General features: G+C 42.4%; 1 protein-coding gene across 1 annotated transcript; it reads left to right on the top strand.

Moving 5' to 3' along the window:
- The first annotated feature begins 28,211 nt into the window (after positions 1–28,211).
- On the top strand, positions 28,212–63,396 carry chmp1b (charged multivesicular body protein 1B). The gene is made up of 8 exons (XM_052021991.1): positions 28,212–28,287; positions 33,484–33,581; positions 39,907–40,053; positions 50,296–50,364; positions 51,917–52,024; positions 54,257–54,300; positions 57,842–57,914; positions 62,591–63,396. Exons 1-8 carry the CDS (start codon positions 28,272–28,274, stop codon positions 62,633–62,635), a joined length of 600 nt encoding a protein of 199 aa, XP_051877951.1. The 5' UTR covers positions 28,212–28,271; the 3' UTR covers positions 62,636–63,396.
- Positions 63,397–72,089: the final 8,693 nt, after the last annotated feature.

Raw genomic sequence — 72,089 nt, 5'->3', positions numbered from 1 at the left:
AGTTTTATAAAGCTGCAACATAACTTCCAGACTCTTGAACTCAGTGCCTCAACTAAAAAAGGCAAGCAGGCCATGCACTTTCTTTAGAGAAACAAAGGACTCCAAATGCTGGAATATCTAGATGAAAAACACTATGATGTTGAAGGAACTCAGCAGGCCAGGCAACATCTGTGGAGAAAAGCAGGCGGTCAACATTTCGAGTCAGGACCCTTCTTCAGGACTGAAGATGGGAAAAGGGGAAGCCCAATCTATAGGAGGGAAAAGCAGTGAAGTGATAGGTGGACAAAAGAGGGGAGGCGGGGTGGGCACAGGGTGGTAATAGGTAGATGCAGATAAGAGACAGTGATAGACAGGTGCAGGAGAGGAGGGGAGAGCAGATCAACCGGGGGATGGGCCAAACGTAAGGAGGAAAAAAGAGTAGAAAAAAGAGAGATAGGTCAAGAAAGGGAAAAAAAGAGGCATGGTTGGGGGGGATTGTGGCGGGTGGGGGTTGGTTAATTTCTTTACTACTCGATCAACTAGTGCAGCCACTTTCAGGTGCTATGGACTTGGACCCTAAGATCCTGCTGTTAAGGGTCCGGCCATTAACAATGTACATTTGATCTCCCAAAGTGCAACACCGCAAACTTGTCTGGATTAAGCTCCATTCACTGCAAAATTAACTGCAGAAATACTTCATCTGAAACATTTATTTATTATTGGGGTGATGTGACCTGTTTATCCCCCCAATCCTCTAAATGTGGACCTGCAGATGGGCTTCAATTAACTAATTCAGCAAAGATGAGGGATACTACATGATATCTGCCTGGTTGGCATAACTCAACTTCTCAATGGTTCAGCATTAGGGAATCATTGCCATTCAATTCACAGTAAAATGCTAATCATACTGAGTTAAAATATTTAATGAGTATGGAAGATTATTTCAGCCACAAGCCACATGACCATATTACTAAATTGCTAAAGATTGACATTCTCAACAACTAGCGAACAAGAATGTCTTGAGTCTGCCTGTGGCTCCAGTGTATGTCCAGTAAATGACGCAGATAGAATGATAAATAAATACAAATGGTAAAAGCTATATGATGGATACACCATGAAGGGAAATAAAAATAGGGCAAATTTCCTGCAGATTAAAGTTGGATAATATGAAAGGCCTGAGGGACACCCTTGAATTGGGAGCACTCTAATGCACTATGTATTGAATTCACTGAAACCTAATTTCAAAGATGGAGCACAATGTACAGATGCCACTATAATTGTGTGCTTAGCATTACTGATTCAAGGATGTAGTTCTGAATTAGTAGCATTTACAAGCAGCAATAGGCCGTTTGAAATTTCCACATTCTATAAGATAATGATGAAGGTTTCATCTGTAAATCGGCTAAAGTGGGGAGGAGACAGGTGATAATTTAGAAGAAGAAATATACGTTATTAGAAGCTGAGTTCACAACAGGGTCTTGAGATTGTAAAGTTCCGCACAGCAGTCAGTGATGGAGATGAAACAGATATCTGGGCAATCAAACAAAAAAATACTAGTGGAATTCAGTGGGTCAGCAGCATTTCTGGAGGTCTTGGTGCAGGGTCTCGACCTGAAACATCAACTATCCCTCTGCCTCCACAGGTGCTGCCTGACCCACTGAGTTCCTCCAGCAGATTGTTTGTTGCTCCAGATTCCAACCTCTGCAGTATTTCCGTTCTGGATGAAGGAATTTGAGTAAGCTCTTAAAAATGAGTTTTGTCCATCCCAGTGTTTAATTGGAAGGACTTGCAGCTCAGCAAGGACTAGATCTGAAAATAAACATCAATACAAAAACTTGATATTTTTGTAGCATATGGTGTTATATCAAACTGAACATAAGCAATGTTGGATTATTATTGAAATATTATCATATCTTTGTGTTATACCATATGCTTGTGAAGTAAAACATTTTACTGTCTTCATATTATTGGGATATATTACAACATTGTCCATAGTTCAAGTTAGCCATGTGTGTGTGGTTTAATGTTGTTGAGCACTGTTATCATCTTACTAGCATGTTAATTTGTTCAGGTACTATAACTCTCTGTCAGTGCTTCATAACCCCTGGAGACACAAGAGACCGCAGGTGCTGGAATCTGGAGCAACAAACAATCTGCTGGAGGAATTCAATGGGTCGAGCAGCATCTGTGGGAAGAAAGAAATTGTCGATGTTTTGGATCAAAACCTTGTATCAGTCCTGATATAGGGTTTCAAGCCAAAATGTTGACTATTTCTTTCCTCCCACAGATGCTGCATGACCTGCTGAGTTCCTCCAGCACATTGCATGATAACTCCTAGATGGATCTGATACACGAGGGATGTGATAGGTCAGAAAAAATCAAAGGTGAAACATACAACTAAAAATACATAGATATTAATGCTACAGAAAGAAGGCATTTGGCCCATCAGTGTTGTGCTGGTGAAGAGAGAGCCATTGGGATTAATCATCTAATCCCATTTGTCAATTTTCAGTCCAAGACGTGTAGGTTACAGCTGTTCACGTGTTAATCCTGGTACTACCTAAATGTGAAGAGAACTTCTGCTCCAACACCTCATCAGGCAGTGAGCTGCTTCACCACGCTGACAATGAAAAAGTTTGATTCAAGTTTTTTTTCCCCACTCCCAACAGCCTTAGTGGCAGAAGGGAGGAGCCAACTGTGTTTAAAAGTCATTTTGCAGGCATAAAAGGAAACCAGACTCGAGCAGAGTGGTCAATTTGGAGAGGCCAGTTTGAGAGTGATTGTGTTTGAGTTCTAAGTGCTGTGTTTGAGTATAACTGCTGAGGCTTTGGCTCAGGAGGCTTCAGTGAGGAGGCCGAGCAGAGGAACAGGTGAGAGCAAGTAAGTGTTTTCTTAAAATTACCTTCCAATTCTTGCAGCTAGGATGAAAGTTATGGCAGTGGCATGCTCCTCATGCAGGATGTGGGAGAGCAGGAAAACTTTCACTTTTCCTGATGTCTGCATCTGTAGGAAGTGCACACAGCTACAGCTCCTGACTGACCGCATTAAGGAACTAGAGCTGGAGCTGGACATATTTAGGATCATCCAGGATGCTGAGAGCATCATAGATTAAAGTTTTGGTGAGATAGTAACACCTAAGTTGCAGGCAGCAGATAGTTCAGTGACCACCAGGAAAGGTAGAGTGGACAGACAGATATTGCAAGAATCCCCTATGGCCATTCCCCTTGAAAACAAGTATATCATTCTGAATACTGTTTGTGGGGATAACCATTCAAGAGAAACAGCAGTACTGGCTCTGTGGCACCAGCACTGGCTCTGAGGTTCAGTGGGGAAGGGTGAAGCCAAAAAGGATCATAGTGATAGGAGACTCGATAGTTAGAGAGGCAGATAGGAGATTCTGTGACCTGAAAATGGACTCCAGGATGATGTGTTGCCTCCCTGGTGCCAGGGTCAAGGATGTCTCTGAATGGTTGCAGAACATTCTCAAGGGGGGAAGGTGAGCAGCCAGAGGTCATGTGCATGCTGGCACAAATGACATAGGCAGAAAAAGGGATGAGGTCCTGCAGAGAGAATATAGGGAGTCAGGAAAAAGGTTAAAAAGCAGGACCTTGAGGATAGTAGTCTCTTGGTTACACCCTGTGCCATGAGCTAATGAGGGTAAGGAGGATATGGCAGATGAATGAGTGGCTGAAGAGCTGGTGCAGGGGGAAGGGATTCAGTTTTTTGAACCATTAGGATCTCTTCCGGGCAGAGGTGACCTGTACAAGAGGGATGGGTTGCACCTGAACGGGAGGGGTCCAATATCCTGCTGGGTAGATTTGCTAGTGCTACTAGGGAGGGTTTAAACGAGATTGGCAGGGGAGTGGGATCCAAAGCAGAAGTAAGGCAGACGCAAGGCTGGAAATTGAATTGGAATTGAATGGGAACCAGAGCAGCAGGTCAGGAAGTGAAGGGATTGAGGGGAAGGTAGATGACCAGTAGTCTGTAAGGAAGAACAGGCGGGGCAAGGTAATAGACATGATGGGACAGATGGATTGAAGTGTGTTTATTTTAATGCTAGGTGTATTAAGGTAAGGAACTTAGAGCATGGATCAGTGGATGGAACTATGATGTCGTGGCCATACCAGAGTCTTGTTGAGAGAGGGACAGGACTGGATGCTTAATGTTCCAGGGTTTTGATGTTTTAGAAAAGATAGAGAGGAAGGCAGAGAGCATAGGCAGCAGAGTGGTGGGGCTTTGGCTCAAGGGGCCTCCGCGTGAAGGGGCAAGGAGGGTAAGTAGCTGGTAAGTAGGTAAAGGTAAGGTTTACCTGTTGTCTATTATAGATTTATGGGTGGGATTAACTAGGGGGATAAAAAAAGGTAGTCAGATGGAGGACATGGTCAAACGATGGCCACATCTGCAGTAAGTGCTTGAGGCTGGAGGAACTTCGGCTCAGAGTTGATGAGCTAGAGTCGCAGCTACAAACACTGCGCAGCATAAGGGAGGGAGAGAGTTATGTCGACACGGTCCATCAGGTGACAGTTACCTCCCTTAGAGCAGGTACATCTGAGGTTCAGGATGCAGATAGAATGGTGACTGTCAGGGGAAGGAAGAGGAAGAAGTCGTCAGGCGGACAGACAGATCAGGGAACCCCGGAGGCTGTTCTCCTCAGTAACACGTTTTCCGCCTTGGAGGCTGTTGAGGGGGATGACCTGCAGGGGCCTAGCTGCAGTAACCAGGTCTCTGGCACTGGGACTGGTACTGCTGCTCAGAAGGGAAGGGTGGGAAAGAAACATGTGGTAGTGATAGGGGACTCGATAGTCAGGGAAACAGATAGGAGGTTCTGTGGCAGTGAGCATGAATTCCGGATGGTATGTTGCCTCCCAGGTGCCAGGGTCCGGGATGTCACTGATCAGGTCCACAGGATTCTTGAGCAGGAGGGAGAGCAGCCAGAAGTTGTGGTCCATGTTGGCACCAACAACATAGGTAGGAAGGGGAATGAGGTCCTGAAGAGCGAGTTCAGAGAGCTAGGCAGAAGACTGAGGAACAGGACCTCAAGGGTAGCAATCTTGGGATTGCTGCTGGTGCCACGTGATAGTGAAGGCAGGAACAGGAGGAGGTGGCAGATAAATGCGTGGCTGAGAAGTTGGTGCAGGAGGGAGGGTTTTAGATTTCTGGATCATTGGGATCTCTTCTCGGGAAGGTGGGACCTGTACAGAGAGGACGGGTTACACCCGAACCAGAAGGGGGCTAATATCCTTGCGGCTAGGTTTGCTAGGGTGGGTCGGGAGGGTTTAAACTAGTTTGTGAGGGGGAAGGGAACCGGAGGAGTAGGTCAGAGGAAGAAGGGGATGGGGAAAAGTTAGATCAAACAGGTAGAGGGGCTTTGGGGAAGGAGAAGCAAAATACAGGCTATAAAAGTAGTAAGGTAGATGTACTGAAGTGTGTTTACTTAAATGCAAAAAGGGTCAGGAATAAGGGAGATGAACTGAGGGCTTGGATAAGTATGGGGGACTATGATATTGTGGCTATTACTGAGACCTGGCTGACGTCAGGGCAGGAGTGGATATTGAATATTCCTGGTTTTCAGTGTTTTAAGAGGGATAGGGAAGGGGGGAGAAGAGGAGGAGGGGTGGCGATACTGGTCAGGGACACCGTTGATGGCTGTGGAAAATGATGGATGTTGTAGAAGGATCCATCTCTAGAGTCCGTATGGGGTGGAAGTAAGGATCAAGAAAAGGAGCAGTTACTCTACTAGGAGTATTCTATAGGCCCACCCGGTAGCAGTAGAGATATAGAGCAGCAGATTGGCAGAGGCAGTGTTTTGGAGAGAAGCAAAATAACAGGGTTGTTTAATGGGAGACTTCAACTTCCCAAATATAGACTGGAACCTGCTTAGTGCCAAAGGTTTAGATGGACGGAATTTGTTAAATGTGTCCAGGAGGGATTCTGATGCAGTATGTCGACAGGGCCGACTAGAGGGAATGCCATGCTAGATCCAGTTTTAGGAATGAACTGGGACAGGTGAAGGAGCTATGGTGGGTGAGCATTTGGGGGGACAGTGACCATTGCTCCATAACCTTTAAAATTGTCATGGACAGGGACAGGTGCAGAGAGGACAAGAAGATATTTAATTGGGGAAGGGTGAACTATGAGGCTATAAGAAGAGAACTTGGGAGTGTGAATTGGGATGTCCTTTTTGAAGGGAAAAGTACCATGGAGATGCGGTCGATGTTCAGGGAACTTATGCAGGATGTTAGGGATAATATGTCCTGGTGAGGCAGAGAAGGAATGCAGGGTGAAGGAACTGTGGGTGATGAGAGAGGTGGAATGACTAGTTAAGGAGAAGAAGGTAGCATACATAATGTATAAGCAGCAAGGTTCAGACAGGGCCCATGAGGAATACGGAGTAGCGAGGAAGGAACTTAGGAAAGGGCTGAGGAGAGCTAGAAGGGGACATGAAAAGGCATTGGCTAGTAGGGTTAAGGGAAAATCCCAAGGCATTTTTCAAGTACGTGGAAGGGTAGGAGGATGGCTTGGGTAAAGGTCAGTCCGATTAAAGACAAAGGTGGGAGAATGTGCCTGGAGGCGGCAGAAGTTCTCAATGAATACTTCTCTTGGTATTCACCAAGGAGAGGGGTCTTGATGACACGGAAGGGAGTGCTGGTAAGGGTAATGTTCTCGAGGTTGTAGATATCAAGAGAGAGGATGTGTTGAAGTTGTTAAATAACGTCAAGACAGATAAATCTCCGGGCCCTGATGGGATTTTCCCCATGCTGCTTCGAGAGGCGAGGGAAAAGATTGTTGAACTGCTGGTAAGGATCTTTGAGTCCTCGTTGTCCACGGGGATGGTGTTGGAGGATTGGAGGGTGGCGACTGTTGTCCCCTTGTTCAAAAAAGGTAGTAGTAATAGTCCAGGGAATAGTCTCACGTCTGTGGTGGGTAAGCTGTTAGAAAGGATTCTAAGGGATAGGATCTATGAACACCTAGAGAATCATGGACTGATTAGGGACAGCCAGCATAGCTTTGTGAAGGGAAGATCTTGCCTCACAAGCCTGATAGAGTTCTTTGAGGAGGTGACAAGGAAGATTGATGAGGGTAGTGCGTTGGATGTGGTCTATATGGATTTTAGTAAGGTGTTTGATAATGTTCCTCATGGTAGGCTTCTTCAGAAGGTCATAAGCCAAGGGATCCAGGGAAGCTTGGCTGTGTGGATTAGGAATTGGCTTGCCTGTAGAAAGCAGAGGGTTGTGGTGGAAGGAGTGCCCTCGGATTACAGGGCAGTGACTAGTGGTGTCCTGCAGGGATCGGTTCTGGGACCTCTACTTTTTGTGATATTTATAGATGACTTAGATGAGGGGGTGGAAAGGCTGGGTTTAGTAAGTTTGCGGACTGACACTAAGATCGGCGGTGTTGTGAATAGTGTGAAGGGCTGTCAGAATTTACAGAGGGATATTGATAGGATGCAGAGCTGGGCTGACAGGTGGCAGATGGAGTTCAATCCAGAGAAGTGTAAGGTGGTACACTTTGGAAGGACAAACTCCAGGGCAGAGTACAGAGTAAATGGCAAGGTACTTGGCAGTGTAAAGGAGCAGAGGGATCTGTGGGTTCATATTCACAGTTCACAAAGTTGCCTCACAGGTGGATAGAGCAGTTAAGAAGGCCTACGGGATGTTAGCTTTCATAAGTCGTGGGATCGAGTTTAAGAGCCACGAAGTGATGATGCAGCTTTACAAAACTCTGGTTTGACCACACTTAGAGTACTGTGTTCAGTTCTGGTCGCCACGTTATAGGAAGGACGTGGAGGCGTCGGAGAGGGTGCAGAGGAGATTTACCAGGATGCTGCCTGGATTAGAGCATATAGAATATGAGGAAAGGCTTAAGGTGCTAGGGCTTTATTCACTGGAAAGGAGGAGGATGAGAGGAGACAGGACAGAGGTATATAAAATATTGAGAGGAATAGATAGAGTAGACAGCCAGCGCCTCCTTCCCAAGGCACCAATGCTCAAGACAAGAGGGCATGGCTTTAAGGTTATGGGTGGGAGGTTCATAGTCAGGGTGAGATTTTTCACCCAGAGAGTGGTTGGTGCATGGAATGCACTGCCTGGGGTTGTGGTGGAGGCAGATACATTGGACAGGTTCAAGAGTTTGTTGGATAGGCATATGGAGGAATGTGAGATAGAGGGATATGCAGGAGGAAAGGGTTAGATAGTGTGAGGGTGGTTTGATGGACGGCACAACATGGTGGGCCGAAGGGCCTGTTTTGTGCTGTATGTTTCTATGGTTCTAAGGTAAAAGAGGGGATGGGGAGTTGCACGATTAATCAGGGACAACGTCACAGCTGCACTCAGAGGGGTTATAATGGGGCAGCTCATCCATTGAGTCTATATGGATAGAACTCACAAATAAGAAAGGTACAATCACTCTGATGGGATTATGTAACAGAGCACCGCCCCACCCCCCCCCCCCCCCCCCCCCCACCCCCGTAGCTGCTGCGACATTGAGGAACAGATATGCAGGCAGATTAGGGAAAGGTGCATAAGCAACATGGCTGTTCTCATGGGTGACTTCAACTACCCTAATATAGACTGGGAACTCCTTAGTTTAAGAGGTCTAGATGGGGCAGAATTTATTAGATGCATCCAGGATGGTTTCTTAAAACAGTATGTAGATGGTCCAATGAGAAGAGGAGCCATACTGGACCTGGTGTTGGTAAATAAACCTGGCCAGGTGACTGACCTTGCAGTGGGAGAACAGTTAAGGATCACAACTCCCTAAGTTTTAAGATAGCTATGAATAAGGATAAGTTTGGACCTTGTGGGAGAGTATTAAATTGGAGCAGGGCAAATTACAAAAGTATTTGGCAGGAACTAGAGAGAGTTAATGATTCAGTTGTTTGTGGGTAAGTCCACGTGTGGAGGGTGTTTAAAGACCAACTGCACAGAGTACAGAACAGGTATGTCCTAGTGTGGTAGAGTAAGGGAACCTTGGATATGTGAATCATGATCTGGAAGTGGCAGTATATTCAAGGCCTTTGAAGCAGATAGGAAAGTTGGAGACAGGATTGTACATGTATTATTAAAAGCTAAACTAAGAAAGATAATATACCTACTTTTCTGCACATTGCTGCTCCTGGCTAGTTAATTAAGGAAATTACTTTTCAAACTTTTGAAAATAGTCTTGCATTCAAATTACTGTTTCAGTGTTGCTTTGTGCAAATCTAAGAAGCTTTTCTGAAGATAAAATTACCAAACATGTCTGTACCAGATAGGACTTTGGTAACAATTCCCTTGTACCTTCAGCACAAGACCCTGAAAGTTTGGCCTATATGATTGTTTTGAGAAATTGGGAATCTTTTAAAAATATTAACACCTCACAATAGACTTGTCTGACCAGCTTTCAGAACATAGAACAGTCCGCACAGGAACAGGCCCTTCAGCCCATGAGGTTGTGTCAAGATAATTAAACTAGTAATTAAATACCTAACTAATCTAATCCCTTCTGCCTACACAATTTCCACATCCCTCTATTCTCTACACAAAGATTGGTAGTGTTGTGGATAGTGTAGAAGATTACTAAAGGATGCAGCAGGATATAGATCAGTTGCGGAGAAATGGCAGATGGACTTTAGTCTGGCCAAATGTGAAGTGTTGCGCTTTGGGAGATGTAATATGAGGGAACAGTACACTGTTAATGGCAGGACCTTAAAAGTGTTGATGTACAGAGGGATCTTGAATTCCAAGTCCATAGCTCCCAGACAGTGACTGCACAAGTTGATAGGGTGGTAAAGAAGGTGTATGGCATGCTTGCCTTTATTAGTCGAGGCTTTGAGTTCAAGAGTCAGGAAGTTATGTTGCAGCTTCATAAAACTCTAGCTGGGCTGCATTTGGTATATTGCATTCAGTTCTGGTCACCACATTAAAGGAAGGATGTGGAAGCTTTGGAGAGGGTGCAGAAGAGGTTTACCAAGATGCTACCAGGATTAGAGGGCATGTGCTATAAGGAGAGGTTGGACAAACTTGTGTTGTTTTCTCTGGAGCAGAGTCTGAGGGGAGATCTGATTGAGGTTTATAAAATTATGCAAGGAATAGACAGAGTAGACAGCTGGTATCTTTTTCCCCAGAGTCAAAATGTCTAATACTTGAGGGAATTCATTTAAGGTGAGAGGGTAAGTTCAAAGGAGATGTGCAGGGCAAGTTTTTTTTTACGCAGAATGATTGGTGCCTGGAATGCACTGCCAGGTGTGATGGTGGAGGCAAATACAACAGAGGTGTTCAAGAGGCTCTTAGATAGGCCCATGAATGTGCAGGGAATGGAGGGATATGGACATTGTGTAGGCAGAAGGTATTAGCTTAGTTAGGCATTTATTGCTAGTTTAATTAGTTCAGCATAACATCGTGGGCCAAAGAGTCTGTTTCTGTGCTGTACTGTTCCATGTTCTATGTTCTATTCATTCTAATACCCTCTTAAAAGCCTATATCATATTTGCCTCCACCACCCAAGGCAGTACATTCCAGGAACCCACCACTCTCTGTGTAAACAAGTACATGCCTCACTAAAAGTGGAGTCACAGGTAGACAGGGTGGTGAAGAAGGCTTTTGGCACACTGGCCTTCAAAAGTCAGGGCACTGAGTATAAAAGTTGGGAGGTCATTGTGTGGCTGTACAGGACACTGGTGAGGCCATACTTGGAGTATTGTGTTCAGTTTTGGTCACCCTGCTATAGCTAAGATGTTATTATGTTGAATGCAGAAAAGATCTGCAAGAATGTTGCCAGGACTTGAGGGACTGAGTTATAGGGAGAGGTTGGACAGGCTAGGACTTTATTCCTTGTAGCATAGGAGACTGAGAGGTGAACTTATAGAGGTGTATAAAATCACAAGGGGCATCGATAGGGTGAAAGCACTCAGTCTTTTTCCCAGGGTTGGGTAATCAAGAACTAGAGAAAATAGGTTTAGGTGAGAAGGGAAAGATTTAATAGGAACTTGAGGGACAACTTGTTTATACAAAGGGTGGTAATCTACATGGAATGAGCTACTAGAGGAGGTGATTGAGGCAGCTACAATAACAACGTTTAAAAGACAGATGGACGGGTACATGGATTGGAAAGGTTTAGAAGGTTATGGGCCAAACACTGGCAAATGGAAAGTTGGATGGGCCACTTTGGTCAGCATGGACCAGTTGGGCTGAAGGGCCTGTTTCCATGTTGTGACTCCAACTCTTACTCTAAGCATTCACTGGAAGTTGATAATCAAGGAAGAGAAACTCTCAAAAATGTTCGGAATGTACTCGCACATTCTGCTTTTGTCTTGCAAGTTACCAAAAAAATGACCAGGAAGGTTAAAGTTCATGTACTTCTTTAAGTATTACAATCTGATTCACAGCACCAGTCATTATTGCTATAGTTTGTTTATTAACCAGCAATATAATTAGCCATACCATCAACTGATGCGTATGAGATGCTGTACCTGCATTCAGTAGTGTAAAATGAATCACAGCTGGCACGGTTTAAAAGCTGGAGTGGATCACAACATATTAACCTGTGTAAGTTAACACTGTGCCCTTTGTTCATATCAGGAACCTATTTTGTTCTGTGCAAATGAAGGCACAGTTAATTTCCATATTTCTAACCTAGAATTAATGGTAATAATGCAGTGAAACTTATAGTTACAACTGCCAAGGACATTCTAACTGTACCAGTCAAGAGAGAGAAGACAGCACTGCTTCAACAGTGGAAAATGAATAATGTATCAGAAAGTATTTGAGGTTTGATTGATGCTGGCAGGGGATAAGAGTATCCTAGAAAGCCTCGAGACTTTGAGAGAAGAGGAATTAGAAGAAGCCAGAGGTGATAAAAGTCCTATAGCCATCATAGGAGAAAAGAAATGGCAGTGAAATTCAAGCAGTTAATCAACCACAAAGTGATAATATTAACCTGCCAAAATCCAAAAGAAAAAGAGATATATTGGAAAGAGAGTATCAGAGGACTGATGAAGGATTTTGTTTAATCTCCTGTGTTTTCTTTTACTTGTTCTCCTGAAGGTACTGACTCAAGCTCAGAAAATATTGAGCTTTGGAGGGGATGTTTTTAACTCTTCCTTTGCAGAAGTGAAGAGAAGTAAACTTCACAGTCATCTCAACTCAGATCAGGCATTCGTGTACACCCATGCATTTAGCTTGAGAAGTGAAATTATTCTGTGGAAGTGGTGAATCATGAATAAGTGGAGGTAGTGAAGTCTGCCGTATCTACAACAAAGTTATGAGTGGAATACAACATGTTAATCTGAAGAGGTTTACACTGTCCCTAGTTTATATCAGGAACATTTTCTGTCACAAGCAAATGAAAGCACTGTTAATTGACATATTTCTAACAAAGAACATAGATTAGTACAATACAGGAACAGGGTCTTCAGCCCCCAGTGTTGTGTTGAACTAATTAAACTAGTAATTAAATGCCTAATTGAACTAATCCCTTTGCCCTCAGAATGTCCGTATCCCTCCATTCTTTGCATATTCTTGTGCTAGTCAAAGAACTTCTTAAATGCCTCTACTGTATATGCCTCTATTGTTAAGGATCTTGCTATTAACAGTGGCCAGATTAAACTTCATCTGCCATTTCTCCACAACTGATCTATATCCATCTGTATCCTTTGGCAGTCTTCTACACTATCTACAATGCCATCAATCTTTGTATCGCCTGTGAATTTACAAACCCACCCATCCACATTTTCATCCAAGTCATTTATATATATCACAAACAGCAGAGGTCCCTGTAATGATCCCTGTGGATCACCACTCGTTATGGACATCCAGCCAGAACAAGTCCCATCGACCACTACCCTCTGACTTCCATGGGCAAGTCAACTCTGAATCCAAATGGCCAAGTCACTGTGCATTCCATGCATCTTAATCCTTTGGATGAGTCAAATGTGAAGCACCTTGTCAAATGCCTTGGTAAAATTGAAGTAGACAACATCCACAGCTCTACCTTTATCAGTCACATTCATCACCCCCTTGAAAAACTCAATCAAGTTAGTAAGACATGACTTGCCCTGCACAAAGCCATGCTGACTGTTCCTAATTAGACAATGATTTCCCAAATGCTCATAAATCCTATACCAAAGAACCCTCTCCAATATCTTTCCTACCACCGATGTGAGACTCTCTTTTCCAAGATTATCCCTATTTTCCTTCTTGAACAATTGAACATTAGCTACTTGGCAGTCTTCTGGGACCTCACCTGTGGCTAGAGAGGTCACAAAGATTTTGGTCAAGGCCCCAGCAATCTTATCTCGTCTCTCTCAATAACCTGGGATATATCCCATCAGGCCCTGGGGACTTATCCACCTTAATGTTCTGTAAGAGACTCAACATGGCCTCTTCCTTTATCACAAAATGGCATAGTTATTTTTTATTGTTATACCATGTTATTATATTTTATTATTCCATTAGCACGCTCCCCACTGATCTCCCTATCCTCCATGTCCTTCTCCTTGGCAAATGCTGATCTATTGGTGGGAGAGCATTTGGGGGACAGTGACCATTGCTCCATAACCTTTAAAATTGTCATGGACAGGGACAGGTGCAGAGAGGACAAGAAGATATTTAATTGGGGAAGGGTGAACTATGAGGCTATAAGCAGAGAACTTGGGAGTGTGAATTGGGATGTCCTTTTTGAAGGGAAAAGTACCATGGAGATGCGGTCGATGTTCAGGGAACTTATGCAGGATGTTAGGGATAAATATGTCCTGGTGAGGCAGAGAAGGAATGGCAGGGTGAAGGAACTGTGGATGATGAGAGAGGTGGAACGACTAGTTAAGGAGAAGAAGGTAGCATACATAATGTATAAGCAGCAAGGTTCAGACAGGGCCCATGAGGAATACGGAGTAGCGAGGAAGGAACTTAAGGAAGGGCTGAGGAGAGCTAGAAGGGGACATGAAAAGGCATTGGCTAGTAGGGTTAAGGAAAATCCCAAGGCCTTTTTCACGTACGTGAAGGGTAGGAGGATGGCTACCCTTAAAGACCAAGGTGGGAGAATGTGCCTGGAGGCGGCAGAAGTGGGAGAAGTTCTCAATGAATACTTCTCTTTGGTATTCACCAAGGAGAGGGGTCTTGATGACACGGAAGGGAGTGTTGGTAAGGGTAATGTTCTCGAGGTTGTAGATATCAAGAGAGAGGATGTGTTGAAGTTGTTAAATAATATCAAGACAGATAAATCTCTGGGGCCTGATGGGATTTTCCCCAGGCTGCTTTGAGAGGCGAGGGAGGAGATTGTTGAACCTCTGGTAAGGATCTTTGAGTCCTCGTTGTCCACAAGGATGGTGCCGGAGGATTGGAGGGTGGCGAATGTTGTCTCCTTGTTCAAAAAAGGTAGTAGGGATAGGCCAGGGAATTACAGACCAGTGAGCCTTACGTCTGTGGTGGGTAAGCTGTTAGAAAGGATTCTAAGGGATAGGATCTATGAACACCTGGAGAATCATGGACTGATTAGGGACAGCCAGCATGGGTTTGTGAAGGGAAGATCTTGCCTTACAAGCCTGATAGAGTTCTTTGAGGAGGTGACGAGGAAGATTGATGCGGGTAGTGCGTTGGATGTGGTCTATATGGATTTTAGTAAGGTTCCTCATGGTAGGCTTCTTCAGAAGGTCAGAGGCCAAGGGATCCAGGGAAGCTTGGCTGTGTGGATTAGGAATTGGCTTGCCTGTAGAAAGCAGAGGGTTGTGGTGGAAGGAGTGCCCTCGGTTTGGAGGGCAGTGACTAGTGGTGTCCCGCAGGGATCGGTTCTGGGACTTCTACTTTTTGTGATATTCATAGGTGACTTAGATGAGGGGGTGGAAGGCTGGGTTAGTAAGTTTGCGGACAACATTAAGATCGGCGGTGTTGTGGATAGTGTGGAGGGCTGTCGGAACTTACAGAGGGATATTGATAGGATGCAGAGCTGGGCTGACAGGTGACAGATGGAGTTCAATCCGGAAAAGTGTGAGGTGGTACACTTTGGAAAGACAAACTCCAGGGTAGAGTACAAGGTAAATGGCAGGATTCTGGGCAGTGTAGAGGAGCAGAGGGATCTGTGGGTTCATATTCACAGTTCACTGAAAGTTGCCTCACAGGTGGATATAGCAGTTAAGAAGGCCTATGGGATGTTAGCTTTCATAAATCGTGGGATTGAGTTTAAGAGCCGTGAAGTGATGATGCAGCTTTACAAAACTCTAGTTAGACCACACTTAGAGTACTGTGTTCAGTTTTGGTCGCCACATTATAGGAAGGATGTGGAGGCATTGGAGAGGGTGCAGAGGAGATTTACCAGGATGCTGCCTGGATTAGAGCGTATGGAATATGAGCACAGGCTTAAGGTGCTAGGGCTTTATTCACTGGAAAGGAGGAGGATGAGAGGAGACACGATAGAGGTATATAAAATATTGAGAGGAATAGATGGAGTAGACAGCCAGCACCTCCTTCCCAGGGCACCAATGCTCAGGACGAGGGGGCATGGCTTTAAGGTTATGAGTGGGAGGTTCAGGGGAGATGTCAGGGGGAGGTTTTTCACCCAGAGAGTGGTTGGTGCATGGAATGCACTGCCTGGGGTGGTGGTGGAGGCAGATACATTGGACAGGTTCAAGAGTTTGTTGGATAGGCACATGGAGGAATGTGAGAAAGAGGGATATGCAGGAGGAAAGGTTTAGATAGTGTGAGGGTGATTTGATGGATGGTACAACATGGTGGGCCGAAGGTCCTGTTCCCTCCTTTATCCTTGATTATCCTATCTTCTCCCTAGTTATCCTCTTGCTCTTCCTGTGTATATATAGAATGCCTTTGGATTCCCTTTTATCCTACATGCCAAGGGATTTTTATCACTGCTTAATTCCCTTCGTGAGTTCATTTCTAGCTTCTTTATGGCTCTGTTTGTTTATGGTTCTCAATGGCTCAGTTTGATTCTAGCTTCTTAAACTTCACATGTGCTTCCTTTTCCTTTTTGACTAAATTCATCCCCTCTCTCATCATCCAAGGTTCCCTTACCTTGCCATCCTTATCCTTCCTTCTTACTGGAACATACTTATCCTATACTCTGTGCAGTTGGTCTTTAAATACCCCCCACATTGTCAGATGTGGACTTGCCTAAAAACATCTGTTTCCATTAACACTCCCTAGCTTCTGCCTAAAACTGTCATAATTTGCCCTGCTCCAGTTTAATACTCTCCCACAAGTTCCATACTTATCCTTATTCATAGCTATCTTAAAACTTGATGAGTTATGATCATTTTTCCTTAGATGTTCTCCCATTGAAAGGTCAGTCACCTGGCCATGCTCATTTCCCAAAACCAGGCCCAGTATGGCCCTTCCTCTAGTTGGACTGTCTGCATACTGATCTAAGAAACCCTCTTGGATGCACCTAACACATTCTGCCCTGTCTAAATCTCTTGTTCTAAGGAAGCCCCAGTCTTTATCAGGGAAGTTGAAGTCAGCCACAACAACAACCATGTTGTTTTTGCAACTTTCCCCAACCTGCCTGCATATCTATTCCTCAATGTCCGTGGCTATTGAAGGGTCTGTAGTATAATCCCATCAGAGCAATTGCACCTTCCTTATTTTTGAGTTCTACCCATATAAACTCAGTAGATGAGCCCTTCATTATGTCCCCTCTGAGTGAAGTACCCTAGTATTAACAGTGATAGTGCAGTGAAACTTATAGTTACAACTTCCAAGAACATTCTAACAATACAGACAGGAGATAGCACAGCTTCAACAGTGGAAAATGACTAAAAAAAATCAGAAAGTATCCAAGGTGTTACTTTCTTCGATAGCCAGTGGAAATTACTTTGGTCTCAAATTATTTTCTTGGGCTAATATCTTGTTTAAATCTTTGATTATATTTCCCTGCTCATCGTCAGTACCATGAACTTCATCTTTTGATCTACATTGGTGACTTGTGACTGTCAGTCCCTGCCTGTGATCCAAGTAATCATGGGGAATTTGATTTTAAACTGCACAACCCATCAACCTTCCTGTACCACTGTCAAGGAAAGCTGAAGGATTGGATCTGGCTGTTGCCAGACAATTGATCCTGCCCCTCAATTGCACTCCACACTGACATCCTATCGTCTGCTTCTGGTCCCATCTCATTGTCCTGAGGATGGCAGAGGATGCACTGTGAGGGGAATGTGCAATATTTATCAATCACCTGGAAAGACTCCATAAGTTCATAAGATATAAGAGTAGAATTAGACCATTTGGCCCATTGAATTTGCTCCACCATTAAATATTGGCTATTTTTTTTTCATTCCCATTCTCTCACCTTCTCCCCATAACCCTTAATCCCCTTATCAATCAAGGACCTATCAATTTCTGCCTTAAATACACCAAATGATTTGGCCTCCACAGCCCTCTGTGACAATGAATTCCACAGATTTACCACCCTTTGGCTGAAGAAATTCCTCCTCATCTCAGTTTAAAAGGGCCATCCCTTTATTCTGAGACTGTGCCCTGGGATCTTAGGACCTTAGGATCTAATGGAAGCATCCTCTCTACATCCAGTCTATCCAGACCTTTCAGTATCCAGGAAATTTCAATGAGATCAACCCACACCTCCCCATCCATCTAAATTCTGACTCAATTCAGACATCTCAAAGAAATCAATAAAAAATGTAGGATACTGAGTGCTCACCTGCAGGTAGGTGGAGGCAGAGCCTCTGTAACTTATAGAAATAGCTGGAGACCCCAGAGCATATTGAGAATAGTACAGCACAATACAGGCCCTTCGGCCCACAATGTTGTGTCGACCTTTAAACCTCCCCTAAGACTATCTAACCTCTACCTCCCCCATATCCCTCTATTTTAAATTCCTCCATATGCTTATCTAACAATCTCTTGAATTTGACCAATGTACCTGCCTCCACCACCACCCCAGGCAGTGCATTCCATGCCCTAACCACTCTCTGGGTAAAAAACCTTCCTCTGATATCTCCCTTGAACTTCCCACCCATTACTTTAAAGCCATGCCTTCCTGTATTGAGCATTGGTGCCCTGGGAAAGAGGTGCTGGATGTCTACTCTATCGATTCCTTTTAATATTTTGTACACCTCTATCATGTCTCCTCTTATCTTCCTCCTCTCCAAAGAGTAAAGCCCTAGCTCCCTTAGTCTCTCCTCATTATCCATATTCTCCAAACCAGGCGACATCCTGGTAAATCTCCTCTGCACCCTTTCTAATGCTTCCACATCCTTCCGATAATGAGGCGACCAGAACTGGACACAGTACTCTAAGCGTGGTCTAACCAGAGTTTTGTAGAGCTGCATTATTACCTTGCGGCTCCTAAACTTGATCCCACGACTTATGAGTGCTAACATCCCACATGCTTTCTTAACTACCCTGTCCACCTGTGAGGCAACTTTCAGGGATATGTGGATATGAACACCCAGATCCCTCTGCTCCTCCACACTCCCCAGAATCCTACCATTAACCTTGTACTCTGCCTTGGAGTTTGTCGTTCCAAAATGTACCACCTCATACTTATCTGGATTGAAATCCATCTGCCACTTCTCAGCCCAGCTCTGCATCCTACCAATGTCCCTCTGCAATCTTCAACAATCCTCCACACTATCCACAACACCACCAACCTTTGTGTCATCTGCAAATTAGCCAACCCACCCTTCTACTCCCTCATCCAAGTCATTAATAAATATCACGAAAAGTAGAGGTCCCAGAACCAATCTTTGTGGGACACCGCTAGTCACAGCCCTCCAATCTGAATGCACTCCCTCCACCACAACCCTCTGCTTTCTACAGGCAAGCCAATTCTGAATCCACATGGCCAAACATCCCTAGATCCCATGCCCTCTGACCTTCTGAAGAAGCCTACCATGTGGAACCTTGTCAAATGCCTTACTAAAATCCATGTAGACTACATCTGCTACACTACCCTCATCAATCTGCCTGGTCACCTCCTCAAAGAACCCTATCAGGCTTGTGAGACATAATCTGCCCTTCAGAAAGCCATGCTGGCTGTCCCTGATCAGACCATGATTCTCTAAATGCCCATAGATCCTATCTCTAAGAATCCTTTCCAACAGCTTGCCCACCACAGATGTAAGGCTCACTGGTCTATAATTCCCTGGACTATCCCTACTACCTTTTTTGAATAAGGGGACAACATTTGCCACCCTCCAATCCTCCGGTACCATTCCCGTGGACAATGAGGATTCAAAGATCCTCGCCAACAGTTCAGCAATCTCCTCCCTCACCTTGCGGAGCAACCTGGGGAGTATTCCGTCAGGCCCCGGGGACATATAGAGTCATAGAGTTGTACGGCATAGAAACAGGCCCTTCAGCCCATATCGTCCATGCCAGCAAAGGTGCCGTCCTGAGCCAGTTCCATTTGCCTGCTTTTGGTACATATTCACTAAAACTTTCCTATCGACGGACCTGTCCAAATGTCTTCTAAATGTAACTGTACCCACCTCTACCACCTCTTCTGGCAGCTCGTTCCATACACCCACCACCCTCTGTGTGATAAAGTTGATCCTCGGGCCCCCTTTAAATCTTTCCCCTCCCACCTTAAACCTATGCCCTCTAGTTTTAGACGCCTCTACCATGAGAAAAGACTGTGACCATTCACCTTGTGATTTTATAAACCTCCATGAGGTCACACCTCAGCCTCCTATGCTCCTGAGAAAACAGTCCCAGCCTTTCCAGTCTCTCCTTATAAATCAATCCCTCCAGTCCCGGTAAAATCCTGGTGAATCTTTCCTGCACCCTCTCCAGCTCAATGACATCCTTCCTATAGCTGGATGATCAGGACTGCACACAGTGCTCCAAGTGTGGTCTTACTGACCTACAGATGTTACTTGAAGTCCCAACTCTTGGACTCAACGTGACTGAGCCGCCAGTTATGGCAGGGCTTACATGCCATAACAGGCTACAAGACGAAGTCGGGCTGCATAGCTAACAACAGCGCATCCCTTCCTGATGAACTTAACGCATTCTATGCACGTTTTGAACAAAAGGGAAGTGGATTGTCACCATCCACCCTGACAGCCACCAACACAGCTGAACCTGTGATCACAGTGGAGGACGTAAGATTGGTCTTCCAGAGAGCAAACATGAGGAAAGCACCTGGCCAAGATGGTGTCCCGGGCCGCATACTCAGATCTTGCACTGATCAACTGGCAGAAGTATTTGCAGACATGTTCAACCTCTCCCTGCTTCAATCTCAGGTTCCCTCCTGTTTTAAGAAGATCACTATCATCCCGGTACCAAAGAAAAGCAAGGTAACATGCCTCAATGACTACCGACCAGTGGCTCTGACATCCACTATTATGAAGTGCTTTGAGAAGTTGGTCATGCATCAGCTCCAGCCTACCAGATAACCTGGACCCATTGCAATTTGCCTATCAGCAAAACAGGTCTACAGCGGATGCCATCTCCCTGGCCCTACACTCAGCTCTGGAGGATCTGGACAGTGAAGGCAGATACGTTATTGTTTATTGACTACAGCTCTGCCTTCAATACAATAATTCCAAGCAAGCTTGTCACCAAACACCAAGACCTTGGACTCAACACGTCCCTCTGTAACTGGATCCTTGACTTTCTAACAAACAGACCGCAATCGGTGAGGATAAGCAGCAATACCTCCAGCACAATTATTCTCAATACTGGTGCCCCACAAGGTTGCGTCCTCAGCCCTCTACTCTACTCCCTATACACTCATGACTGTGTGGCCAGATTCTGCTCTAACTCCATCTACAAGTTTGCAGATGATACCACCGTTGTAAGCCGTATCTCAAACAGCAATGAGTCGGAGTACAGGAAGGAGATAGAGAGCTTAGTGGAATGGTGTCATGACAACAACCTTTCCCTCAATGTCAACAAAACAAAAGAGCTGGTCATTGACTTCAGGAAAGGGTGCGGTGTACATGCACCTGTCTACATCAATGGTGATGAGGTTGAGAGTTTCAAGTTCCTGGGAGTGAACATCACCAACAGCCGGTCCTGGTCAAATCACGGAGATGCCATGGCCAAGAATGCTCACCAGAACCTCTACCTCCTCAGAAGGCTAAAGAAATTTGTTTTGTCCCCTTTGACTCTCACCAACTTTTACCGATGCACCATAGAAAGCATCCTATCTGGATATATCATGGCTTGGTACAGCAACTGCTCTGCCCAGGAGTGCAAGAAGCTGCAGAGAGTTGTGAACACAGCCCAGTACATCACAGACACCAGCCTCCCCTCCTTGGACTCTGTCTTTACCTCTCGTTGTCTTGGTGTAACAGCCAGCATAATCAAAGACCCCACCCACCCGGGACATTCTCTCTTTTCTCCTCTTCCCTCGGGTATCTGCCTGAGGGCAACTACCACCAGACTTAAGGACAGCTTCTACCCCATTGTGATAAGACTATTGAATGGTTCCCTTATACAATGAGATGGACTATGACCGCACGATCTACCTTGTAGTGACCTTGCACCTTATTGCACTGCATTTTCTCTGTAGCTGTGACACTTTGCTCTGTACTGTTACTGTTTTTACCTGTACTACATCAATGCACTTTGTACTAACTCAATGTAACTGCAGTGTAATGAATTGACCTGTACGATCAGTTTGTAAGACAAGCTTGTCACTGTACCTCAGTACAAGTGATAATAATAAACCAATACCAATACTGTCTCATATCTGTCCCAAGATTTTCTAACAGCTCCAACACATCCTCTCTCTTGATATCAACATGTTCTAGAACATTCACCTTACCATCACTGTCCTCAGCATCATCAAGGCCCCTCTCCTTGGTGAATACTGAAGAGAAGTATTCATTGGGGACCTCACCCACTTGCACAGCTTCCAGGCACATCTTCCCACCTTTGTCTCTAGTTAGTCTCTCGTCATCCTTCTGCTCTTCACATAAGTGAAAAATGTCTTGGGGTTTTCCTTAACCCTACTCGCCAAGGCCTTTTCATGTCCCCTTCTTGATCTCCTCGGCCCCTTCTTAAGTTCCTTCCTTGTTACTTTATATTCCTCATAAGCCCTATCTGATCCTTACTGCCTGCACCCTTATGTATGCTGCCTTCTTCCTCCTAACTAGACCCGTGGTTCCTTCACCCTGCCATTCCTTCTCTGCCTCACCGGGACAAATTTATCCTTAACATCCTGCAAGAGATCCCTGAACAATGACCAAATCTTTATAGTACATTTCCCTTTAAAAATGTCATCCCAATTTACACTTGCAAGTTCTAGCCTTATAGCCTCATTATTTTCCCTTCCCCAATTAAATATTCTTGGAAAGCTAATGGCAGAAAGGTACATTCTTAACAACTTCCATTCAAACATATATTTGCTTCTTAACTCTGCCCTGAAATTGCTGTAACACTTTCCCACAAGTAATGCTGAACAACATTTAGTTGCCAAGTGAGACTGGTGATTTAGTGGCTCAGTGGTCAGCTCAGGGGCACCAAGCTGTGTTGAATTGCATTTTTACCAATAACTCAATGTATGGGGATTTTTTGATCTCAGATTTGCTGTCACAACCTGAATAAAAGTGGAGCCAGGCTCTGTCAAAGCATGAAAGAAAAGCAATTACCCCCAAAGTATTCAAGGAAACTATTCTGTTGGGCTAAGTGATTTAAAAGGACAAATCATTTGCTGTGGTCCTGTCTCTGTTGATACAAAACCTGCAGGACGTGATGGTTCCAAATTAACTGTGTGGTTGTTGTGGCTCCCATTTAAAGTTCAAAATCTTCAAGTTGCGGAAACATTTCTACCAGCACTGGCCCCGAATTCATTGCAAACTCTTCAGGCAGCTTCCGTAAGTTAAAAAAACTCAAGAAAATAAAATATATTCCTCCACCTTTTGATTTTTTGAAGAGGTAACAAAACATCTCACATGAAAGAATGATCTAAAACATTAGATCCATGGCAAGTTGGCCAAGTGGATCCAAAACTGGCTTTGTATTAGGAGGGAGAGAGTGATGATTGAAGGTTGATTTTGTATTTGGAAGCCTGTGACTAGTGGTGTACCACAGGATCAGTGCTGAGACCTTTACTATTTGTTTTATATATTAACAATTTGGGAATGAATGTAGGAGGTATGATTGATAAATTTGCAGATAGCTTAAAAAATCCGTAGTGTTGTTAATAGGATATTTGGTTAGTTGGTAAAATGAGCTGAGCATTGGCAGATGGAATTTAATTCTAATAAGCGCAAAATAATGCACTTTGGGAGAACTAGTAAGGGTAGGACATATACAATGAATGGTAGGGCCTTAGGGAGTATTGAGGAACAGAGGAGCTTCAGTGTATAAGTCCAATGATCCCTGAAAGTGCAGCACAAGTAGATAAGTTGGTGAAGAAGGCATATTGGATGCTTGCCTTCATTAGCCAGCACCTGGAATATTTGAGCAGGGAGGTTAATTTTATAGGCCAAAACTATCTACAGTTCTGGTCACCACACTGTAGGAAGGACATGATTGTACTGGAGATGGTGCAGAGGCGATTCACCAGGATGTTGCCGAGAATGGTGCGTTTTAGTTACAAGGAGAGGCTGGATAGGGCTGGGTTTATTTCCCTTATAGTGGAGGAGACTGAGGGGGTGGGGGGTGGGGGGCACTTGAAACGGATACACAAAATTATGAGAGGCATTGATAGGGTAGATAAAAGGGCATATGTTTAGATATGTTTAGAAGTGGTAAGAGGTTTAGAGGAGATCTGTGGAAGTTGGCAATAGTGACCTGAGCTTAAAGTCACCTGTCCTTTTAACAGGACAGATACATGGATAGGAAAGGTTTAGAGGGATATGCAGGCAAATGGGACTAGCTCAGCACCTTGGTCGGCATGGATGAGTTGGACTCTATGACTCTATCTTCTCCCATTCCAACATCTTTATCTGCTCTATTGCTCTAGCTATGCTCAAGGAACTGTTCCTCTTCTTCTCACTGGGCTTGTTACAGTCCTTGGGACTTCACATTGAACTGAACAATTTCAGATAAATCCTTTTTGCTGATGGACGTGGCTATATCTTAATTTCAATTTGTCACTTTGAATTTGTTTCTGTATCACTTTTGTTTCAATATCAGTTTATAAAAATAATTGATAGTAATAAAGTATTTGTTCCTTTGACAACTTTGGTCTGAACCCTTTGTCCCTCTGTTTTCTCCATGTTTCCCTCTCTGCAACTTAAAATAAGCTTGCTTTCTCTCTCATCCTTTTCTGGAGATGGGTCCTTTACCAAAACATTGACACTGTATTCCTCTGCATTAATGATACCTGAACTGCTGAGTTTATCCAGCATTCTCCGTTTTTGTTCTGATTTTCAGTGTCTGCAGTTCTCCAGCTCCAAGTATATTCTGCAATGTGTAGGCATGTGTTCCACAGACTACGTGGTAAGAGTGTGGGCTGTAAGAGCAGGAGAACTTGTGGGTGGCCTGCAGTTTTTTTAATCTCTCTTGATGTTATGGTCTTCTCCAAGGGAAGAAAGCACTAGTAATTTCCATCTTTTTCATTTGTATTCTGTGTCTTTTCCTTAAAGCAACACATTATTCATTGAGGGAGAACATGTGGTCAGCCTGGAGGGGTATCACTGTGGGTTCTGCTCAACAATTGGAATGTATCCATGTCCATAGTCTTCAAATACACTTGAATATGTACCTTGTTAATATATAAATATGATAAGATGATGTGAAGGATTTGTAAAATTATGCAAGGTCTACCAGGTATGACCAGTAAACATGGAAAAAGCTGATGGTAACACTTTACATCCAGTGCTTGCAAGCTGTTTACCCAGTGAATGATACCAGTGGATTTACTACATTGCCTGGGTTCATTTGAGTGTGTCATCTTCTCTCACATCTGTTCTTAGGATTGAGTGGGTTCCCTGCACTGATTGAGTCTGACTGCCACCTTTGACCACTTCCTTGTCGTCATGTGGGGAGGGAGACCAAGAACAACAACAACTCATCTCCTTTGATTCTACCATCCACAAAATGGCAAGGCCAGGTGTTATGGCTCTCTATTGCTTCCCACAAACTTACAATTTGTATCTCTTAATTGCTTTTTTCTTTCACTTGTGTACAGGTTAAATCATACAATGTAATTAGTTTGATAGGAAGATTTACATTGATGTTGCACTTTTACATTCTCAGACAATCCATAACCCACTGACAGGCATGAAGAACTTTTAAAACGCAGTCACCTTTGTAACATTTGAAAGCAGCAGGCCGCTTGTGCAAGGTCCTTCAAAAGCAATATAATAATGTCTAGATCATTTGCATTCAGTGCTGTTGGTTGAGGGATTAACATTAAACTGGACAGCAGATCAAAGTCACTAGTTCTTCTTTAAAATAATGGGATATTTTCTGTCCATCTGAGAGGGCAGATGGAGCCGATGCTTAAACAGCTTAATGGCTAAGCAGCACATTCATCAGTGCAGCACTCCTCTGTTACTGTTCAAGTCTCTGGAGCGGACTTGAATCCATGACTTCCTGATTCAAAGTCAAAAGTACTTAAGTGGCTTGTAAAACAATCCAGTATCAATTTTTTTCCTGGTGTCAACTTACAAATTACCTGTTTTATTGAAATAATTTTAATAAGTTGACTTTATTACCTCTGGTTTGCTGGACAAACACCATAACCTATAGGACACCAAGATGCCTGCTATTTCTAATGTTAAACCCTGTCATAACTTTAGAGTCTTCTGTGAGGCTAAACAATGTTTCTTAGTTTATGCATATACTGATGTTGAATGCCTTTTAACACCATGAAGTAACTGAGTGGAGAGTTTAAATACTGATGTTTTAACATCCATATGAAAATATGAAGAGTGACTTTGATTGACTGTATCATGGGTTATACGACAGAATCAAAGTAATCAGTTCTCTCACTGATTTATCAATCTCATGGCTATTCCGTATACAATTTATACATTCATGTGTCCAATGTTTCCAGTGAGCTTCTAACTTCTCTGTTGTGCAAAAATAAAACATTTTCAGAATGTCCAAAAGCATTTGGGGATAGAAATTAAATTGATGTAAACTCCCAAAGCAAATTAAAGATGAAAACAGTTTACTTTCCATTTTAATGTAGCTTACCGTCATTGCAGATGACTCTTGCCTGTCTCTGAGTTGCTATGACAACCAGGGCAGGGAGAGAAATGAGAATGTGTTGTTTTACTCTAACAGTGTAAAACCCTCCATTAATGTTGTAAAAGGTTTGCATTTATAAATCAACCTGATATGCCTAGATTTGGGTTTCCAATTCAAAAAACTGGACTTTGTAAAACTGTACTCAAGCACCACATACTACATGAGCCTTTTGTAATTAAGTGTAACCCTTCCTAACTTTTGTCTACAAATGGTTTTGTTGGTGAATAGTGGCTGCAAAATAAATACTACTTCCATTGACCCAGGTGAAGGTGTTTAAAATGAACTTCAATGATTTGGGTGATGTCAACAGTACAAGGTAGAATTATGGAGTTATAGAGTTATACAGCATGGAAACAGGTCCTTCAGACCAACTGGTCCATGCCAACCAAGATGTCCCATCAAACTATTCCCATTTGCCAGCTGAGGCAAATAACATCAAAGCACTTAAGACAAGCATGTCTTAGGACATGCAGATGGAGCTGAATGAAGGTAGTGGAGAACCCTAGCTTGTCCACCTTCTCATTAGAGCACATGCCCTCTAATCCAGGCAGCATCTCGGTAAACCTAACTGCAGTAAACCTAAGCTTTTAATAATATGCTGACACTTTGCCAGCATAATCTAAGATATTGCATGTTCCCATGCTTAGTTTGCTTTTTTATACCTTAATTAATCTGCACCTGTACTTGTAGTAATTTGTATATCTATACTCCTTAGGATCAATGGATATGGATGCACTAATATCTAAAAGTGTTTTAAAATTGACAACTCCCCCCCCCCCCCCCCCATTTGGTTCCTGGGATGAGGGACGATTGGAGAGGCTGCAACTGGCAGAGGGGTCAAGGACTAGAGGTCACAGGTATAAAATAAAGGGGAAGAGAATTAGTAGTGAAAAGAGAGAAAACATTTTTATACAACACAAGGCTGGAATCTGGAATGCACAGCCTCAGATGTGATGGAGGCAAGTTCCATTATGCCCCTTAAGAGGGAATTGGATAAAGGCTATATGGAAGGGGCCAGAGGATGAAATTAGTGACTTGCTCTGGTGGAGAGCATGAGTGGGCATGATGGACTGTATGGCCTCTTTCTGTAGAGTAACTGTTCTATTTTTGTCACTTATTTGGACTCTTCTTATGGAAGAATTATAGTTTCCTTATTCATCCTACCAAAATATAGCACCTTATACCTCAACAGTGAAATTCATTCTTCTTGTATTCAGTTCCAGCTAATGGACTATTAGATGTGAAATGAAAAGAATTTGAGTATCAGATGTCATTATGGATCAGATTCCATCAACTTCAGCCATTTGTTACTTCCACCTATTACTTCACAGCTTCCTACACTAGTCTCACTCCCCCCTGCCCCATCTGCCTATCACCCCCCCCCCCATCTAGATACACCTATCCCCTGCCAGCTCTTGCCCTACCTCTTCCCTCCACCTTTTATTTTATATACTGGCTATCTCCCCTCCATCTTTCAGTCCAGATGAAAGGCCTTGACCTGAAATGTTGACTGTCCATTTCCCTGCACAGATGCTGCCTGACCTGAGTTTTTCTGGCATCTTGTGTGTCGCTCTAGATTCTAGCATCTGCAGTCTCTTGCGTCTCTCTTAATCTATATTTGTATTGATGTAGACTAGGAACTCTTACCATGCAAAGAACAGGATTAGTCCGAATTTTAATTAAGTTTTTTAAGGGTTGAATGCGAGTTGTACTGGTTTGGTTGAGGGGCTCTTGCTGTGTCAGGGGCAGGGTTAATCATGGGTTGAAACTAAAACAGAAAATGCTGGAAGGGCTCAGCCAGTCAAGGAGCATCTGTGGAAAGAAAATTTCTGAAGAAAGGTTCATGGTTGACCGGTTTCTTTTTCCACAGATGCTACTTGACTGGCTGAGTACTTCAATATTTCCGTTTTTGTTTCAGTCTTACAGCACCTGCCTTTTTTTTGTTTTCCTAATGCTAAGTTCTGGTTAGGTGGTGGAGCTGCTGCGGGTGGTCGGGGCAGGCTGGTGACACTGCCGGGGGTGGTCAGAGGCGGGGTGCACCGGCTGGGACGACGACCACGGTCAGCACCGACCATTGATTGACGGGGCGACGCCCTACTGCTCGTGTGACGTCAGACGCCAGTGACGTGGCACGCAGTGACCGGAAGCGGAAGGTGCGGTTTGTTGTGGTTGGAGTTCTGAGTGTGAAACATGTCGAGTCTGGAGAGTATCCTTGGTGTGTGGGCGGTTGTCGGGGGGGGGGGGGGTGTAGGGTGGGGGGTGGTCGCCGTCCCCCTCCCTCTCACCGTCCCCCTGTCCAGGTGGGGCCGCTCCCTGTGGCCTCAGACTGGGGCCTGGAGCGGCGGCCGGGGAGAGGGGAGCAATCGGGGTCCTGATGGAAGGGGAGGTGGGGGGTTGTGACCGCCACCGGGGGGGAGGGGGGGAAGGGGAAGGGAGGTGGGGAGCTGTGATCACCCCCGGGGGAGGGAGGGGGAAAGGGAGGCGGGGAGCTGTGACTACCCCCGGGGGGGGGGGGGGTGGGGAGGGAGGGGGGAAGGGGAAGGGAGGTGGGGGGCTGTGATCACCCCCGGGGGAGGGAGGAGGGGAGAAGGGAGGCGGGGAGCTGTGATCACCACTGGGGAAGGGAGGTGGGGAGCTGTGACCACCATGGGTGGGGGGGGGGGGGGGGGGGAGGAAGGAGAGTTGGGTGCTGTGATAACCCCCGAGCCAGCCCTGAAGGAAGTGGGAGACACTTCACACACTGGTCTCTGGGCAGGGTGTTGCCTCAGTCTGACAGTTCTGTGCCTACCATATGGACGCAGTCATCCACAGCTTTACTTCACGTGTTTCTCATGGGAAATAATAAAATCATAGCTTTGGGATGTAGGGAGATAGTCAGACCACGGTGTCCTCAGCAGTCCCTCAGAGAAATAGAGTGGAAGCCTACCATCCTCAATCCTGTGTGCTGAGGTGGCCGATGTCTGATCCACAGAATCTGTACAGGTGGAACTTGACAGGGTAGGCACCATGTTGAAAGCTCCATCTCCACTTTGAGTTGATGAATGTGATACCATTTTTCAAGGAGGATCTGAGAAGATCCTTGAATCTTTTCTTCCTGTCACCTTACCCAATGAAGGTAGTTAGGGCCTCAGTGCTATACTGCCAGTGGATTTGGGGGATTTTGTGGACAGCATTGGTGGTATCTCTCCAGTGCATCAAGTTATCTAAAGTATGGAGTCCAAATCTAAGAAACATGTAGGAAGTCAATGATCACCGTTGCTGGTAGACCATGAGTTTTGGGCCAGTTTGGGGTTTTGAACCACAAGCTTAGAAAAACTACCATAGCTGACCACGAGTTGCCAATAAGCTAAGCAAATACCCTTTTCCTTTAGCCATTTTCAACAACAAAGCCTTCTAATGAAATCCGTCAAATAACTTTTTCAGTCATTTCTGTTCCCTTTATATTCTACCCACAAATAACTTTTGAAGAACAAATTGTTTTAGAACTTGCTGTAGAAACTAAACCCCCCACCCAGCTTTGCTCCCTCTGCTGCAGATGATCCTGACTTGGAAATATATTGCTATTCCTTTGCTGCTGCTGCTGGGTTTAAATTTTGAAATTCTGTACCCAGCAGCATTGTGAGAATTCTTTCACCAGAAGGAGTGCAGCAGTTAGAGGATGCTTCCCAACACTTAATTGCGAAAGAACAATTAATGCTGACCTTGCCAGTGAAACACACATCCTGAAGATTAAACAGTGTAGATACTTGATTTTTTGATTAAGCAGATTCTTAATTTGTTAACATCCTACAAACTTCAGAATGTAGAAGTGTATACCATGAGAAAAGTGGGAGTACACAAATAATATACAGTCATGGAGCTGTAAGAAATATTAACTGCCCTTTAGGTGCCTGTGAAAAGCTGGCGACTGCAATAGTGATAAACTGCTGGATGAAGAAAGCAAATTGAATTTGAATCCTGGGTTTCAGTGGTTTTTTGCAGAAAATAGAAGCTTATGGTGTAGGAGGTATCACATCAGCATGAAGAGAAGATTGATTAACAGGAAGCTTTTTTGATAGGCTTTTTGTTTTGATTGGAAAGATGTCGTCAACATTTTACAATTTATATAAATGGCTGGATGAACAGATTGAAGGAACGGTTGCTAAATTTGCTGATGACAGATGGGAAGGAGAATAGTTGTGAAGATACAAAGAAGCCACAAAGGAATATAAACAGGTTAGGTGAGTGGGAAAAGATCTGACAAATGTGGGAAAATGAAGTTCTGTGTTTGGCTGGGAAAATGGCAAGTAGATAAGAAGCATTGGGTGTCCTTGTACATAATTCACAGTATGCAGGTACTGCAAGTAATTAGGAAAGCTAACAGAATAGTATCATTTATTGATAGAATTGAATAGAAGAGTAGGGAAATTAAGCTTACTTCAGTTATAATGGACATTGTTGAGAGTACATCTGGAGTACTTTGTACAGTACTGGTCTCCTTTTTAAGGAAGAATGTTAATGCATTAGAGACAGTTCAGAGAGGCTTTACTAGACAAATTTTGCATGCTGGGTTATCTTAGGAGTCTAGGCTTATATCCACTGGAATTTAGAACAGTGAGAGGGATGTGATTGAAACATACAAGATACTTTAAAATCTTGCAATGATTCATTTTTTAATTTTATTTACAGCGTGGTAACAGGCCCTTCTGGCCCAACGAGTCTGTGCCACCCATTTTAAACCCCCAAATTAACCTACCCGTACGTCTTTAGAATGTGGGAGGAAACCAGAGCACCCAGAGGAAACCCATGCAGATACGGGAGAACACACAAACTCCTTACAGACAGCATTGGGAATCGAACCCTGATCGCTGGTGCTATAATAGCGTTGCGCTAACTGCTACGCTACCGTGCCGCCCTTTAAGGTGATCACTTAATGTGGGGCATTAATACCACTCACTGAACTAGTTGGTAGGGTAGGTGGAATCTAGCCTATTTCTTGCTCTTGGTCAGTACTTAGAGGATATTCCTGGAGGAATGTCCAGTGAGGCTATATGGGTAGAACTTAGAAATAAGAAGGAATGGTCACATTGATGGGATTGTACTATGGGCCCCCCAATAGTCAATGGGAATTAAAGGAGCAAATATGTAGAGTGATTGCATGTAGGTGTAGGAATAATAGGGTTGTAATAGTAGGGGATTTTAGCTTCCCTCACGTTGACTGGGACTGCCATAATGCTCAGAGATTAGATGGGGCACAATTTGCTAAGTGTGTTCAAGAAAGTTTTCTTATGCAGCATGTAGATAGCCCTTCTAGAGAGGGGGCAACACACAACCCCCTATTGGGAAATGAGACTGGGCAGGTGGCTGAAGTGTCAGTGGGGGAACACTTTGGAACTAGTGACCATAATTCTATTAGTTTTAAAATAGTTACAGAAAAAGATAGGACTGGTCCTCAAGTTAAAGTCCTAAATTGGGGCAAGGTTAATTTTAAGGCATTAGACAGGAACTTAAAAGATTTATTGGGAGAGGCCCTCTGCAGGTAAAGGGACATCCGGCAAATGGGAGGTTATTAAAAGCGAGAGAGAGTTCATGGTCAACATGTTCCTGCTAGAGTGAAGGGCAAGAATTAGGGAACCCTGCTTGACAAGGAATATTAAGGCTCTGTTCAGGAAAAAGAAAAGGAACACATGTCAAAGATAAGTAGCTGGGATCAAGTTACTCCCTTGAGGAATAAAAGGTTTAGGAGTACACTTGGAGGAAATCAGGAGGGCAAAAAGGGGACATGAGAGATCCTTGGCAGATAAGGAGAATTTTAAAAAATTCTATAGGTATATTAAGAGTAAAAGGGTAACAAGGGGGAGAACATGTCCTGTTAAGGATCAGTATAATCTGTGTGTGGAGCCACAGGAGACAGGCAAGGCCTTCTGTTTGTATTTACTGTGGAGTAGGTCTTGGAGTATTAAGGAATTCAGGGAGGAGAACAGTGATGTCCTGAAACCGCGACATTACTAAAGGTGTGTTGGCCGTCTTGATATACATAAAGGTGGATAAATCCCCAGGACCTGACCAAGTGTATCTAGGATATTGTGGGAAGCGAGGGAAGAAATTGCAGGGGCCCTGGCAGATCCTTGTATCTTCGTTGGCCACAAGTGAGGTACCAGGGAACTGGAAGGTGACTAATGTTATGTCATTACTATAGAATATGAAATTCAGAAATATGTACTTGCATTATTGTTTACAAGGGGACAGTGTCATCAACTTGGAGTATTGTGTGCAGTCCTGGTTGGATGGAGTTGTGCTGGAGAGAGTGCAGAGTAGATTCACCAGGATGTTGCCTGAATTGGTGGACTTCAATTATGGGGAGAGATTCCCCTGGAGCAAAGGAGGCTGAGGGGTGACCTGATAGAGGTATATACATAAGAAGCATAAGAAGCTTAAGAAGCATAAATAGGGTAGATTGTCAGAATCATTTCCCCATGGCAGGGTATCAAACACAAGGTGGGCATAGGTTTAAAGTGAAAAAAAGGTAGTTTTAAAGGGGATTTGAAGGAAACATTTTTTTTATTAAATGGAGAGTGTTTGATATCTGGAACTCACTGCCAGAGGTGGTGTTGGAATCAGATACAACCACCATGTTTAAGGGGCATTTAGACCAGACACTTAAATAGGCCAGGTAGAGAAGAATATTGACCTAGTGCAGGCAGATGGGATTAGTGTAGATGGGCATAAAGGTCAGCATGGACATGGTGGGCCAAAGGATCCGTTTCTGTGCTGTACAATTCCATGGCTCTATGAAATACTGCTGGGATATAGTTTCATAAATTGTGTCCCCTTCAGTAACAATCATTAACTGATGTGATGGAAAGCTCTACATTTAAAGCAGTTTTTGTATTAAAAAAACTCTGCATTGTTTTAACATGTTTGAAGACCTGAACTCTTACTTCCTTACTTTATCTGGCCCTGCTAACCTTTGGGTCAACGGTAATAGACTGAATAGTCAACATTATGCATAATTATTCATACAGGGTCTGGTGTGATCTGGAGTATTCCAATTTGCTTTGTCCATTATTGGACAGGTAGATGTCTTACTGTTTATGTAAAAAATGAAAACCATTTATTATAGCAACCTGGTCAGCTAATTGGAGTCTTTAAGTTAGTTTAACATGGCCTTAATATCTCCAGTAAACACAGAATCTAGTCGGAAGTTTAAGATCTGTTTAATCTGGTTGAATTTAAGTTTGTGTTTGAAACAAAAACAATGAATATTTACTTCAAAGATGACTTTATTGCTTTTAACCTGGTGTTTCTTACGTGACATTGTGTAGATAAGGACCTTTTTACAACTGATGGCAGCTACATTACTAATTGTGTGCTCTGGATAGTGGTAATCATTTTGGACATTGCATCCTTAACATTTCTTCAGAACACTTGTTTAATCTTAAGTTTGCTGCAAAGGAACTTTCCAGAAGTGCCAAAAAATGTGATAAAGAAGAAAAAACAGAAAAAGCCAAAATCAAAAAGGTAATTCATTAGCTATTTGGTACTGAAGTTCATGCCATGTATGTTTCATAGCCTTTTGTCCCCCCCCCAACACCACTCTTATTACCTCAGACATCTTTTACTCATTTTACAAGTTACCTTCTAGTTTTTTTTGTCCAGAATTGTATTTCTTGATAAGAGGAAGCATTTAACAAATTTCATCAGACCGCCTCCATTTTTGTAGTGTGAAATCTAGAAATATGTACTCATTGTTTACCTGGAACAGCATCATCCACAGACATGCTTTAATCAACATAAAATAGTTGTTTAAAAATCAAACCAAATCTACATATTGGGACCTTTTGAATCACTTGCAGAAACTGCAAAAATTCTGTTTAATGTTTTGAAAGGATTTTACTGATTTCCGGACATTTTTTTTAATAGGGCAAACAATCTTAAAGTGTGCAACAGCTTCCTGTTGAAGTGTGAGGTAAACTTTGCATTTCATCATTGTAGGAATTCAGCTTTGATTCCTTTCAAGTTGATCGACTCTTTTTAAGTGGATAAACTATAATTTCCACAAAGGCAAAATAAAAATGGCAGTAATAGATTCAGGGTAATACAGCATGGATACAGGCCCTTCGGCCCAAGGAGTCCATGCCGACTACAGTGGCCACCCACCTAGTCCCTATATACTGCATTCAGCCCATATTCTTCTCATCCCTGCCCCTCCATGTGCCTATCTAAATGCTTAAATGATAGTATAGCACCTGCCTCAAGCACTTCCTTTGGTAGCTCATTCCATATACACACCACCCTCTGCATGAAAAAGCTGTCCTGCAGATCCCTTTTAAATCTTTCCCCTCTCACCCTAAATCTATGCCCCCTAGTTTTGGACTCCGTAACCCTGGGGAAAGGGCTGTTAGCAACCACCTTATCTATGCCTCTCATAAAATTAAACATGTCGTCAAGGTCACCCCTCATTCTTCTATGTTCCAAGGAATAAAGACCTAGCCTGGCCAACCTCTCCCTATACCTTAGGGCCTCTAGTCCTGGGAACATCCTCAAATCTTTTCTACACTCATTGCAGTTTAACCACATCTTTCCTATAACAGGGTGACCAAAACAGTGTACAGTACTCCAAGTGTGGCCTCACCAACAACTTGTACAACTATAACATAATGTCCCAACTCTGCTACTCAATGCCCTGACTGAAGGTCAGCATGCTAAACACAGTTTTCACCACCCTGTATACCTATGCCACTGCTTTCACTGAAAAATGCATATACTCTAGGTCCCTCTGTTGCATTACACTCCCTTGTGCCCTACCAATAATGATACAGATCCTACACTGGTTTGACTTTCCAGAATACCTCACACTTATCTGTATTGAAATCCATTTGTCACTCCTTAGCCCACTTCCCTAACTGATCAAGGTCACCCTATAATCTATGATAACCTTCATCACCATCAACAATTGTGTGTCATCTGCAAACTTACTGATCAAGCTTTGTGCATTCACATCCAAATCATTTATATAATTATATAAATCATTTATATAAATAACAAATAACAAGGGTCCCAACACCAACCATTGCAGCACACCACTAGTCACCAGCCTCTATTCCAAGAAACAAACTTCAACCATCACCCTCTTCCTACCTCAAGCCAATTTTGAATCCACCCAACTAGCTCTCCCTGAATTCCATGGGACCCAACCTTCCAGACCAGCCTACTATGTGGGACCTTGAAGGCCTTACTAAAGTCCAAATAGACAACATCCACTGTCCTACCCTTATCTATCCTTTTGGTTACTTTTTCCCCAAAGAACTCAAAGATTCATCAAACACTACTTCCCGTGCACAAAGCTATGCTGACTCCTAATCAGACACTGTCTATCCAACTGCTGGTAGATCCTGTCCTTCAGAATTCCTTCCAGTAACTTCCCACTACTGATGTCAGGCTGACTGGCTTGTCATTCCCTGGCTTGTCCTTGCTACCCTTCTTAAACATCAGAACAACCTTAGTCACCTTCCAGTCTTTGGGAACTTCACCAGTGGCTATCAATGAAGCAAATATCTCTGCAAGGGCCTCCACAATTTCTACTCTAGCCTCCTACAAAGTCGAGGATGTACTTGGTCAGATCCGGATTTATCCAACTTAGTGCACTGTAAGGCTCCAAATATCTCCTCCCTGGTAATAGGAATCTCCTCCAAAACATCTCCACTAGTTTCCCTTATCACTTGAGCAACCATGATTTTCTCCTCAGTCAACACTGAGGAGAAATATTTATTAAAAATCTCACCCATCTCCAGCAGCTCAAGACATAGGTAGCCCTACTGATCTCCAAGGGAACCTGCTCTCTCCCTAGCCACCCTTTTAATATAGCCACAGAACCTCTTGGGATTTTCCTTAACCTTACCTGCCAGGTCCATCTCATACCCTCCCTTTGCCCTCCTGATTTCCCTCTGGAGCATTCTTAATCTTTTTATAGTCAAAGGGATTCACTCATACCCAACCTCCTAAACCCAATGCAAGTTTTCTTCTTTTTCTTGACCCTCATCAGCCAAGGTTCTCTACATTTGCTGGGTTTAGTCTTCACCCCAACAGGAACATGCTGCTCCTATACTCTTGATATTACACTCTTAAAAGCCACCTACTTGCCATTCCTTCCTTTCCCTTCAAACAGGCTCATCCAATCGACCTCTGCTAGTTCCCCCAAAATTAGCCCTGCACCAGTTTAGGACCCTAACCTGTGGACCTGTCCTATCCTTTTGCATCACTATCTTAAAACTAATAGAATTATGGTCACTAGAGCCAAAGTGCTCCCTGCCTGCCACTTCCATTATCTTGTTCCCAAAGAGAAGGTCCAGTATTGCACCCTCTCAAATTAGATCCTCTTTTACCTCAAAGCTTTCCTGGACACATTCACGAGTTCCATCCCATCCAGGCCCTTAACACTCTGGATAGTCTAGTCAATACGGAGGAAATTAAAATCTCCCACAAATACAACCCTATTATTCTTAAAACTACAAGCAATTTCTCTACACACCTGCTCAAGTTCCCACTAACAAACAGAGGAAGTCTATAATACAATCACACTCAAGTGACCCCCCCCCCCCCACTTGTTTCTAAGTTCTACCCATATGGCCTCACTGGACAATCCCCTCAAGAACATCATCTCTAAGCACTGGTGTTATATCCTCTTGGCAACAATTCAAAAAGGCAACACCCCCTCCACTTACCTGTACCTTAGTCATGCCTATAATATCTGTATCCTAGACCATTGAGCTTCCAATTCTGCCCTTCTCTCAGCCATGTTTCCATTATGGCTACAACATCCCAGTCCTTAGAGCCAATCCACATTCTGAGCTCAACCATCTTACCTGTTAAACCTCCTGCATGGAAATAAATGCAGTTTAACTGGGTATTCCTTTCCCTGCCTTTATTGTGCCCTTGTCTATCCTGATTAGCAAATTTGCTCTTGCTGGTAACTGGTTTATCCCATGACTTGCTCCTGCTCAGAGTCCCACCACCCCTGTCGATCTAGTTTAAACCCTCCTGTGTAGCATTAACAAATTTCCCTGCAAGGATATTGGTCCCTCTCTGGTTCAAGTGCAATCCATCCCTCTTGTACAGGTTGCCTCTACCCTAGAAGAGATCCCAATGATCCAAGATCCCAAATCCCTGCCCCCACACCAGCTTCACAGGCACAAATTCATCTGGCCTATTCCTATTTCTGATCTCATTAGCACATGGCACCAGGAGTAATCCAGGAGATCACCACCCTCAGTCCTACTTCTTACCTAATTCACCATACTCATTCTGCAGGATCTCATCCCTTGTTCTACCCATATCATTTTGTACCAACATGTACAACCCTCCCCCTCAAGTATTTTCTGCAGCTGCTCAGAGACATCCTTGATCCTGGCACCCAGGAGACAACACACCACCCTGGTGTCTCTGCTGCAGCCACAGAACCACTTGTCTGTTCCCCTCACTATCAAGTCTTCTATCACTATCACCTGTCTGAATGCACCCTTTGCCTCTGAGCCTCAGAGCCAGTCACAGTGCCAGAGATCTGACTGCTGCTGCTAGCCCCTGAAAGGTCATCCTGCTCAACAGTATCCAAAGTTAGTAAAGGGAATAGCCACAGGGGAACCCTACACTGTCTGCCTACTCCCCTTAATTTTTTTGGTGGTCACCGATCCATCTGAAGCTGGTACCTTGGGTGTGACCACCTCAGTAAAAGTCCCATCTATGACGTTCTCAAATTCCCAGATGATCCTGAGTACATTCAACTCCAGCTCCAGTTCCAGTTCCTTGATCTGGTCTGTCAGGAGCTGCAGCTGGGTATACTTCTCATAGATGTAGTCAGAGAGACAATGAGGTTCCCTGACTTCCCACATCTTGCAGGCAGATCATTCCATTGCCCTGACTGCCATCCTGCCTACAAGTAGTAAGGATCAACAACAAAATAAAATCTTACCTGTCTTTTTCTATGCCTCCTTTCCAAAGCCTTCTTAAAGATCCACTCTTACTCCCAATTTACTCAGCCTCTTCACAACAAACCCTCCCCCACTCCTATACTGGCCTACTGTCACAATAGCCACTCTGTTTGGCCCTACCTTCCTTTTGTTAGCTGCTGTTAATCAGCTAATTAGCCAATCAACTGTTAACTAACAATGAGCAAACTTGCCTCTTTTTGACTCCTGTAAAGTGAAACTCACAAGCAAGCCCTCAGACCTACCTCTTTTAAACTGCCCTGCTCTTGCTCCTAGTCTCGACTCCTGTAAAGTGAAACTCAGTTACTTACTGAAGTTGTTAACTGGACAATTTTTGATGTGAAAGATCAGTGAACCCAACTGAATTAGGTAGTGGTATATTTTTTGAGTTAATTTATATTACTTGTGCATTATTTTAGATACTGTACCACAGTTACAGCTGATGAATCCATGAAAAGTAGAATTTGTGTGTAAATTCGGGGATACGTTCACCATCCAGTATAAGTGGTCAAACCAAAACCAACAAGTGTTATAGAAAAGTTCATGTGTGAAACATTAAATTTTTAAAAATTTTATTTACAGCTCGGTAACAGGCCCTTCTGGCCCAATGAGTCCGTGCTGCCCATTTTAAACCCAAATTAACCTACCCGTACGTCTTTAGAATGTGGGAGAAACCAGAGCACCCGGAGGAAACCCACGCAGACACAGGAGAACGTACGAACTCCTTACAGACAGCGACGGGAATCGAACCCTGATCGCTGGCACTGTAATAGCGTCGCGCTAACCACTACGCTACCATGCCTCCCAGTTTCTGCAGACCAGAGTTATGCACAAATGTAATATATATATGCTTGCTGTAACATTAACTACATTTAAAACTGTCACGTACCAGCAACAAAAGAAACACACCGAGTCATGGATAAGTGTTAAAAACTATTTTATTAATAACTACTTATGATAAGAAAAATAAAAGTGAAGATGTTAGAATGTTTGAAGTAAAAATGTTAGATCTTAAACATTAACCCCAAAAACTAAACTGAAAGTGTGTGTGTGTGTGTGGCAAATTCCCAAACTCCAAGTCCAGGAATAGTTCTCAAATTTCAGTTCAGCAAGCTGTAAGGTGAAACGTGAGCAAAGGCTCCTTCAAAACCACCGTTGACTGAAGAGGAAATGTAGAGAGAAAATACAGAGTAATTACGAAATCCAAATGTTCCACGATGAAACCCATACGACACCTCAATCACTGATAATCTCCATTCCCTTGTTCCAAAGTGTCTGCCACCCCGAAAGCCATCCGAGACGTGGCTGCCCACACAAATACCTGTTTCCTTCTACAGGTTAATGACAGAGTGGACTCCACTGGATTAGTCCAAAAAATCCATACGTGGATTGTAGTGACAGACACAGTTATCGTTTTCCATCCATCGATAGAGACCAGCAGGCTGGTGTCTCTCTCTCTTCTCCTCTGACTGACTGATTGCTCCAAAAACGTCATTTCGTCCTTATCTCCTGTTGTTGTCGTAATCACCCACCCCCCCCACACACACACACACACACACACACACACTGCTGTGCAATGTCTTAAAGGGACATTCACCAATAGTAACCTAATCCGTAACAAAATTGAGATTGTAGTTTTTGCAAGTCATTGATTTGTACTGTGTGGGGAAAACGATAAACACTTTTTTTTCCCTGACAGAGGTTTGCAAATGCAATACAGTAGAAACAAAACTAATTCATTGGGGATGGAAAGGAAAATCTGCAGATATAATGTAAAATAATATTTATGGTGGTATTTACCCCATTGTTAATTCTCAGCTCAAAGCTTAATTTATCAAATATCTGCTTTATCACATTTACAGGCAATTCAAAAAGGTAACACAGAAGTAGCAAGAATACATGCAGAAAATGCAATCCGGCAAAAGAATCAATCCATCAACTTTCTGCGAATGAGTGCCAGAGTGGATGCAGTGGCGGCGCGAGTTCAGAGTGCAGTTACAATGGGCAAGGTACTTGCATCCAAGTTAGTACATCGACATCTGAGTCAATGAAAAAAAATATTTCAGAGTATCAGAAATGCTGTATTTAAGTTGGCAAGTGTAACATTTTTGAATATCAGCACAAGAGTTTTTTTGGTGGACAGTATTGTATAAGGTTAGTTTGTGATTAATGAGAGATGGCCTCTCATCTGCTCTATGTGGCGAATTAGCTATGTCATTTTGTTTCTCCAAGGTCTTTTCCCAACATAATCTATTTTGTCATTGAAAAATTGAGGGGGTGATACCTAAATCATATTGCCAAAGTAGGCGGTGAAATCAGATACAATTACTACGTTTAAAATGCATTTAGGTAGGCACTTAAGTAGGCAGGGCAGAGAAGGATACAGTCCTGGTGTGAGCAAATGCGAGTAGTGTCAATAGGCAAAACATGAGCGTGGACATGGTGGGCTGAAGGGCCCATTTCTGTGCTGAATGAGTCTGACTCCATGACTTCACTTTGAATGATTCTAATCAAGCTTCCCTGCCACAAGGCTGAAATATTCCTAGCTAAAATCATAGGTATGTCAATTATGATTGTTGACCATGATTCACTGTCTCTTGAACATCTTGGCATCAATATTTATAGTGTGGCAAATGATGCAACAGACTGCTGAACTGTGTGAATGAGAAGGACAATATCAAATCCAAAAGGCAATTTCAGTAATGATTTCCAGTTATCCCTTGGGCATGGTCTACGTATACTAGCCTTGTTCAAAACCTCTCTCCCATTATCCAAATGAATTCCATCCCTGCAGGGTCAGGAAAAAAATCCAGTAATGGTTCCACTTTCCACTGGAACCCCTTATTAATTTACTCCTTTTCCTAACTGAAGAGCTTCCTTTCAATTATGTTATCCACAAATAGGAGGTCTGTTTCCACATGTAAACGGATGATACCCAAAGTTACTTCTCCATCCAGTCCTCAGCACTTGTACACGGGGAGGTCAGTCAGCTCATCCTGTCTGCTGAAAAAGAGCTACCCATCCTAATCCTACCTTCCAGCACTCGGTATGTAGCCTGCAGTTCACAACTTTTCAAGAGCACTTGCAAGTTATCCTTCAGTCATAGAATCATGGAATCATACAGCACAGATCCTTTCAGCTGTGTCCAACCGTGATACCTCTCTACTTCGATCCCATTTGCCTACATTTGGCCCAGAACCTCTACGCCTTTCCTATCCAAGTACCTGTCCAAATGTCTTTCAAACGTCGTAATTGCACCTGCCTCCACCACCTCCTCTAGCAGCTCATTTCAGATATTCACCACCCTCTGTGTGGAAAAACTTACCTTTCTGATCTCTAAATTTCTCCACTCTCATCTTAAATGTGTGCCCTCTAGTTCTATACTCCACTGCTTTGGGAAAAAAGACTCTGCCTTCCATTATTTTGTAAATCTCTGCAAGGCTACTCCTCAGCATCCTATGTTCCAGTGAGAACAAACCCACCCTATCCAACTTCTCCTTATAACTGCAGCCCATTATATGTCCTACCAGAATTTGACTCCCCAAAGTGCATTACCTCACACTTGTCTGGATTAAATTCCATCTGCCACTGCACTGCCCAACTTTCCAGCTGCATCCTTAGACAACCTTCTTCGCTGTCTACGTAGTTTTTGTGTTATCTGCAAACTTACTAATCAAAGGCAGGAAGTTCCAGATGTCTACCATTTTTCTCTCCCAACCTTCTACCTTGAATTAGTATCCCCTGTTTTTTGACCGCTTGACTAAGGGAAATGGGTCCATTTTATTTGTTGTCTCTAGGCCCTTCAAATATATCCACTTCAATTACAACCACAATCTGCCTGCTCTGTTCCAAAGGTCCTGGTAAAATCTTCGTAAATCTCCTCTCCACCCTCTCCACTGCAATCACGTTCTTCCTGTACTGTGATGTCCAGAACATGCTCAAGTTGTGGCATAATTTGTGGTATGAACAGTTCAAACACAACCTCCTTGCTCTTACATTCTTTGCCTCAGCTCATTAGGAAAACATCCTGTTTGTCTTTTTAATTGCATTGTTGACCTGTCCTGCTCTTTTTAAGGATCTGTGGATGTACATTCTCAAAGGTCCTCAACAGAACTTAATACCCTCCCATGTTTTGTACATTCCCTTGCCTTGTTGTATTTCCCGAAATGTATTTCCTCATACATCTTTGGATTAAATTCTATTTGCCATTTTTTTTTGCCCAACTATCCAGCATCACCCTGCAGTCTAAAGCTTTCCTTCTCGCTGTCAATCACACTGCCAATTATGGTATCATCTCCAATCTTTATTCTGCAATTAATATTTCTGACTTGGATCTAAATGTGTTGTACAAGTCCAAGGGACCAAGTACTAAGCTTTTGGAACCACTTTCAATCACAGAAACACCTGTCAGCAATTACCTTGCCACTGTGCCAGTTTTGGATCCAGTTTGCCGCTCTCCCTTGGATCCCATGGGCTCTTACTTTTTGACAAGCTGCATTGTTATCAAAAGCCTTCAAAATTCCATCAAGCATACTCCCCTCATTAACTCTCCTGGTTACCTCCATAAGGAATTCAATCAAGTTGGTTAAGCACCTTAACAAATCCATGTTAATGGTCCCTCATTAACCATTGCCTTTTAAAATGATACAGGCTTATACTGTCCCTTAGAATGAATTCTGATAACCCACCATCAAAGTCTAAATGTGCTGTAAACAACAGTAACTTGTAAATAGCATTACAATGTCAGCAGCCCTCCAAACCTAAAGTACCTCTTTGGAGATGGTGCAGGGGAGGTTTACCAGGATGCTGCCTGGTTTGGAGGACATGTGCTATGAGGAGAGGTTGGACAAGCTGGGCTGTTTTCTCTAGAGCAGCAGAGGCTGAGGGGAGATTTGATAGAAGTTTATAAAATTATCTGAGTCATAGAGTAGACAGCCAGTATTATTTTCCCAGGACTGAAATGTCTAGTACTAGGGCATGTATTTAAGGTGAGAGGGCAAAAGATCCAAGGAGATGTGCAAGGGAAGTTGTTTTGTTTCCACACAGTGTGGTGGGTGCCTGGAATGCACTGCCAACGGTACTGGTAGCGGCAGATAGCATAGGAACGTTTAAGAGTCTCTTAGATAGGCACATGAATATAGAGGGAAGGGAGGGATATAGTCAATGTGCAGGGAAGAGAGATTAGATTAATTAGGTGTCATTGGTTTAATTAGTTCCAAACATGTCTATTATAAGGCACTGCCCCTTCACCTTCTGTGAACTTCATCTAAAACCCTGCAGTCCTTCATTAAGTCCTACTCACCCACTACTCCTGATCGTACTTACCCTTTTGTCTGATTTTTCATTGCCTCAGATTTAAATTCCCATCTTTGTACTTGTATCCTTGTTTCAGAAACTGCTTGCAGCCCTACAGCATTTCTTAAATTCTCCATTCCTCTGACCTCGACTGCAAATTAATCTCATCCACACCTTCCCCCTTTAACAGTCATATGTTGAGCTCCCTGGACCCCTGACTCTGGAAACTTCTACTGATCCTGTTCATCTCTCTACATGCTTTTCTACTTTCTGATATATTTTCCTCTAATTCAAAACCCATTCTATTTTATTCTGTGGCCACTTTGAGAAATTAGAACATAGAACAGTAGCGAATAGGAGACATGAGAGACGGCAGGCGCTGGAATCTGGAGCAAAAACTAAACTGCTGGCTGATGGGCAGGAGGAGCCAGGTGGGGGAAGGGGAGGCTGAAGGTGATGAACAGAGATACAAGTGCTATAAGTGCTGGAATCTGATAAGTAAGGAAGGTGATAATGGAAACCATTTGAGGGAGAGATGGGCAGATGGAAACAGACTGGGGGGGGGAGGGTGGGGGAGAAATCTGGTGAGTGAAGTGGTGGATGGATCCACCACACTGTGTGGAAACAAAACAACTTCCCTTGCACATCTCCTTGGATCTTTTGCCCTCTCACCTTAAATACATGCCCTAGTACTAGACATAGGTAGATGGACCCAGGAGGGAAGGGGGATGAAATGGATGATGTGGGGGCTGGAGGGGGAGTTTGGGAAGGGGAGCATAAATGGGAGGACTTGGGGGGGGGGGGGGGAATGGAAGGAAGGAGAGAGAGAATGTGGGTAAGGGTTACCTGAAATTGGAAAATTCAGTGTTCATACTAAAGCACAGGAACAGGCCCTTCAGACCATGATGTCTATGCCGAACATGATGCCAATCATGTTCAATTAAACTTCAACAAATCCCTCCCTCCATTCCCTGCCTGTTCATGTGTCTGTCTAAATGCCTCTTAAATGTTCCCGTTGTATCTGCTACCACCACCTCCCCTGGTAGTGCATCCCAGGCGCCTATCACTCATCTTATTTTTAAAAAAAAATCTCCTTTAAGCTTTCACCCTCTCATCTTAAAACTATACCCTCTAGTATTTGACATTTCCACGCTGGGGAGAAAGATTATGACTATCTGGTTCTCTAAGACATTAGAGAAACAAATATGCAGGGAGATTCCAGGAAGTTGCAAGAATAATAGGGTTGTTATAGTTGGGGATTTTAACTTTTTAACTTTTACTTTTAACTTGCTAAGGGCTTAGATGGGGTGGAATTTGTTAAGTGTGTTTAGGAAAGTTTCTAAGACAATATATAGAAAGCTCTACTAAGGAGAGGACAAAGCTTGATCTGCTCTTGGGGAAATAGGGCAGAATAAGTGACTGAGCTATCAATGGGGGATCATTTTGGGACCAGTGATAATGGTTTTAAATTAGTCTTGGAAGGAGATAGATCTGGTCCATAAGTTAAAGTTCTAACTTGGGGCAAGGCAAATTTTGATGGTATTAGACAGGAACTTGCAAAAGTTGATTGGAGTAGGTTGTTTGCAGGCAAAGGGATGTCTGGCAAGTGGGAGGCTTTTGAAAGCGAGATAATGAGAGCTCAAGGCCTGCATATTCCCGGTAGAGTGAATGGCAAGGCTGGCAGGAGTAGTGAACCCTGGATGACGAGGGAACCCTGAATGTCGAGGGATATTGAGGCTCTTCTTGGAAAAAGAAGGCGTGGGTCAGGTACAGGCAGCTGGGATCAAGTGAATCCCTGAAGGAGTATAGGGGATGCAGAAGTGTACACAAGAAGGAAATCAGGAGAACAAAACGGGGGAAGAGATAACTTTGGCAGAGAAGATTAAGGAGAATCCAAGGAGATTTTATGTATATTAAGGGGAAAAAAGAGTATCTTGAGAGAGAATAGAAAGATATATTAATCATTGTTAGTGATGGGTGGACTGGAGGGTGGTGAATGTTGTGCCTCTGTTTAAGAAGGACTGCAAAGGAAAACGTGGGAACTGAAGACCAGGCAGTCTAACAGCTGCTGTAGATAAGTTATTGGAGGGCATTCTGAGAGGTAAGATATACATGCATTTGGAAGGATTGATCAGGGATAGTCAGCACAGCTTTGTGTGTGGGAGGTCATGTCTCATGAATTTGATTGAGTTTTTTGAAGAAGTAACCAAGTAGGTCAATAATGGAACAGCAGTTTATGTAATCTGTGTGGGCTGCAGTAAAGCCTTTAAGGTTCCACATGGTAGGCTGCTATGGAAAGTTAGATTACATGGGATCCAGGGAGAACTAGCTAATTGGATACAGAATTGGCTTGATGGTAGGAAACAGAGGGTAATGGTGGAAGGTTGTTTATCAGTCCGGGAGCCTGTGACTAGTGGTGTACCACTGGGATCTGTTCTAGGCTCATTGCTATTTGTCATCCATTTGAATGATTTGTATGAGAATATACGAGGCATGAATAGTAAATTTGCAGATGACACTAAAATAAATGGTATAGACAGTGAAGATGGTTGTCAGGATGTTGATCAGCTGGGTAAGTGGGCCAAGGAATGGCAAATGGACTTTAATTTGGATAAATGTGAGGTGTTGCATTTTGGGAAGACAAATGAGGGTAGGACTTTTACAGTGAACAGTCGGGCCCTGGGGAGTGTTGTAGAACAGAGGGATCTAGGAGTACAAGTACATGGTTTCCTGAAAGTGGTGTTGCAGGTAGACAGGGTGGTGAAGAATGCTTTTTGCATGCTGGGTATTGAGTATGGAAGTTGGGATGTTATGTTGCAGTTGTACAAGATGTTGATGAGGTTGCATTTGGAATATTGTGTTCAGTTTTAGTCATTAAGCTGGAAAGAGCACAGAGGAGATTTACGAGGATGTTGCTGGGACTCGAGGGACAAATATTGTGTTCAGTTTTAGTCATTAAGCTGGAAAGAGCACAGAGGAGATTTACGAGGATGTTGCTGGGACTCGAGGGACTGAGTTATGGAGAACGGTTGAGCAGACCAGTACTGTATTCATTGAAGTGCAGGTGAATGAGTAGTGATCTTATAGAAGTATATAAAATCATGAGGGGCATAGATGAGGTGAATGCGCACACTTTTTCCCAGGGTTGGGGAATCAAGAACTAGAGGGCATAAGTTTAAGGCGAGAGTGGAGAAATTCAATAGGAACCTGAGGGGCAACTTTTTTACCCTGACGGTGGTCCATCGTGGAATGAGCTGCCAGAGGAAGTGGTTGAGGCAGGTACATCAAAAACACTTAAAAGACATTTGAACGGGTGCATGGATAGGAAAGGTTTAGATAGATATGGACCAAATGTGGGCAAATGGGACGAGCTTGGATGGAAATCTTGATCAGTGTGGACCAGTTGGGCTGAAGGGCCTCTTTCCATGCTGTATGACTCCAGCGCAAAAAAAAACAATCTACTGGAGAAACTCAGTGGTGGGAGAAGAACTGTCAACATTTCTGGTCAAAACCCTGCACCTGGAAGCTGATTATCTACCCTACAAATGCCTCTCCTAATTTTCTATATCTCTATTAGGTTGCCTCTCAGCCTCCAATGCTCCAGAGAAAATAATCCATGTTTGTTCAACCCCTCGTAATAGCTGACGCACTCTAATACAGGCAACACACTTGTGAACCTCCTCTGCACTGTCTCCAAAACCTCCACATAACTTCCTCAGCACACAGTACTCCAAATGTGGCCTAACCAAAGTTATATACAGCTGCAACATTACTTGCCAACTGCTGTACTCAATGGTCCCACTGGTATGGCATGCTTGCCTTCCCGACTTCTTTACCTCCCTATCCATTGGCGATGCCACTTTCAGATAAGCATGTTCTACCAGCTATTGAAGACACTGTACAGTTGGAAGTTCTTATTGCAATTTATCTAATGTGATTAGAGCAATAGATAATGCATGCAAGTTATTTTGAGCACTGATTTTGTCCAAGTATCTGACATAACTAGAGCCTATCTTGTCAGAAAAACAACAGTTTAATACATCTTCAAGAACAAGCCAGGGAACTACAGGCCAGTGAGCTTAACATCAGTGGTGGAAAGTTACTGGAGGGGATTCTGAAGGACAGGATCTACCTGCATTTGAAAAGGCAGGGACTGATCAGGTATAGTCAGCATGGCTTTGTGCGTGGCAAATCCTATCTCACAAATTTGATTGAGTATTCTGAAGAGGTAACTAAGAGGATTGACAAGGGCAGGGCAGGAGATTGACAAGGCCTTTGACAAGATCCACATGCTAGACTGGTCTGGAAGATTAGACCATATAGGATGAGCTAGCCATTTAGGTACAAAATTGGCTTGGTGGAAGGAATCAGAGGGTGGAAGTGGAGGAACACACACAAAATGCTGGAGAAACTCAGCAGGTCAGGCAGCATCTATGAAGGGAAATAAACAGTTAACATTTCGGGTTGAGACCCTTCATCGGGACTGGAAAGGAAGAGGGCAGTAGCCAGAACAAGAAGGCTGAGGAAGGGGGATGAGCACAGGCTGGCAAGTGATAGGTGAGTCCAGCTAAGAGAGGGAAAGTAGGTGGGTGGGGGAGGGGGGGGATGAAAGGCAGTGATGTAAAAAGCTGCGAGGTGATCGGTAGAAAAAGCAAAGGGCTGAAGAAGGAGGAGTCCGGTAGGAGAGGACAGCAGACCATGGAATAAAGGGGAGGTGGGGAATAGATGGTCAGGTCACGAGGATGGGGAACAGGAAGGGGTGAGGGGGGCACAGGAATGAGGGAAAACAAAAGGGGGGAGGGAAAAAAAAGGAAGGTGGGGAAGAGGGAGGGGTTACCAGATGTAAGAGAAATTAACGTTGAGGCCATCAAGTTGGAGACTACCAAGGTGGAATATGTTGCTCCTCCAACCTGCATCTGGCCTCAACGTGGCAGTAGAGGAGGCCATGGATAGACATGTCGGTGTGGGATGTGGAACTCAAGTGGCTAGCAACCAGGAGATCCTTGCTTTTGCAGTGGACAGAGCGAAGGGGGTCGATGAAGTGATCACCCAATCTGTGTTGGGTCTCACCGATGTAGAGGAGGCTGCACCGGATGCAATAAGTGACACCCTTGTATTCACAGGTGAAGCGGCACCTCACCTGAAAGGACTGTCTAGGGCCCCAAATGGTGGTGAGGGAGAAGGTGTAGGGGCAGGTGTAGCACTTAGTACGGTTGCAGGGATCCCGTTCAAGGTTGTGGAAGTTGCAGAGAATGATGTGTTGGATGCGCAGGCTCATGGGGTGGTAGGTGAGGATGAGGAGAACCCTGTCTCTGTTATGTCAGGGGAAGTGGAGGGTTGTTTTTCATATTGAAGGCCTGTGACCAGTGGTGCGCTGTAGGGATTGGCGCTGGGTACACTGTTCCTCATATATATTAACAATTTGGAAGAGAATGTAGAGGGCATGATTAGTAAGTTTGCAGATGACACCAAAATTGCTGGTGTGGTGGTTAGTGAGGAAGGTCGTCTAAAGTTACAACAGGATCTAGATCAACTGGGAAAGAATGGCAGATGGAACTTAACTCAGACAAGTGTGAATTGATGCATTTTGAGAAGTTAAACCAGGACAGGACTTGCATAGTGATTGTCAGGGCCCTGGAGAGTGTTGTAGAACAGAGAGACCTGGGGTACAGGTACATAGTTCCCTGAAAGTGACTACAAAGGTAGACAGGGTGGTGAAGAAGGTGTTTGGCTCGCTTGCCTTCATCGGTCAGGGCATTGAGCACAGGAGTTGGAATGTCATGTTACAACTGTACAAGTCATTGGTGAGACCACACTTGGAGTGTTCTGTGCAGTTCTGGTCACCTGCTATAGAAAAGACGTCATTGCTGGAAAGGGTCCTGAAAAGATTTACAAGGATGTTACTCAGACTGGAGGACTTGAGTTATAGGGAGAGGCTAGATAGGCTGGGACTGTTTTCTCTGGCGTGTGGGAGGCTGAGGGGTGACCTTATAGAGGTTTATAAAATCATGAGGGGTGTAGATAAGGCAGTTCTTTTTTTTTCAGAGTAGGGGAATCTAAAACTAGAGGGCAGATGGGAAAGATTTAAAAGGGACCTGAGGGGCAAGACTTTCACACAGAGGGCAGTGGGTATATGGAGCAAGCTGCCAGAGGAAGTGGTGGAGGTAGATACAACTAGTGTTTAAGAGACATTTTGACAGTTACATGGATAGGAAAGGTTTAACAAGATATGGCCAAATGCAGGCAAATGTGACTAGCTTGGTTGGCATTGATGAGTTGGGCTGAAGGGTCTTTTTTTTCCTGCTGTATGACTCTTAGTCTTGTGTTTGCCATCCCAGTTTGCCTGTTGAAGTTAGTTATTTATTAAGATTTCCTCTAATGCACCAGAGTGTAAACTATTCTCATCAAAACTTCTTGTTGAAGCCACACAACAAATTACTATAAAAATCACTTAAGGTTTTCTTAATTTTTTTTTGTATTCTGGGCATTGCTGGCATGGTCAGCATTTATTGTGGTGGTGAGATGTGTTCTTGAATCGCTGCAGTTCTTCTGGTGAAGGGCAGGGAGTTCCAGAATTGATGTCACCGGTCTTGTATCGCTGGTGAGTCCACTTCCAAATCAGGAATGAAATGGGTGTCGGATGTGAAGCATAAGCTGTGTAGAAGCTATGTAATCCACAGTAAAATCAAGATTATCAGCATCCACAACCTCTTTCGTTCTGTTGAACCAAGCAACAAATTTGTGATCTGTTCTGGTCGGACATGCTTTTGATAATAAGGTAGCCATTATAAGAATCTAGTCTTCATTTGCATTGCAAGTTTACTTAACTGCTGACAAATGCTATATCCTTATGTTCACTTGTAGAGTGCTAAATATGGTACTGATGATCAGCAACTTTGTTGATCATGACTATGAGTTACTTTCTGCATTTAACAGAATATAATGTTTTATTTCAGGTAACCAAATCTATGGCAGGAGTTGTCAAATCCATGGACATCACCTTAAAAAGTATGAACCTGGAAAAGGTATCCCTTAATATAAATTACCTCAGTTCATAAACCTCTTGACTTAACTATTTCCTGTCATTGTTGTTGGGTGTCTCACAGTAAGCTATCTATTTAGCATATTGTACTCAAACTTTTGCTATATTCTGTACATGTATAATCTTCATACCTCTGTGTAAATCTTTGGGAGACCTGTAGAATCACAGGGTACTGTTCATCTGTTCAGCCAGATTGCAGATCCATGAGTTTATTAGATTTAGTCAAAAAAGGGGCTGACATTGATCATCATTCATGTGGATGGCAGTTAGAAATAGAATTAAAAAAATAATTTGGAAGTAGAACTTTTAATTAAATGACTCAGAAACTAAAGGCCTCTTTTCCACAAGGTATAAAATAAAATAATATTCGTGTTACATTCTGGTTATTGTAAATCTGAGTATTTCCAGCATTTTCTGTTTTTACTATTGTAAATGTTTTGTATGAACACTGATTTCTTTTATATGAAAGGTATGAGTTGCATCAATTCACCTTGTAGTACCAATTTCTGGATAGATGCTGAAGTATTCAAAAGATCAGCTTTGGGGAGGACGATGTTGTGATAATCAGGGGAATATGAATTTAAGTAGCTGATTGGATAGCATTTTGGTACTCTGACATTGATTTGGAGAGGAAGACTGTTTAAACTGTGAGGGCAGTACAAAGTTATGTCCTATTGTTTGTGATGTTTCACTGTGGTTGGTTGTATTGCTTAAATATGATTGCAGAAGTGTTCAATAGGAATAGAAATCATTGGAATATTTCATTGAACAGACTCAGCAACAATAAGAAAAGGGAATATTCAACCCTGTTATTTTGAAAGCTGTATAGAATACAAGGAAGGCATCAAATTCAATGTAATAGATTTAGTCTGCCTGAATTAGGAAATGGTGAGCCTAGGATATAATCTTGCAGTTTTATTTTCATCATTGTTTTTAAAAAGAATTATGTTGGAATCTCACAAGGCATGGTATTGTCTCAAATGCACAGGAAAGCAAACCAGGCTGTTAGAAATAGAAAATCTGATCAGAATGGAACTTGCATTGTGCCCAGCAGTTCTCATCCTGTAGCTGTCACATTTAGCAACCAGAAACAAATCAAAGGAAAGAGAAACCATGCCTTTGGCATCTACTGAGCATCTAAGGAGCAGAGGGACTAGTCACATTTTTCTGGAGCAGACAAAAATAAACACGTGGATAGTTCTATGGCAGGGACAGAAATTTAATACAATTTAGACATCTCAATAAAAATGTAATTTTAATAGAAAAATTGAAGCAAAATCATTTTCAAAGGTCAATCTTGTAGTTGATTATGGATGAGGATGCTCACTTTGAATCAGCATAAGACTGTAGGAAAAGGAATAGCAAAACAAAGTTAATTTAATTTTGTGGTAAACTTAACAGTGCACAATTGCAGAAAGAAAGGAGTAAGTGCAGGGACATCATTAGTGCAATAATTTAAGTGCAGTCCTCCTGAGAAGCATCAGTGGAGGTCCAGACAACTTGTACAGTAATTTTATTACCTCTTTACCTTTTAGATTTCTGCCCTAATGGATAAATTTGAACATCAGTTTGAAACATTAGATGTACAGACCCAGCAGATGGAGGACACGATGAGCAGTACCACAACCCTAACCACACCACAGGTGAGGAACACAGATACCATCTGCTTTGGAATTATCAAAGTCAATATGATTTCTGACACAGATAACGGATATCCTTTTAATCTACTATCACCATGAAAATTTGTAGAAGAGGTTCTTTTTTAATTCTAACATTCAGGAGAAGTTCAATTTGTGGCCAGTATCCTTGTTACATTTGATTGTTCTAATTACAACCTAGAACAAAACATTCCTTTTTCAAACTCTGTAAGCAACCTATCTGGTTACATTAACCTGAGCTTTTTCCAAGCAAAACTGAAGGCAGCTATTTTGTTAAATGTATGCATCATCTAGGTGGAACCTTGCATTTCTGAAATACAAATACTGTCTCTCTTCATCCTTCTGAAAATAATTTGATTGGATTCACTAATATATCTTAAATCGATAACAGCATGGTATTAGCAAAATGCAAATTATCTTGCCTACGATGGCTTTCACAAGCATGGGAAATCTACCATCTAGCGGAAGGATTTCTCTGTAACAGTGTTAAATGCATAACTCCATACATACTAATGTGCTATGTAAGATAAGACATCTTTATTAGTCACATGTAAATCGAAACACACAGTGAAATGCATCATTTGCGTAGAGTGTTCTGGGAGCAGCCCGCAAGTGTCACCACGCTTCTGGCACCAACATAGCATGCCCACAACTTCCTAACCCGTACGTCTTTAGAATGTGGGAGGAAACCGGAGCACCCAGAGGAAACCCACATAGACACAGGGAGAACGTACAAACTCCTTACAGGCAGCGGCGGGAATTGAACCCGGGTCACTGGCGCTGTAATAGCGTTATGCTAACTGCTACACTACCATGCTGCCGTACATGCTACCGTAGCTAGTTGCCAAGTAAATTTTAACCCTGTCTCTTTGAGACTACTCAAACTTATTGCTCTGCTTGAGAGTAATTATGTAAAAGAAAACTAATAAACATAGCTGTTGGTTAAAGGGAAATGTTGAGTCATTTCCACGTGTTCAATGTAGATACAATTTCAGCAGTCACCCCTGCTCAACTAAGTCCAAGCAGCTAACACTGAGGCTAAGAGTGGGCAGAAGTTTCAGAGACAAGTCATGTAACAATTTGGCATGATCCTTCTTACAGTTGTATTTATCACTGAACATGCTAGGCTCTTCCATCTCCATATTTTGGTATGTCCTGTATTTCTTATCCCTTCAGTCAGGGAAACCTAAACACTGGTAGAGAAGGAGCACCTCCTGAGAGACCTTGAACATTGAATTTGGACTGTGTGAAGTCTTGAGCCTTTGGCTGAAACAACACATTCGTGTTTTTCATTTTCCATTTCCTGTGGGCACTATCCTGTGCTGAAGCATCTTTATTCACTTCATCAATTACTTTCCTCCACTGTAAGGTCAGAAGTGGAAAGTTCAGTGCGCAATGTTCAGTTTGATAATAGTAATGTAAAGTAATTGTTGTCTTACTGGAGCTGGTAGTTGTCTGACTGTTACCTTCCAGTTTTTGTCTGGGTTTTGCCACGTGCAGACAACTTCAAACTGTTGATCATTGTGCAGTGAGTAAATATCCCCATTTTCTCATGTGTTGGAGGGTGTAACTGATGAAGTAACTAGAGCACTTTTGGCCAAGAATGCTACCTTGAGGAACTCCTGCAGTTTATACCATCTACAATATGCATGGGAGCAATTCACCAAGGTAACACGGACACCCGCTCCACAAATCTGTGATCACAGTCACTTTGGACAAGGGCGGGAAGAGCAAGGGATTCTCACCACATGCAAGTTTCTCTCAAAGCTGCACACCATCCCAACTTGACATTGTATCATCATTCCTTCATTGCTGGGACAAATTCCTGGAAACTCGTGTACTACATGAATAGTTTTATCACCTGGGCTGCAATAGTTCAAGAATGTGGTTTGCCATTTTATAAAATAAAGACAGTCCATAGACTTAAGTACAATCACCTTTTTAAGGTGGATGCATGGATCCATTGGCCCTTTTCCGAAGGTCTGCTCCTTAGATAATGTGCCTTCCTCAAACAGGAAGTCTGATGTGTGATCTTCTATCTTGCTTGCTGCTCATCACACAACATTCATATTTTACATGAATGTTGTGAAACATTAGTGACTTCTTCAAAACTAACTAGCATATCAAGTGCATGTTGAACTAATATTGAATCTATTGTATGTTGAATTTTCTTTTTCTCTAGCAATATGCACTCACAGATTATCTGTTTCTCCCCAGCATCAAGTGGATTCATTGCTGCAGGAAATGGCTGATGAAGCTGGGTTAGTATGGATTTTGATGGAGTACTGCCCTCTTGTGGTGACTTTGCTCATGTTTTGTTTGTTCTTGATTCCTCTCTCAGACTTGGTTCAGTATACTCTAGGTTCAAAGGTCTAGAGTCCATGCACCATTCCAGAGACTTGTCTTAAGTGCCATTTTGATACTGGTAAAGTTTGGTAACATATTGGTAAAGATGACTTCAGATGAAGAGTCAAACTGGAACATTTTTGATCAAATTGAAATCTCTGTCCATTCTGGTTCCACATGAGCATTAAAGGAAGAATGGTGCACTTCCTCTGGGTCACCCTGATGGCTCTTTGTAATGTCTTCGGCACTTAAATGTTTGTTCACCAGTCTGGCTGTAGTGCAGTCCAGTCAGACTGCAGTCCAGTTTAGTAAGCAAAATAGCACAACTAATTCTGCCAAATACGAGTACAATTTTATTATGGCACATTCCAGTCTTTTTATAGTTCCATATTTTTGCGAAGGACAAATTAGATTTTTCTCCCCGCATTGCATTGGGCACTTTTATTGTAACAAGAATTTAATTGGAACTATTGCAGTGACATTCACAGATGTTTTTTCTCTCTCACCCTTCTTTTAATTACAGTGCACCAAATTAATGATAATTATGATAAACTACACATAATTTATATGTAATTTATATAATCTGAAAAAGGGGTTTGTATGTGGCATTCCTGCACCATGTTGGAAGAGACCATTGTCCTTGGTTTAGTAGAGTCATACAACATGGAAGCAGGCCCTTCTGCCCAACTCATCCATGCCAACTATGTTGCCCAACAAGCTAGTCCCATCTGCCTGCTTTTGGTCCATAGCCCTCTAAACCTCTTCTATCCATACACTTATCAAGATGGCTTTTAAATGTTGCTTATGTGCCTGCCTCAACCACTGTTCCTGGCAGTTCATTCCAAATATGCACCACCCTTTGTGTGAAGAAGATGCCCCTGATGTCCCTTTTAAATCTTTCACCTCTGATCTTAAACCTGTGCCCTTTTGTTTTTAGCACCCGTCCAGGAAAAAGACTATGTGCTTTCACTCTGTCTATGCCCCTCATGATCTTATATACCTCCATAAGGTCACACCTCAATCTCTTACGTTCCAGGGAATAAAGTCCTAGTCTATGCAACCTCTCCATGTAACACAGGCCCCCGAGTCCAGGCAACATCCTGCTAAATCTTTTCTGCAATCTTTCTAGTTTAATAACGTTCTTTCCTATAACAGGGTGACCAAAACTGTACACAATACTCCCAAGTATGGCCTCACCAACGTCTTAAGCAACATAACCTCCCAATTCCTATACTCAGTGCCGCGACCGATGAAGGCCAGCGTACCAAACGCCTTCTTCACCACCCTGTCTGCCTGTGACGCTACTTTCAGTGAACAATACACTTGCACTCCTTGGTCCCTCTGTTCCATAACATTCCCCAGGGCCTGTATAAGTCCTGCCCTGGTTTGATCTCCCAAATTCAATACCTCCCCTTTATCTAGATTAAAAGCCATTTGCCAAACCTAGTAGAAGGTTGTTAAAGCAGAAGCTGATAGTTAATTTTATTATATAGGCACACTTGGTATCTTTCATCACTGATTTTGTTATAGAACCAACTGTATTGAAGAGCTGAGGTATATCTTGTTTTGGCACTTGGAATTATAAAATGGAGAGAAATAAAAGTGGAGTGATAGTCAATTAATTTGGGCCCTACTAACCCTAACACCTGGGTTACAAACAGGTTCAGTTTTTACAAACGTCCATAAGTTAATTTTGCCCATAAATGAGAAAATATACAAAAATCACTCAATATGGTCACCACACCTCCACAGTATTGTAATGAATGGCATCAAAAGCACATAAGACTGATAAGAAAGAACAATTACTGAAAGTAGAGAGAGAAAGGAAACTAGTTCTGCCGTTCATAGGAACGAACGTGTACGTGCATGGATGTTTGAATTTAATAATATCATAGGAGCTTGTTTACATGTAGGGGTGTTCATAAGTCGGGTATTCATAACCTGGGGACACCCTGTAATGTAAGTAAATGTATTTTTAATTTAGAACATATTTTCTGACCTGTAAACCATTGTAGAGTTGTGCAGAGTTCTAATTATTTGTGGTTGAGTTTTATTATGTTTCATTTGGTACAAAGGTTCTGAAACCCATTGTTTATCCAGAGAATTTGGTCACACCACAGCAGTGGTTGGTACCTGAACTATATGACACTAAGATGTTTTCAGATCTGATGCTGACAGCACCTGCCTAGCGGGGTAATGTTGTAAGATCAGTGCAATATTTCATCTTTGTGCTCATGATTAATTTACTGAATGTTCTACTGAGGCAGAGAAAATCAATCACTGCTAGCTTGGTTGACATGCAGTAATAGAATATTGAAACACTTACCTTGTCCAGAGACAGCAAGTGGTTGTTTTAGTGAAATTGTGACTTAATGACAGATTGATTATCACTGACTTGTAGGTAGGGATGATGATTGAAATTCATTTAAAAGCACTTCAAGTCTCTGCAGTATTCAAGGATGTTGTTATGGTGGCTAGCTGGTTATAATGGATGTTCCTTTAATAATATTTCTAAGTTCTGCTTTCATGTAGGGACTGGAAACTTCGTGTTAATAATTGGACAAGCTGCTTTTGACATAGTTTAGCTCCGTGGCTGAGATCTAACACGTGTTTAATTGCAGAAGCAATTTATAGATTGAATTTTTTTTTGCTGTTTACAACAGAAAAGATTGAATTGCCAGATTTGTTCAGTTGATTTTTTTTGAACAGTTCTTCTAAAAAACCGTTTTGTTCTTTATTATACACAGATACACGGTTGGTTATAAAATGGTTGATTCATGCCTTACATGAATTGTTTTCAGCACATAGTCTATCGTTAGTCATTGAACATCAATGCAAATGTTGCCTCCTCACCTTTAAAAGGGCGCCATCTCCTGTCTTAATCCCTGCATGGCATTCCACTTAACTGCTATCAATCAATGAATTTCCCATGAACTGTAAAGACATTGTAATCACATTAATTCCTTGTACTTTTGTTAATGAGCAGACTAATTTGGATGCATTTTTCAAAATTGCAGAAGGGTTTTATTTAGGGGTCACTTGAATGTGTGTCCATCTTTGAAGCACCTTAGTATTTTGTGTCAGATTTGTTGAAAAGAGATCTGTCTGGATTCATTATTGCAATATTACGACTGATAATTATTCCAAGTTTAAAAATGTTAGTTACTTTCAATGTAGTTTGAAAATTACAAGTTATAAGTGATTTTTTTCATGTATATGATCTTCCAATGGTATAGGAAAAGCAAAATTCTGCAGCCACTAGAAATCTGAAATAATACAGAAAATGCTCAAAATACTCAGCGGGTCAGGCAATGTTTTTTGAAGGAGGAACAGTTAACCTGAAACTGATTCAACATTTCTCTCTGCAAGATGCTGTCGGACTAGAATATTTCCAACAGTATTGTCTCAATTCTAGAACAGGAATGCCTAATGAAGAGTGTGTTCTTTTGTTTTCAGTCTTGATTTGAATCTGCAGCTTCCTGAAGGCCAAATGGGATCAGTTAGTAGCAGTGTGGCATCTGCAGAACAGGTAATATCTTAATCTCGGAACTTCAGTTTTAAAAATCATTGTAACATAGTTTGTGCACTTTCCTATATATTTGTATTTATTTTTTTCTGATTTGGAGTTGATAGCATGTCGTTCATTTGGAATTATTTTTAATATATATCGTCCTCTGTAATTTTACAAGGTTTGTTATAAGGTACTGGTGCTGAATAAGCCTGGACTGATACCAGAATCTCTGCTAGTAAAGAGTGATACAAACAGTTCCAAGCTGACCTTTTGGCTTTGGAGCAGAGGTTCAGTGCCATCCAGATGGTATGGAGATCTGAGGGGCAGGTTTTTCCACACAGAAGGTGGTGGTTATCTGGAATGCCCTGCCTGAGGGAGTGGTAGAGACAGGTAAGATTAGAGAGGGATGGGCCTAATGCAGGATTGGCATAGATGGGTATCATGGTTGGCATGGACAAGTTGGGCCGAAGGGCACATTTCTGTGCTGCACAGCTCTTAATTCTCTGCTCTGAGGCAGTTAAAAGTATTTGGCGCAGTGCTTGTGAAGGTTGTGCAGAGTTGTTTCAGTTCTGGCGCTGTAAGGCACACATCTTACAAGTAGAGACAAACGCCACAATAGTACTTTTTGGAGTAGGTGAAAGCAAACACTGCTGTGGTTAAGGTGCATTGTTCATGCAGCACCAAGTGTTTTTTCCAAAGAGTCCTTGCTCTTCAGCCTCATAATGCACAAGTGAAGATCTCAGCACCCTGGATCTTATCAGTTCAACGTGAACTGCCATTCAGCACATTGCTGAGATGACCAGTCCCATGGCATCAAGCTCAAGACGTATGTTCTGTGATGCTGTCACTTTGGGGAACATTGCTACTACAGTCAGTGTAGTACAGGATAAAGAGAGATCCTGTGCCTATTTCCTCCAATCTCCTGTCCTGTGCTCTGCTGCATAGTGCCTATTTCTCTTTGTGCTTCACCTTTTATTAAGGCTGTAGATTTAATGAAAACACATAAGTAGATTCCTTGCCTGATTGGAAGAACTTTAAAACAATGTGGGAATGGGACCTATCTGCCGTACTTTTCAGTACAGTATTTTCATTCTTTTTTCATTCTAAAATTTGAAATATTTGGGATCAATCTTTTCAGTGTTTCTCTTTATTTGTCTCCATGGATACAGAATTTAGTTAATATGGTACAAATTGAAAGGTATTCGAGGCAGATCTATACTGCAGACTGGGTAGTAATTGATCTTGTCAATCCCAGCATGCTGTGGACGAGCAGGGAACCAGTGATTAACTGTGCCATATGTAACATGGAGTCCTGCAGTCACCTTCCATTGTACAGATAAGATTGCCGGTGGTTGATAGGTCACTGATCTCCTCGATTGTTAACCCCTGTGGCTCCATCTCATCTTCTGTGCAATATCATTTACTTCTCAGTGGGGTTCATTTTAAACCGTTCGACACATTTCCTTCTGCTTTCCCAACTCTATCACCAGTTTCCGGTACCTCAGCAACTGGTCACATGGAGAGTAATAATTTGTTCGATGTGATGATCCTGTTTATTTTGCATTGATGTTGTGCTTGTAAAAATCTGTGCAATATTTACTGGTTTCTTCTGTGGGGTGTGGTTTTGTTTTGGAAAGCTACTAGGTGGTGTGTCAGAGTCGGAAAGCTAAATGCTATTCACATCAACATTATTGAAATTCAAGCCCAGTAATTGATCAGATTGCCTTTGGGAAATGATCAGCATAAGGACCTTAGGATATATCCTATGAGCTGTGCATCCACAAGAAAAGAAAGAATCACGAGTAAAAGAGGATTCCAGGCTTCATAATCAGAGAATTGAAGCATTTGGATTGGTTTTTATATTTTTATATTCCAATCCTGGTGACAGTGCCTATGGAAGGTCTTGAAAGAATGCAGCGAAATCTACTGAATGATTTCAGGGAGAAAGTATTTCAGCTATAAGCTGATGCAGTGTTTTGACCCAAAATGTAGACAATTCCTTTGCCTCCCACAGATGCTGCTCAACCTGCTGAGTTCCTTCATCAGATTGTTTGTTATTTAAGTTGTAAGGTTAGACTGGAAGCTGGGCATTCTTCTTGAGGCAAAGAAGGGGGGAAAGAAAATTTGATGGAACTATGCGAAGTTTAGATAAGCTAGAGGGGCCAGTGATTTAGTGATACAGTGGTGGGAAGGCAATGTATTCTTAAGCAGAGAATGTTTCTGATTTGGAGCTTGTTACCAGAGGGTTTGGTGGAAACCCAAGTTAATCAGTGCCTTCGAAAGGGCATTGGAAGGTCGCTTGATGGAAATAATTTGCAGATTCACAGACTTTGAGTTGAAGCATTGCTTCCTGTGCAGTAATGATTCTGCAGTAACAGTAAACTGGTACAGTGGAATGCTGGTGATCATGGGTAAATCTGAAAACCTGCTTTTAATAGTAATTGTAAGGATCTATTGCCCATCCCTAGATGTCTTAAAAAACGCTACATTCTTAAGCTGCTGCGGTCCAAGTTACAGCAGGTTTTGATGAGACTTGTTAGGCCACTTCATTAGGACAGTAAGTAATCTACGAGGTTTGTGTGAAACTGGAGTCACATGTAGGCCAGACCATGTAAAGACAGCATGTTTCCTTCCTGGTTTGTATTTTTGCAAAAGCATGATAACATTTCTGAGATTTTAGAAACCAGCTATTTCAGATTCTTAGTTGACTGTGGGTGGAATTTAAAGTTATGATCTCTGACTTAATAGTTAGGCCTCTGAACTACACGATAACGTTATAGAACATAGAATAGTACAGCATAGCAACAGGCCTTTCGGCCCACAATGTTGTATCAAACAAATTAAACTAGTAATTAAATGCCTAACTAAACTAATTCCTTCTGTCTACATAATGTCCATATCGCTGTATTCTCTGCAAATTAATGTGCCTGTCTAAGAGCTTCTAAAACGCCTTAACCACATTTGCCTCCACTACCATCTCTAGCAGCACATTCCAGGCACCCACTGCTCTCTGTGTAAAAAAAAACTTGCCCTTGAACTTAACCCCTCTCACCTTAAATGCATACCTTCTAGTATTAGACATTTGGACGCTGATAGAAAGATACTGGTTGTCTATGCCTCTCATGATCTTGTAAACCTCTATTAGGTCTCCCCTCAGCCACTCAGAGAAAATAACACAAGTTTGTCCAACCTCTCCTTAAAGTATACACATTCTAATCCAGGCCGCATCCTGGTAAATCTCTTCTGCACCCTCTCCAAATCTTCCATATCCTTCCAAAATTGAATGCAGTACTCCAGATATGGCCTAACCAGAGTTTTATGAAGCTGCAACATAACTTTTGACTCTTGAACTCAGTGCCTTGACTAATAAAGGCAAGCATGTCATAAACCTTTACCATCCTATCAACTTAGAACATAGAACAATTACAGCACAATTCAGGCCCTTCAGCCCACAAAGCTGTGCCGGACATGTCCCTACCCTAGAAATTACTAGGCTTACCCATAGCCCTCTATTTTACTCAGCTCCATATACTGATCTAATAGTCTCTTGAAAGACCCTATCGTATCAGCCTCCACCACCATTTCCGGCAGACCATTCCACGCACTCACCACTCTCTGAGTAAAAAAACTTACCCCTGACATCTCCTCTCTATCTACTCCCCAGCACCTTAAACCTATGTCCTCTTGTGGCCACCAATTCAGCCCTGGGGAGAAGCCTCTGACTATCTACCCGATCAATACCTCTCATCATCTTATACACCTCTATCAGGTCCCCCCTCATCCTCCGTCTCTCCAAGGAGAAAAGGCCGACTTCCCTCAACCTGCTTTCATAAGGCATGCTCCGCATCCCAGGCAGCATCCTTGTAAATCCCCTCTGCACCCTCTCTATGGCTTGCACATCTTTTCTGTAGTCAGGCAACCAGAACTGAGCACAGTACTCCAAGTGGGGTCTGACCAGGGACCTATATAGCTGCAACAATACCTCCCAGCTCCTAAATTCAATTCCCCGATTGATGAAGGACAGTACACCATATGCCTTCTTAACCACAGAGTCAACCTGCACCGCCACTTTGAGCGTCCTATGGACTCGGACCCCAAGATCCCTCTGATCCTCCACACTGCCAAGAGTCCTACCATTAAGACTATATTCCGCCAACATATTTGACCTACCAAAATGAACCACTTCACACTTATCTGGGTTGAACTGCATCTGCCACTTCTCAGCCCAACTCTGCATCCTATCTATATCTCTCTGTAACCTCTGACAGCCCTCCAAACTATCCACAACACCCCCATATCCACAACACCCCCAAACACCCCCTTGTGCAGCCACTTTCAGGGAGCAATGGACTTGGATCCCAAGATCCCTCTGTACATCAACACTGTTAGGGTCCTGGCATTAACTGTGTACTGTCTTTTTACATTTGGTCTCCCAAAGTGCAATACCTCACACTTGGCTGGATTACATTCCATCTGCCATTTCTCTGCCCATATCTGCAACTGATCTATATCCTGCTGTATCCTTTGGCAATCTTCTACACTGTCCACAACACCACCAATCTTTGTAACGTTTGCAAACTTACTACCCCACTCATCTACCTTATAACTACTTTATTCAAATAGATTGAAACATTTTAATAAATTACCTTCTAATATAGTTAACTACTGATTTGTTTTTGATTTTTTTTAAACAGGATGATCTTTCCCAAAGACTTTCAAGGCTTCGAGATCAAGTGTAAAGATGAGAAAACATTTGGCCTTAATACTTTGGGAATTATGTATAATCTTCCATTTTTTTTGGGTGGGGGGGTAAAGTGTGGTTATAATATATTGATATTCTTTTGTAGTTTAGTCACTGGTATGCTGTCACCAGGAATGTCCATGTTCAGATGTAAACCTAGAAGATGGTTAATGCATTAAATAATCCACACAGCTTCCTCCATTTCACTTATTGCCTGGTATAAACTGGGAATCTTATTTTATGGGAGGGGTGGGGAAAGTTCAGGTGCACTTTTCTATTTGGATGATGTAGTCTACCATCTCTGTGGTGAGACATATTCCTCTCTAAAATATAGTACAATTTTGCTGTTAACCATTGTATCTTAATTGTTCAGATTGCATCACATGAAAAACAATGTTTGGATTAAAAGATGATTGAAAATATTTTTTGTACTATGATATCCTATTTTTACCACACTTTTTCACAAAGTTTTATTTTAATCTGCTTTTAATTTACCTTGTGAACAACTGTGACTCTAATTGTTTGAATATTCTCCAACTGTTATAAAATTTAATCTATTTAAGGAGTCTGAACAAAACTTTTGAGAGATATAACCTCGCTAGGGAGGGGTATAAAATAAGTTCTGTTGTACTAAATCTCCTGATGATTGCACACTGATTGCAGGGCTAGTGTATCTTTAAGGTTTACATGTTAGTATGATTTTTTTGTTAATTTTGGATTTCTTCCGCTGTACTCTGACCTTACAATTAAAGGTTCTTTAAACTAAAATATGTGTGTTACTCTGAATTGAAACAGTCCTGCCCACTCTGAATCCTCCTTTGACAACAGCCATTCATTCAAATTGCAGGTCTAATTTTCTGAACCCAAGGGGCACTGACTTGCTTTTTTCTAAAGAAAAATGCAGTGGAGTAAAGTTGGAAATTTAAAATTGAAAGAGTTAATGGAAGTAAAAGTTTAACTTTTAGCCAAATTACAGATATTTTTGTTCGTTTTTGCATTAAGTCCACACACTTTTATAACATTCCCTGTGTTTCTTGATAATTAGAAGTCAACGTTGAATTTGTATTGCTTCTGTGTGGTAGTCTACTCTTGCACAGACACTTAAACAACCTGAAGTATATCAAGGTGTTTCTTTTTTTCTGAAAATACTTGGCTTCTGAATCACTTTCTATTGTTTCTAATTGAAATAGTAATTCTTCAAGCAAACTGCATTGGTAGAAAATAATTATGAGAGGAAGCGTGCCCTTCTTAACTGGTTTCTCTGTTCTGTGCATATTCTCGTATTGCTCACTGCATGACAATTTTAAGTAGAAACTGATTTTTTTTTTACGTACCCTCTTCTTTGCAGTCTAATAGAGTATGCCCAATTATTATAGACCAATCAGTACCTTACCTGGATGAATTTTTCTACTGTACATAACGAATCAAACTTGACTATGGTCAATCTGCATCTGTTGTATTCTGGGCAGGGTGCCTATATTCAAACCCATTGAAGAGGGTGGCATCCTGTGTATCTGACTTGTGGATCTGGTTTTAAGGTCTGGAATTATTTCCTGGTTAATTGGCATGCACTTATGTCATCACTTGCATACAATTACCACAGCATTTGTTACCAATTTTAATCTGCACAAGGAACCAGCTCTTCCTTTCCAAATTTTCACTTGGAACAACATGCAGATCAGCGTAAATTCATTGAAGCAATTATTTTACTGAGTTGAATTTCTGTTGTGCCGAGCCATTGTGATCAAAGCTGCTGTGTCTTTCCGAGAGATTTATCTGCTGTAATTTAAAATCTGTGCTTTTGTAATTTATTGAAGGAGAACATACATGTCTGAGATATAAATACTTTATCACCAGAAATTGACAGTTTAAAAAGTGCTGAGCATGTTTTACTCAGCCTACAGTAATAAAGTCTACCTGCTCCTGGCTGTTTCAGTAACCTTGCTGCTTGCTTCTGGCTGGCCCTGGTGATATAGCAATTATGTCACTGAAATCCTTGAATATTCAGTCTCAATTGTGTTTGGGTGATATTTGAAACTAAGCCACGAAAAGAAAGACAAGTTGTAATTACAAGCAATTAAATATTTTTGATTTTTGCTTTCTATAGCTATTTGATGGGATTTGACTGCCGTGAGCTTCACTGGTATATCGAAATTATGCAGAACTCTGAGATGCAGAGGCTGTTTTTCTGATACAGCCAGTAATTAGGAAAACTAATAATGTTGTTTAATGCTGGGTGAATTGAATACAAAAGTAAGGAGGTATACTGTAGCTTCATTTAGATAGAGCAAAGGTAAGGCCATATCTGGAGTCCTCTTCCTGCATTGGTCTTATTTAAGGAAAAATATGAATGCATCGGAATCAATTCAGATAAATTTTGCAAGGTTAATACCTGGAATGAGTGGGTTGTCTTATGTGGAAAGGTTACAAAGGTCAAGCTTGTATCTGCTACAGTTTTGAAAATGGGAGTGGAATTGATTGAATGTCCTGTGTGGCCTTGACATGGAGGATGTAAAAAGAATGTTTCCTTTGGTGGAATAATTTAGAACTGGAGATCATTGTTGAAAAATTAAAAGTTGCCAATTTAAGATGAGGTATTTTTCTCAGTGGATTGTGAGTCTTTTGAACTCTCTTCCCCAAAGGGTGGTGGAAGTTGAGCCTATCAATATGTTTAAGGCTGGGGTAGATAGACACTTGATAAGCAAGGAATATAAAGTTACCCCAGGTAGACTGGAATGTGGCATTGAGATTAATAATGATCTTATTAAATGGTGGTTCATGCTCAAGGAGCCTGCTGGTCCACTCCTGCTCCTGATTGGTATGTACTGGTAACCATAAGTGTATGTCATGAATTTGTTAAATAAGACAATACAGGACTCTGCCATCACCCAGTTCCACAAGATCCATAATTTTAAAAGTTTATCATCTTGTCTAAAAAGACAGCACCTCCCACAGTTCAATATTGCATTTGTGTCAACCTAAATTTTATGCTCAAAAATCTTGGGAGTAGGACGTGAGCTCACAGCCTACTGACACGGGCAGAAATGTGAGCTCGGTTTTGTTGTGCCGAGTCTGCTGACACAGGTGGTCATGTGTATGTAAATACTCAGCAAGGGCAACTTAAACACCCAGAGGTTACTTGGGATCAACATCTTGACGCCTGGCTCACTAATGACAGAAAATTGGCGTATTTTTGTGGCAGATATAAATTAAACTTGCCACACCAAGTTGCACACTTGGCATATTGTTTACAGTTCTGGTCACCACACTACAGGAAGGATGTGGTAGCAATAGAGAGAGTGCAGGAGAGACTCATCATGATGTTGCCTGGAACGAAGGGCTGTAGTTATAAGAGATTGGATCAGCTGGGTTTATTCTCACTGGAATGTAGAAGGCTGAGGGATGACCTTATAGAGATTTATGAAATTTTGCAGGGCATTAGTAGGATAGATAGAACCATTTCCCAGGACAGGGAAGTCTAGAACTGGTATGCACAGGTTTAAGGTGTGAATGCAGAAATTTAAAAGAGATCTGAGGGGTAAGTTTTTCAGACAGAGGGTAGTGATTTTCTGTAACAAGCTGCCAAAGAAGGTGATGGTGGATACAATAACAATGTTAAAGAGGCATTTAGAGAGGTACTTAGATAGCAAAAGCATAGAGGGATCCAGGGCTGATGCAGGCAAATGGGATTGGTGTATGAAGGCAACACAAGGTGGATGAGATGGCCCAAAAGGGCCTATTTCTGTGCTGTATGATTCTATGAGCTACCAATTAACCTCTGATATTGTCTAATTAAAAATTGTAGATTTTTACTTGGTCATTTGTCCCCCTGTTTTATTTGACAATTCAACTTTCTTTTCTCTCTTTCTATAACTGATTTGACATTGAATCCACACAATTTGCTAATTTTAACACTCCTTGCTTGTTCCTCCAACCAATTTGTCTGCCTGGTTCATTCAGGAGTTACAGTTTGCTTTATCAATTTGTACTCTCAGTAATTTGCAATACACTTTTAAAAACAAATGTGCATGAAGACATCTAACGAACACCAGGTGCTCTTAGGTGCCCTGCAATCTGGCCAATTTATTGCAAGGTTGAATCCTTTTGGTTTCTTGTTGAATTTGAAACAATAATGAGCAAACTTGGATTACTGTATATGTGCAAGGTTAATATTTCCTGCCAATTTCCATGAACAGTACTGCAGCTTGTGCTGAGCTTTACTTCTCTAGATTATGCTTCTCCTTCCTACTAAATAAAACACTTTTCACTTTTGCTGTACAATGGGATTTTCTTAGGGGGAATGGATGGGATTATTTGCAGGGATCGATTCTGGCAGACTGTAAATCAGTAATCTAATCCAAGACATCTAATAACTTCAGGAACCAGAAAAAACAAAGCTCAAATGGTTTAAGTCATCTGAGCCTTGGGGTTAATTTACTGCCCTGAAACAGATAGATGATTTTATTTATGTGGGTGCCTGATGTAAAACTCACTTTCATTTTAAACTTTGAATGTGGTCTAAATAAAATCCTTGTTTATTATTACTTGGAGAATTGCAACTTCATCTGCACCCCTATATCTTTTACACTTTTATTTCACATAGAAATGAGTCAAGTAACCTGTAAATTTCCCTTCATAACTAAGTGTGTGTATTAATTGCCTGCAAGCCCTGAACTGAAGTTTTTGTGGTAAACTGGAGGCTTTGAAATAAAATTTCAAAATAGATGCCATATTCAAATAATAATGTTGAGCAGGAAATTTTTCATGTACTTGTTCAACTATAGACTTGCACACTGAGTAGCCTTACTTTAGAAGCTGGTCTTAGTTATAAAGCTTTTCAAAGAAGAAAGAAAACTACTTCATGAAATTGCACACATATACTCTTCTAAATTGCCACTGTATTTTTTTTGTCTGAAGGCTTTGCTTTCCCTTCCATTGATTCTCCCTGCCTCCTCTTTCTCCATCGCACTACCACATTTAATAGTTTATAACATCTTGAGACAATTGCTCATCAATATCAACACAACAGACCCCTAGTACTTTTTTGAAGGTTCCTGTCTGTATGAACACTAGGAATTGATAGGTCAGCAATAAATAAAGCCTTTCATTTCTATGGAAGACATGATCCACATCCTGAGGCTGAAGATTAAATGACAGTTATAATCTTTTTGCTGTAGTCTCTAAGAATATGTTCTCCAGATGGCTTGAAGAAGCAACTTTTCCGCTTCTGGCTGTTTCTGATGTGTATTACTTAATTTTTCAAAGCTTCCAACAACATCAAAAACAAATGGGAAAACTTATTTTGAAGGCGATGCAAAACTTAAAGGTTTATTTTAAATTATATACTTTTACTGCCCGTATTGAAGTCCATGTAGTAGCTCTTTTGAGAATAGTCACACAAAGTCTGCACGCTTGCATCTGGGGTACTTTTACATCTAAAGGTATGATTTTCTTTTACAAATTACAACATGGAATCACTTAAGCGTTTTTTTTCCCTTGGCTATTTTGTATGGAAATAAGGCAGTTAACCTGTTGGGGGTTGTGATAATATTTGTTTCCAGTTCAGGAATTATTTAGGATTATGAATTCTATATTACTTTCAGCATGTTTAGGTAAAATGGTAAACTGATGCATCAGTTTAAAATGTAATTTTCCCTTCAGCTTTTGTGCACTCTTTTCCAAACCACTTGGCAAGTAGTTTCCTTATTAGAACAAGAAAACTTCTAACTGCATCAAGCATTATCGACTTATTGAGCATTAGGAAAGATGTGGAGGATTGCAAGCTACATGACTTGGTTTTAACCATTCATTGGAATGGTTATGTTAATAATGTTTTTTATAATAATTTTTATACAATAATTATAATAAAAATAATAATTTACACTAATGATAGTGTAAACCTTATTCTGATACTTGCACTTTCTGAACTTGTTCTTAACCTACATATTCTTAAACTGTTCTTTCATATGGAACATATATGTTTTAGATGAAATGGCAGATTCATTGTCCACAATGCCTTGCTTTTAAAGATGGAATTGGTTCTCAGGAGGATATTTGAAGTTGTGATCAAATTATTATCAGCTACTGGCACCATTCTTTGAGAATGGGAAGAAGAGTACTTTTGTGGAAGTTCTAATGTATGATGAATTTTGCTTATAGTACTCTTTTGTGCTGCTACAGGGCATTTACTGTATATAAAATTAAGATAAAATATCTTTATTAGTCACATGTACATCGAAACACAGTGAAATGCATCTTTTGCATAGAGTGTTCTGGGGGCAGCCTGCAAGTGTCACCACGCTTCCGGCGCCAACATAGCATGCCCACAACTTCCTAACCCGTATCTCTTTGGAATGTGGGAGGAAGCCAGAGCACTCGGAGGAAACCCACGCAGACACGGAGAATGTACAAACTCCTTACAGACAGCAGCGGGAATTGAACCCGGGTAACTGGTGCTGTGAAGCATTACACTAACCACTACACTACCATGCCTATCCCTGCACAGTTCATGGTAGAGAGAAAAAGTTGTTATTTGCCCCACTTTCTAAATGGGGGCTGTGATGTAATAATGGAAACTGATGAGTTCTCATGTCAGAACCCATGTTTAGGAAGGAGCCTATGACAAAGTTGATGAAATTTCCTATTATTATGTGTAATAAGGTAATGAACTAATAAACAGATTTCACAGTGCCTGTGGGAAGCTAATTGACAGGGAGCAGATTGAATTACAATCCGAACGTGGACAAAACCATAAACTCAGGGAACAATGTCCTTTTACATTTACCTCTGAGCAAACTTGGTTGTTTTGTAACTTTCTTGAGCCTACTTCCTTCTGATTTACCCATTTCCATTTTCTTTTGTTAACTTTCAATTCATTTTTGGGCTAAATATCAGTGTCAGCATTGCCCTACAATGTTCTATGTTCTAGTGCAATCTTTATGGAACCAAACCACTTGTACTGGTGATCCCAAAAAGTGAGAATACTATTGTGAAGAAATATTAACGAAAGCCTTCAAGGCATTCGTTGAGAACTGGATTTTTTTTCACAACAATAATTGTTTTCCAAGTTTAAGGTAAAATTACAAGAAAGAGGAAGAGATGTGTGAGCCAGGGGTCACTGAGAGCCACGTATCCAGGCACAGTCCGAATAAACTGTTGATATAGACTGGTCTGTAACAAACCTTTGTCAAGCAGGAGTGACTATGAACATGAATAAATTAAAGAATGCAAAAGGTGAGTTTAGATGGAGGAGAAGGTGAAACTCCACACCTTTGACAGATGCGCAGAGTCAGAGTGGCAGCAACAGCAAATGGGGAGATAGATGTTGTGGCCCTTTTTAACTTGGAACTGAGGGACCCAGAAAAAGAACATCCTGACCTGTTGGTGTAGCCCTCAACATGAGAGGTCCAGTTACTTATTGAGGTAATCTTCACTTTCAGAGATCCCAGCCCATGGTAACTCTAAATGTGTACAACCACAGCTTGTATTGGGATAAACCTAATTGAGCAAAATTGTTACTTGCACTGTAGTGCAAGATTTTGGGCTGTACTGGGATATTCCTCTGGTGCAAGATTTTGGAATAGACAAGAATAAACACCGAAGTGGGAGATCCTGGGCTGCACTGGGATATCACTCCAGTGAAACATTCTGGACTATACAAAAATAAATACCAGAGTGTAAATGGACAGTCAATGCTTCGTGTCAAGACCCTTCATCTGGACTGAAAGATAGAGGGGAGATAGTCAGTATAAAGAGGTGAGAGAAGGGGCGGAGCAAGAGCTGGCAGGTGATAGGTGGATCCAGTTGAGGAGGGATGATAGGCAGATGGAGGAGGGGAGAGTGGGAATAAAACCAGAAGCTGGGAGGTGATAGGTGGAGATGACAAAGGGCTGAAGATGATGGAATCTGATAGGAGGGGAGGTGGAGCATGGAATCAAGTGAGGGAGATGGGGAGGGAAACCAGGGGGGAGCGTGTGGGTGATGGGGCAGATGGATTTGGTGGGGGAGAGGAAAGCAACAGGGTGATAGGTGCTGGGATGAGGGTAGGAAGATCCGGGTAGATCAGGAGGAAAGAGAAAAAGGGACAGAGGAGGAACAGGTTACCTGAACTTGGAGAATTCAATGTTCATGCCGTCAGGTTGCAGTCAACCCAGGTGGAATATGAGCTGCTGTTCCTCTAGCATCATTTAGCGTCACCGTAACAGTGGAGGAGGCAGAGGACGGTGTGGGAATGGGGAGGGGAATTAAAATGGCCTGAAACCAGGAGCTCCAGACAGCCACGGCAGATAGAGCACAGGTGCTCGGCGAAGTGGTTGCCCAGTTTGCATCCAGTCTCACCGATGTAGAGAAGGCCACAATGGGAGCACTGGATGCAAAAAACGAGACCTGAGGATTTGCATATGCATGTCTTCCTCACCTGGGAAGACTGTTTAGGGTCCTGGATGGTGATGAGGGAGTTGGTGCAGGTGCCTGGGGAGGAAGAAGGATCGGTGGGGAGGGATGAGCAGACCAGGGAGTCACACAGAGAGTGATCCTTGTGGAGAGCAGAAAGGGGTGGGGAAGGGAAGATGTGATTGGTGGTGGGATCACGTTGTAGCTGTAGGTGTTGTGAAAAATGATGTGCTGGACGCATAGTAATTTCTTGCAGATGGTATCTCAGAAGTGCCCTGGAACACCCTCTTCCCAGATGTGGTCACTCAGGCTATATCATATAAACATGGCTACATGGACAAAATTGTTTATTTCCTTAAGAGTAATCTCCTTCTTTGCTATTGTTTTTAACCAACTACAATTTTGTAATATTTCTGTATTTATGTATGTATATATCCCTAACTAGTACCATCTGCCCACATTTGGCCCATAGACCTCTAAACCTCTCCTATTCATGTACTTACCTCAATGGCTTTTAAATGTTGCTAATGTGCCCACCTCAACCACTATTTCTGGCAGTTCATTTCAAATACACACCACCCTATGTGTGAAGAAGCTGCCCTGATGTCCCTTTTAAATCTCTCGCCTCCAATTTTAAACTTATGCCCGCTCGTTTTTAGCACCCCCTCCCTGGGAAAAAGACTGTGCCTTCACCTTGTCTATGCCTCTCATGATCTTAGAACATAGAACATAGAACAATTACAGCACAATTCAGGCCTCTTGGCCCAAAAAGCTCTGCCGAACATGTCCCTACCCTAGAAATTACTAGGCTTACCCATAGCCCTCTATTTTATTCAGCTCCATATACCTATCTAACAGTCTCTCGAAAGACCCTATTGTATCAGCCTCTATCACCATCTCCGGCAGCCCATTCCATGCACTCACCACTCTCTGAGTAAAAAACTTACCCCTGACATCTCCTCTATATCTACTCCCCAGCACCTTAAACCTATGTCCTCTTGTGGCCACCAATTCAGCCCTGGGGAAAAGCCTCTGACTATCTACCCGATCAATACCTCTCA

This window comes from Pristis pectinata, chromosome 8 (genome assembly GCF_009764475.1).
Source record: "Pristis pectinata isolate sPriPec2 chromosome 8, sPriPec2.1.pri, whole genome shotgun sequence".
In the NCBI taxonomy this organism is placed as follows: Eukaryota; Metazoa; Chordata; class Chondrichthyes; order Rhinopristiformes; family Pristidae; genus Pristis; species Pristis pectinata.
This window is presented reverse-complemented; position numbering and strand designations above follow the sequence as displayed.

Excerpts from the sequence above, each read along its gene's own strand:
- chmp1b (XM_052021991.1), top strand. Across the intron at positions 40,054-50,295 it reads GTGCAGTTACAATGGGCAAG|GTAACCAAATCTATGGCAGG; the intron begins GTACTTGCATCC and ends GTTTTATTTCAG. Across the intron at positions 57,915-62,590 it reads GTGTGGCATCTGCAGAACAG|GATGATCTTTCCCAAAGACT; the intron begins GTAATATCTTAA and ends TTTTTTAAACAG.